This window comes from Pteronotus mesoamericanus, unplaced genomic scaffold, assembly GCF_021234165.1.
Source record: "Pteronotus mesoamericanus isolate MK-2021 breed Mesoamerican mustached bat unplaced genomic scaffold, CSHL_Meso_final contig_163, whole genome shotgun sequence".
Lineage (NCBI taxonomy): Eukaryota > Metazoa > Chordata > Mammalia > Chiroptera > Mormoopidae > Pteronotus > Pteronotus mesoamericanus.
The window spans coordinates 19,384,818-19,454,898 of record NW_026555064.1 but is presented as its reverse complement, the minus strand read 5'-3'; the positions used below and the strand labels follow the sequence as shown (position 1 = coordinate 19,454,898).

At 54.6% G+C, this 70,081-nt stretch overlaps 1 protein-coding gene across 1 annotated transcript; it reads right to left on the bottom strand.

Annotated features, from left to right (window-relative positions):
* Positions 1–32,949: 32,949 nt before the first annotated feature.
* Positions 32,950–56,804, bottom strand: TNIP3 (TNFAIP3 interacting protein 3). Its single transcript, XM_054562125.1, has 11 exons — positions 56,732–56,804; positions 53,484–53,564; positions 51,833–51,898; positions 50,522–50,674; positions 48,706–48,831; positions 44,492–44,611; positions 41,975–42,100; positions 40,779–40,829; positions 39,826–39,924; positions 36,933–36,993; positions 32,950–32,981 (listed from the first exon to the last, which is right to left on the bottom strand). The coding sequence occupies exons 1-11, from the start codon at positions 56,792–56,794 to the stop codon at positions 32,950–32,952; spliced, it is 978 nt and encodes a 325-aa protein (XP_054418100.1). The 5' UTR covers positions 56,795–56,804.
* Between the last annotated feature and the right edge of the window lie 13,277 nt (positions 56,805–70,081).

Here is a 70,081-nt window from a genome sequence, read left to right as displayed (position 1 = left end):
GTTTGTCAACTAGCCAGACATGGCTTTATCTCTCTTTGCCCATGACACTTGTGCACAGTTTCTATATTATAACTTAGAAAATAGTTATGGCGATTTCAAAAATACCGCCCTTTATCAAAGTCTTTAGTTGTTCCCTTGTTCCTACTCCCTTGATCAGTTTTAGTCTCCTGTTTGTCCTAGATCTGTGTGCACAGCCAGGAGCATCTGCAGGTGCGACAAAGCCCCTTCTGGGACGCCGTGCCTACTCTTCAGCTCCGTCTGCAGCTGCGGGATCGAGGCTCGCGAGCCGCAGCTGGAGGGAGCGGGGCCGACTGACTGCGTGGGAGGGAGGAAAACAGCTCGCCCAGCTGCCCGGTCTCCGCTCAGCCCCCCGCCGTGTGGGACGGAGGCTGAAGTCACTCCCCCGCGCGGGGCGACGGGAGAGGGGACACCGGCTCATTCTCCGTGACCGGTGACTGTGCTTAACATCCCACTACGGAGGCAAGCGCTGAGAGGGCCGTGCGGACGACTCGGTTTCCGGTCACGCGTGGCCGTGTTTTCACTGAGTTCCTTCCAAACTTCACGTAACCCCATCATTCCTAAAAGTTGTTTCTTTCCTTTCCCCATAACCATATAAAAGGCAGCTAATTCTTTCAAAAGATTAAGAGAGACATCTGAGAAGTTAACGACACGCGTTATGCCAATTTTTGTTTGTGAAGAGCCAGAGTGTTTCACAAGTGAAACTAAAAATAAGTACTTCAGGGAAATAGATGAAGCACCGAGTGTGTGTCACGCTCAGGTTTGCGGCAGGAAAAAATTAACAAATGAAAACCAAAAACTATTCGCCCACTACTGAAATAAATCTGTTTCCAAGGACCCGGAAATCCCTGGAGGGACGATGACGCGTCACCTGGGAAGTCTCTGTGCCGGTGAACTTGGGGTCTGCGGGCTGCACACTTAAGTTTAAATCCTGTCCAGCTCAGTGAGTTCTTTAAAAAAAAACACAAAAAACCAACCCCACAACAGGACCCGATACCCAGCTGTTCCGTGGTCTCATCTGTCTCTTTATCTCGAAGGGGAAAATCTGCAGAAACGTATCGCTCATTCTCTTTTACCCCACGCAGACCTAATACCTTATTCTTAGTTTTTAAAATGCAATACAAGCAATGCCTCTTCTATCTGGGGAGAATTAACAGTGTATATTTCATACGTTCCAAATATTTCAAACGACGAGACCGCAGGGGTTTGTGCAGGGCGGAGGTGTGGAGGCCGTGTTTTCGGGGCTGGGAAGTGTGTCTGGGACGCCAGCAGCCGAGAACACACCTGCTCTGGCCACTGACGTGGGCACTGGCGGCCTACAGAGCAGCAAAGGTCAGGCGTCGGCTCAGACGCGGAAGAGGCACGCGAATCTCTTCCCACAGCCACACACACACACACACACACACACACACACACACAGACTGACACGGTGACGGTGTGGTTTCCAGAAATATAACTGAATTTATAGTCAACATACCGCGACGCAATGCAATAAAATATTAACAGTTGTTTCTCCCTTCATATTATGTGATTCTTTTCTAACGACAACAGAAAAACAGCAGCAAAACTTCACATGTGGAAGCATGACTGCCTGCCTCCCGGGCGTCAACTTGCATTTGTAATATCGTGGAAAAATAAAGCAGAATTTAGCCTAACTTCGGGCTCTACGTCGCAGAGTATTTTTAAACAGAGTAAATCCTGGAGGACTCTAATTGTGAAGTCAGTTTCAAACCAAAGATTTGGATTTACTATTCAATTATAACTTGCTTAGCTGTTGCTTCTGCTAAATGATTGTGAGCCAGCAGGAATGAATAAATTACATTTTTCAGACTCATCGTTCCAAACTAAATATTTAGAGGTGCTGGATACTGTTCCAAGGTCAAAGGAACAACCCGAGTGGTTTTCCGTAGGTCGCGCCTGCCCTCGGCCAGCGTGGACGCCATGGGGACAGGCCTCCTGGGTGTTCGGCCGGGGGCGGCCGAACCTAACAGAGTCCCTCCGCTCCTCTCCAGCTGCTGCCGGGGGCGCCTGGCTCCCCAGAGCAGGCCAGACGGCCGGGCAGGGGCAAAGAGAGCGTGGGAGCGCCCTGGGCCAGCAGAGTGAACCGCCTTACGCGGGGAGAACGGGGGAGAGTAAAATCATTTTCATCAGCGCAAACACTGCGGAGGTCGCCGGGCTCCTGTGCTATCTGTTTATTCGGGCCCAGTCCCTCCCTCGCCAGTGTCTGCTCATCCAGCAAGCAAGCCGAAAACTTAAGCTCCGTCCTCACAGCCCTGACGACAAAAACACCATCCGCTTTAAAACACAGCTCTGCACTCTGGGTCCCCTGAGTAAAGCTGCCTTGGGAACGGACACAGGACGAGGGCAGGCAGATGCCCTTTCTTTCTCCTTTGCTCCCTTTCGCTTCCCACCTGTTAGTTCTGCGGTACAGCTTTGCCCTCCTCTCCAGAGTCTGGTCAGTGAATCCGAGTGAGAAAACTAGGAGCTGAATTGCCGGGGTCACCAAGCCCGTTGAAAAAGTCACCGCGTTAAGCTTCCTGAAGGCCGGCCCACTGCGGCTGTTCCGAAGGCGGCGTGCCCTCGGCCCTCCGGCCGGGGCGGCCAAGGTGACCGCTCCGGCGCCCCTGCGGCTGTTTCGCAGGCACCGTGCCCTGTGTGGCTGTTCACCAGACGCAGGACCAGCACGCTGGCGGTGGGGGCAGCCCTCCTTCTTGGAAGGATATTTTTCAATTATACATTTGTTACATCTTAAGAGATAAAAGCTGTATCTGCAAGTGATTAAAAGATGTTTTATATTCATCGTTCCATTTCTGCTGAAATAAAGGCGTAATTTAAACCACACATAATTCATCGCAATTTGGGCCCATTACAGAATTCTAGCTTCTTTTTTATGATAGTTACTAATTAAAACAGAGTGTTCCAGCCACGCGGAGCCTGCGACGTCGACATGCAGGTTTAATGAATAAAACGTCCTGACATAAAAATGAAAACAATAATGTAGACAAAGCTGCAAGCTGTTATGTTTCGAGTGTGTGGTACAGATTAAGGATATTTGCTGAAGTTAAGAAGTGTGCAGAGGGGGCACTTGCCATTTCTTTCCTCACAGGGAGAAATAAAGGATTTTTGAGAGGAATCTGGAAGAGAACAAATTCCTCCAACTTCTGAGCCCTCATCCCCAGCTGACCCATCCCCAAAATCGCAACTCATCCGAGTCGCTTTTAAAGGGTAAGTGATGTGATATTTTAATATAATATAGATTTAGATTGAAAATGGGAATTGGGACCATAATTAATTACGTTGCCAAGTTTTTTGAACTTTAAGAAGCCAGATGGAGGCCAATGAGGACATTTCACAAGACGGCAGCCGTCTGAAAGTTCACGGGTTAAAACTTTAATACAATGACAGTACCTTTTCCGCATCTGATTCATCCCATATGCCGAATGAGTGTGAGTAATTAATACCCTTTTGGTGTTTCCACTTTCTGAAACCGCTGTAATAAGAGACGGCATAAAACCAAAGCCAAGTGCAAGCTCTGTCAGCCGGGTTAGGGCCCTGTTATCACTCCTAATGAGCGCGAAGGCAGCGCAGCACCGATCTCCCCGCGCTCCGGCCCCGCGCGCAGATCTCCTCTGGCATCCACTCCTCCCGTCTCTGGGGACAGTCACAGACTCAGTGCCTCACGCCCTCACAACCCTCCTCCGGAGGGGGCCGCGCTCTCCCGTCTGCCGCCCCGGGAGCCTCCTGCCCCAGCGCAGGGGGCGGAGAAGGGAGCGGGTCCTATTGATTTCCATTGACGACGGCGTGTTCTCACCGGCGCTGGGGGCCGGTGGGAGGAGAGGGGTGGGACGAGAGGAGGCGGTGGGACAGTCCCCCTTGGGAAGAGAAAGGGCTCGGAGGCCAGGCGGGGGGGAGGGGAGAGACGGGCGGGTGGGGGCAGGGTGTTTAGACAGATCAGCACCTACATGGGTAAATTTTTCTTTGTGATTTAGCCTGATCGAAAGATAAGTCAACAAATTTTACCAACCCAACTAAGTTGATCCAAAGAACTCAGTTAAAAAAAAAAAAATCACACCCAGAGCCATTAGCTCAGGTTCCTTCCCCCGCTCAAGGTCTTGGTTCCAGAGAGCTCCTCGTACCCAGAGCAGGAGATGGACAGCGCCCCAAAGGAGGCCAGGAGGGGGACCGCGATCCCGCTGCAGGACAGCTCGGCCACGCGTAGGACCTCGGGGTTCAGGGCGTGGAGCCGGACTGCGGGTTTCGGGGCGCGGGAGGAGGGCGCGCCCGGGGCGCACGATGAAGGCAGACCGCACCCGCGCTCGGCGGCCTGCGATGTGCCGGCGGGCGCTGCTGGCACGCGAACCGCTAGTCGGGGCTCCCGAGAGTCCGGGCCGCTCTCAGCTCGGTCCTGCAGGCTGGCCGACAGAGCGAACCCGGTTTCGCGCCGGGTCCCGGCTGGGGCGCGACTCCCGTCGCTCCGTCCCGCGGCTGCGCTGCTCTCACGGCAAAGTGGGGCCCGTCCCAGGCCAGCCTGCTCAGCTCGGGAACTTTCTCGACGCTCGCCCGCCGCGCAGAGGACGGCTGAAGGGCCGGAGCGGCGGGGGTCGGCGGGCCAGGCCGCCGCAGGTCGCAGCGCCCAGGCTGCGCGGTCGGGAACTGGCGCCCGCCCTGCTGCCCGCACTCCTTCGCGCCGCTCACGCGCCGGCTCGACCACCCGCAGACGGCGCGCAGAGGCCGGAGCCCCAGGGAGCCGCAGCCCTGCCGCGGGCGAACCAATCGGGTGCCCGGGCCCAGTCGGGGTTCCCCGGACCCCAGGTCCCCGCCTATCCACCCTGCCCGGGCCGCCCCCGCCTCCACCACGAGGCAGCCGGGACGCCGCGGAGACCTGCCCGCGCCCCTCGGGCCCGCAGCACCCGGGGGCGGGCGCCCTCGCCAGCGGGGACCGGGCGAGGGGATGCGCGTACCCTCCCCGCGGGCGCCAGCCCCCCGCGCGCGCATGTCCGGGAGGGCGAAGGCGCCGGGCGTCGGGGGTGGCTTTCCGCTCCCCACTCACCTGGAGAAAATCTTGTTCTTCTTGGGGGAAAGGAAACTCCGTCCCCGTGGTGTCGGCGCCAAACGTCCACGTCCCGCGGCGGCCAGACGCTTCGCCCAGCGCTTGAGATCCGCGGGGACCGGGCGGAGGCGGCCGAAGGCAGGAGAGTGCAGTCGCCCGAGCGTCCCAACTTTGCGGGCGGCGCTGCGAACTTCAAAGGCGGCGAGGCTGCGGCGCGCGGCCGCCCAAGTTGCTGCGAAGTGGAGCGGGCGGCGCGGGGCCCGGAGCGGGGCCGGAGGGCCGGCGGCGGCGGGAGGCCCTCGGGCCGGGAGGGTGCTGGGGATGCGGCGGGCGGGCGGGAGGGCGCGGGGAAAAGGGCGCACGGGCGGCGGCGCGCGGCTCAGCTCGCTCCGCTCTCTGGCGGCTCCGAGCGGGGAGTGTGTGTTGGCTGCGGAGTGACACCGCTGAAGCCCGGAGCCCTCCCCGCCCGCCGCTGCCCGCCCCTCCCTCCCTCCTCTGCCCGCTGCCTCCCCCGGTCCCTCCCCTTCCCTCCCTCCCGCTGCGCGCCACCGTGTGTGCGCGCGCGCGTCCCGCCACCTCGCTCTCCCCCGAACCGGGACCCTTGCGGGCCGCGTTGCGGGGGTAGGTCGCAATCCTCCCTCCCGCGATCCAGGGGAAGGAGAGAGGGGCCCGTGGGGAACCCCAACAAGCCACAAACCCAGGGCGACGCGGACGCGGGTCCGTCGCCCCGTCTGGGAGACCCGGGTGCACAATAAGGAGGCCTCGGGTTGATAGCGGGGCGGGGTGGGAGACCAGCGAGCTGGAGGAGGTCGGAGGCGGAAGGCAGAGGGTGCGCGCCGTGCCTGCGGGCCCCGCGGCCCCAGCCCGCCTGCCTGGCCTCCGCGTGGCCCGGGCGCCCAGCCTCCTCGGGCTGGGACCCGGCAGCTGTTTTAACAATCGCAAAGGGCCCTCCGGAACCTGCGAGAGACGGAGCAGAGGGTGTGAAGCCATTAAGGCTGACTAGGTAATTATGATAAGAAGTCACCTAATTAGCAACCTGGCCTGGGCCGAGGGAAACCAAAGGAAAAAAGTACTGAGTGATTTAGTGATCTCATTTTCACAGCTGCAAACCTAGTTTTCAGCAAATCTGGCTTTTAGACTCTCGTATTTTAAGTTCTCAGGGTATAAAAATCATTACGCTACAGTGTCAGTATTGGAAGCAGGAAAAATACTCGCCCTCTTTTCACCAATAAAGAAGATAAAATCCCACCTCACCAAAGTCATGCGAAACCCTATGGCCTTCGCGTTCCCCGGTCGCAGAGGGCCACCCAGTGAGGCTCCTGAAGCTCTGCGGCTCCTCGAGAGTCCAGCAGGAGGTGGACGCATGAAACTGTTGGCACTCCCCACACTCGTTGTGCGAAAGCAATAGAATTCTGAAACGCTGCAAGAGACATCGACATCACCGTGCAAACCCACTTTTTGCAGATGAGACAATGACAGGGAAAAGGGGACCTCTGGATCTCCGCCCAGAAGAATGTCATACGTGACCCCGGCCAGCGTGATACATGACGCAGAGCAGCTCAAGCAGGCCATTCGAGTGTTACCACTCACTGAGCACCTGCTGCTCACTTTTTCTGTCCGGGTGCTGAGATTGGAAGGTAAGGCAGACCACTGGCCTTTGAGGGGCCCCCGCCTGGTGCCCAGAGCAGAGGTACACAGGAAAAGCGCCTTGCAGCCTCATAAACAGCTGCCCCTGCTCTGCAGAAGCGTGGGGCGCGACAGGAAGCCGCTCGCGTTCAGCAGGCACGGGCAGCCGAGTTGAGTGTGGAGTGCTGAGCGCAGTGCTCTGAAGGACGAGGAAGAGAAGGCCGGGCCAACTAGGGTGGAAGGAAAAGGCGGGCCACAAACAGAGAGGCGCGAGGGGAAAAGCTTCCTCGGAAGGTGTCCAAGTGCGCCGCGCCTCCGGGGACGGGGGGCCGCGCTGAAGGAAGCCAGGCCAGGCAGCCCCGGGCTCTACAGGCCTAAAGAGCCTGAGCTTTCTCGAACACGGCCTGTGGCGGGGAAACTGCTAGGGATGTTAAACAAGGACAGACTTCAAGGTTTTCTTTTTCAATTGAGTTTTATTGTGTGTGTTCCATTACCATTTACCCCCCTTATACACCACTCCCCTCCCCCCCCCGCAATCACCATGCTGTTGTCCATGTTCCTGAGTCCTTTTTCTTTTTTGCTCCATCTGTCCACCCCCTAACCTCCCCCCACCCAGATTTTAAAGGTTTTAAATGTCATTGGATAGAATTTTGGGGCAGCTGCGTCTGGGGTCCTTGTGGAGGACCCAGAGGAGAGAGAGGGTGCGAGGAGGTCCCCTCCAGAGGGGAAGCTCAGGTGTGCCCTGAGGCAGCGCCTGTGGGAGGTGGGGCCGCGCAGGGCGGGGAGGCCGCGGCCGCGCCTGGGTGTGGACTGGACCTGGTGGGTAATGGGGGCAGGAGTCGTCTAGGCTGGCGCCCGGGTTTCCGGCCGCGGCGAGAAGGCAGGTGATGGAGCCGTTGGCCAAGAGAAACAACACAGGAGCGTTTTCAGGAGGAATGGAGTGGGGTCTGCTTTAAACCTGTGGGTTGGGGGTGCGTGGGGGGTGTCGGAGGGCAGCGCCGGGCAGGCACCCCTCAGGAATCGCTGACGCTCAGGTGTCCTCGGAGGGCGGAGGCGAGAAGGCGGAAGATGCGACAGGGCAGAAGCCCACCGTGCTGGGCAGAGGGAGAAGGCGCAGCCTGTGACAGAAGGAGACGGAGACCAGTGAGCAAGGGGGCCCTCGGGAGGGCAGGGCCAGTGACGCCGGGCAGGAGGCGGGCGGCCAGGGATCCGAGAGGCGGGCGGGGGCAGAGCACCGGGCTGCAAGGCCACTGCTGCTCCGCGCATGTCTCTGTGCTCCCAACCCGCTCCCAACCCGCGCCGCTGTGGTTGACGGTCCATGTGCGTCAAGGAGCCAATAACAGCGGGGACAGAAGGTGGCATCATGGGGACACAGCATAAGCTCATTCCCCTAGCAGTTTGGCCCTGAGGGAGAGGACCTGCTGGTAAGAAAAGCATTTGTGAAGTAGCTGTACTTCTGTTTTTCTTATGTGAGACACCGGGTCTTCATTGCATGATACCGAGGTAGAATCAGGTGGGACGGGGAGAGCGGAGAAGCCTGTGAGGGTCTTTCTTGGAGGGTCGGTTCCCTCTGTGGCCCCGTGGGGGCAACACGGCCCCCCCCCCAAACCTCGCAGGGCCGGTGGGGAGTCTGGTGAACCAGGGCTTAGACGGCGCTTTAACGTTGCTGTCAGGAGCAAAGCAGCCGAAAGACATGAAAGGGACTCATTAGTTCAGCCAATTAACAAGGGACCAGACCTACGGCGAGAGTCCCCTAAGAACCCTGCGAAGGATATTTTTATGAAAGTTCCTAAAAATAGCCCTGACCATCAGGATTTGCATATATCGACATACCTGTCTTCCCCGCCCCCCAAAACATACCATGGGGAAAACCAATAGGAGGTAGTGTGCATATTTATATTTATATATGTAAATATCTTCAATGTGTTTTGAGAGACTTGGGCCACGTGCCATATTGGAGAGAAACGCATTATTTAGCCAGACAGACTTGCATGTAATTCCAGACTCGTAATTATTTGCTGTGAGACAAATAGGTTAACCTCACTGGGCTGCAGCATTTTTTTCTCTCCGTATAAAAATGGAACTAATTAGCGCTGACTTACAGATGTTTTGTGAGGATTAGGTAGTATATCATATTCAAGCGTTTGGCAGAGATTGGACTATATCTGAATTTACTTTTAAACTAGGAAATGCATAAATAGTCAACTGGGGAGAAAAGGAAAGTAAAAACCTATTATAAAATTAAGAGCGTAATTCAAGTCCATCGAAGAGAGGTCCCGGCATGAGCCTGGGTCTCAGGGCGGCCGCCCTCAGAGGGTGGTCCCAGGCGGGGGCGCGGGGGCCCCCAAGGCCGGGGCTGGCCTCCCGTTCTCGCGGGGATGGCCGGCTGCCGCGTCTGCCGCGCTGACGCTGGCACTCTCAGCCCTAAAGCAGTGGTGGGGGCAGGTGCCCGCCCCTGCGCGCGGGTCCGGGCAGTAGCACCGAGCTGCCCCCGCGGGTGTTGCCATCCCCACTGCCACGAAGGCCAGCGCCACGTAAGACTGTCTGATGAAGCGGTAAAAATGATTCACTTCACTACATTCCAACCCTCGGCGCTGCCCTTGCACCCCTGGGTGCGGTGAGGCGGGAGGCGCGCGGCGTGTGCGCCTTGCTGCTGGGTTCCAGGATGGGATCTGTCCCACACTCAGGCGCTCGAGGAACTGAGTCGCGAGGCGAACTGGCTGCTTTTGCCAGGAACCGTGGGCCGAGTTACAGGACCAGCTGAGGGACAAATGGCAGGTGTTCACACTTGGTTCTGACAGACGTTTTTTCCAAAACAAATCAAGCCCAGCGCTTCAAGGTAAACGACTGGAAGTATTTATTTTCAATGAAGAGTTTGAGCTTTCAAGTAAAAAAACTTATTGTTTAGAAAACTTGTAGCTGCCACGCTGAGCTTGAAGCTTTCCAGTATGTAGCCTTTCCTGATGAGATGGCGATCTCTTTTTTTTAATCTTTTGCATTAACACGGTTTTTGGATACCGTGCGATGCGACATAGTGACATTTGGAAGATCTGCGTAACGCAGTGAACCAGTATTTTGCAAGTGACCAGTAACGTAGGATGTTATAAAACCACACCTGAGTGAAAGGCCCATTCGAAGTTTAAGGTAGGCCCATGGATTTTAATGTAGCAAATAGGATTCCCTATTCCTCGTGGCAGTGAAAAGCTTAGGAAGGTAGCATTTGTTGCGTTTCAGTGCGGCATAAAAGGGGACCCGCCAGAATTGTTTGAAAAGCTTATGATTAGAAGGCGGCGGCGTGTCCCAGCTACGAATCTGCGTGAGCCCAGACCTTCCATGTGTGCTTCAAACAAAACAGCGCTGCAGCATGTGAAAACAGAAGTGACGTGCGCATCCAGCGGGCGCCTGCGGAGCCCGCCGCCGGGGAGAGTTGCAGAAAGGCCAAGCAATGCCTTTCCTCACTACACTGTTTCCTTGGGAAAATACACTTATTTTCAGGAAAAATGCTCTTATTTATGTTAACAGGTAGTGGGGGGACTATAGTTATTTTTAAATGAGCGTTTTTTAAATGTCCGTTTTAATTCCTTACAGAATGAATGCTGGTAGAAGGAACCCACACGCACAAAAGCCACTTGGGATCCTGCAGGATTTTAAGGTGAATGAGGGTTCCCGAGAGTCCCCGTCACATGGAGGAGGCCCAGCCATGAAAACAGACCAGACAGTCCCCCGGGGCCCCACATTCTGCCCAGAGATTGGCCACCACTTCGCTGGTGTCGTACAATCTATTTCTCATTTTGGACAAATGTCAGCAGTCACCTCTCTGTGTGCTCACCTCTGTGTGTCGCGGGCCACGTCTCCCCTCTGGGGACAGAAGGACAGCGGGAGCCGTCACCTGCCCCCTGGCGCCTGCGCTCTGCTGCGTGCCTATCGGGCTCGCTTTCGCCCTGCGCTCAGCCTCAGTCCCTCCCCACCCCAACCCGCGCCCGGGGGATGGGGGTCGTCGCACAGTTCTCGAAGTTGTCCTGTGACACCCCTCCGAAGTCCCCAAGGTGACGACGCATCCGTGCTGCGCCCAGGCCAGCAGTGAGCCTCGGTCTCCTTTCGTTCTCCCCGAGGCCGTCTGTTCACGTCACAAATGTTTGCTGAGCGCCAACTGCACGCCAGGTGCGGGGCATGGACAGTTGGTTACCTGGCGCCCTTGCTCTCGGGAATCCGCATCCAGTGGAGAATCCGCTAACGGCCAAGCGATGCAATAAGGAAATAAGGGGTGCTGTGTGAGTCCCCCTTAATAAGGGGAGGGGACAGTGGGGCGCCAAGGAGGATTCTGGGCAAAAGTACCATCTACACAGAGACCCAAAGGCTGGGTCAGTGACCCGGATTAAAAAGTGGGGTGTGGTGTCAAAGAGCACTTGAAGGAAGAAGGAACAGCAGAGGCTAGGAAATATTCAGGGTATGTTACAGAAAGAAGACTATTAGTATAGGAATTTGCCTGAATTTTAAAGGTGTAGAGAAGACCCACATAGTTCCTTGAGTTTTATTTTGTTTGAGAGGTAGAATGGGATATTTTTAAATTACTACAGTACATTTAAATATATATAATTTAAATCAGAATTACCATTATCTTACAAAAGTGTTGTTGGATTTAAAAAAACATTTAGAATTTTACTCAAAGCCTCAAACAATCTTACATGGCTTTCCAGAGATTAATTTAGTGCCCTGAAAAAATTAATGTTCATTCTTACTTTGTTCAAGGCACTGAACTCAGTGCTCAAGACATAGAAACAGTCTAAAGCATGATGTTTGCAGGAGAGGTCGGAGAGGTGAGTTCAGATGTCTCTTCTTTCCTTCCGGTAGATGTGCAGTGCGTAGTTATTGAGTGTCCGCCACCTGCCCGAGCCAGATTAAAAAGACAGATGTCCTCCCTGCCCTCAGAGAGCATATAGCACCACTGTGACAAGCTAGTTGGCTTTCAAAGACCCGTCCCGACATCAGACACCACGTGACCATGACCAGCGGAGGCGCAGAGGGAGAGGAGGGCACCTTTGCACCGGCATGAGGGTTGGCCGCTGGTGGAGGGGAGAGCGGAGCATCAGCCCACAAAGCGTGGGTTGGAGAGGCCGCGAGGAGGGGGACACCAGGCGCCGCCCGGGCGCAGGCAAGGACAGTTTGGAGCAGGTGGATTTTGCGGATGGAACGAGTCTAGAAAAAGGAATGGGGTTCACAGGTTGGGTGGGGTGGAGTGGCCGCGCGAGAAGAGGGTTCGTGCGCCCGCTGGCAACGACTCACAAGTCAGTGCGTGAGCAGGGCAGCAAGTGCTGCGGGCCACGCTACGGAGACCACCGCGCTTACTGAAGGGGCGTCCTCCGGACCGCGGTCGATAACAAATGCCTCCTCTTGCATGCAATCCCCTCTCTGTTTTACTTCGAGGTGTGTATCTGCTCATTCCCTCCATTTGCTGTGAATGCTTTTACTCATTGACATGTTGCGCTTTGTCAGTTATGTGACGGAAAAACGAACGTATTTTTGACACGCCCGGAGAACATTTCCTGAGAGTCGCCATGTCCCGTGGAAGGCGCCTCAGCCTGGGTACCTGCCGCTCTCCTGTGGTCCTGGCTGGCGGCCACATCAGCGTGGCTGCTGTGCTCAGAGCCGGGCTCCGTGCCGGCTGTGGTGGCGGCAATGTCGTGCCGACACCGACACTGTGTGGCTGTGAAAGTAAAGAGGCGGGGGAAACACTGGCCCGTGCAGCGTAAAATAAAAAGGGTGGAGCGGGCTCTTGGCTGTAACGGAGTCTGCGATTCTGTGATGAATGTGCTCCTCTGATTGCGGCCATTTAAGAGCTGCCCCATTTTCTGCCTCCCCGGCAGCGAGGGCCGAAGGCCGTGCGTCACAGAGCCCGGTCAGTCCCCGGATGGCGTGAGGCCGAGTGGCCCCCGAGAGCAGCGAGAACACGGGCTGCGTCAGACGTGCTGTGCGCAGTTCCCCATGTCGCCACTCAAAAGCTGGGGACCCTGTGACCTTGGAAAGCTACTTAATTCCTCTGAGGCTCTGCCTTCTCCCCTGTAAAAAGGGGATGATAGAATTTCCCTGATGGGGTTAGGGTCGGAATTAAACTGTCCAAATAGGTCAAGTGCCTGATACGTAACACATGGACTCCCACCAATCAGAAAGCCGTTCGTCAGTGACAAGCGTGAAATAAATGGGATCATTCGGAGCCTGCTCATGTGGACGACCAAAATGAGTGACTTCACGTTTGACAAGATGTCCTATATCCAATACTCTTCCCTTCATGGATTTTGCCCAGGTTAGTCCTTGAACACCCGGTGAAAAAGCCATAACCTTTCACATTTCACAGACGAGGAAACCGAGGGCTAGAGACGTGAGAGGCCAGGCTGGGCTCTGAGCCTCCTTCTGTCTGGCCAAAGCCTCTGCCCCCGGCCAGAACCCAGGCCGCCTGCGTACGTGACTCCGAACCGCCCCTCCTGCGCTCTCACGGGTTCCTCTTTTCTCTCTGTGGAGCCACCGCGCTGACGGGCGCTTTCTGCAGGAAAATGATTTACGTGATTTGGTGTCTCCCTGTCGGTAAGTGGACACACGCACCGTCTTCACAGAGGTGTCCTGATCCACCCACTGTGGACACACACTCCTCAGGCCACGCCCAGAGACTGGACCAGAGGCGCCCGAACCGACGTAGCAACTGCCAGAATCCTTTCCCCAAACCCATGTGGTGACCCCACCCAGGTGACACAATATGGGCCCGTCCCTAAAGACAGTTAACAAATCAGCTAATCCAAAAAAAAAAAAAAAAGAGTGTGGACAGGAGGCTAAGATGATTTTTAAAATCTTAATATGTGCTGCTTAGAAAAAGTAGGCATAAGACGATGTGCATCTTTGATTCAGCCATTTTCCGTGTTTCCATTACGAGGCACTTGGAACCCTGCAGCTCAATTACTTCAAAAAAAGAAAAGAAAAAAGAAAAAGGGCTCCCCCACTGACCTTCGCACCGTTCGACCCGTGTCGAGCCGAGCCGAGCCGTTCTGGCGCGCCTCTGCTGCCCCGGCCGCGGTCCCCGCAGCAGCCGGTCGGCGGGCACGGTGAGGAAGCCCATTTCCGAGGCGGGCCTGCTGAGGCCCTCGGACTTGCCACGTTTCCTGCCGAGAGGAAGTCTGAAGCCAGGCCGCGGGTTCTTCCCTGTAATGCTGTCTCCTCCCCCTTTGGAGTGCAGGCATTGTATCCCTCACAGATGTGCGGAATGAACTGAAGAATTCAAGAGTGGGCCCAGTCCGGTCCTATCAACAACCGTTTTTAACTATTTCCTACTAGTTTGGCATAGAAAATTTTTCCCTTTGAGAAAATAAACTTTTCCCAAATAGAGCAACATTATCTTAAAACTCTGTTAAGCTTTTCGACGTGTGTTATCAGACTGCAGTACACGCAACTCCTTATGGGAACAGACCAGTTAACGCCGGCTCTTGTCACATTTCCGCTTTGAAAGCTGTGCCGAGAAGAGAAGCGCATGAACATTTCCTTCACCGCGCCAAATCAGGTTCTGCTCGGAAGCCAGATCTGCGCGCCACCGCCTGCAAGATCAAAAACCTGTGCATGCCAGGGGGCGAGAAACGGAGGCCGTTCTTGTTTCTGAGCGTAGCTGCTCAGCTCTCATTCGGCTCTGTGGAGGGAAATAATCACATTATTTCAGGCCATTTAAAAGGAGGGAAGCCTTTTTTTTCTGAGTAATAGATTGTAATTGAGTCGTGGAAATTACGGGGCGGGGGAACAGCTTCCACGCGAACAGAGCCTCGCGCGTCTGAACAGTCGGCGTTCTAAAGGGAGAATGGGACCCCGTTCGCGTAGGCTCAGACCGTCTGGTCTAGATCCTCTCTATTCCTTCAGCTTAATCCTTGTATGATCGTTTCTCTCCATAAAATGTAACCAATACAGAACCTGGAAGTTCCCTGTCTTGTCCCCCCAGAATGTTATTAATTGCTCTCTACAATCTAAGTCCATGAGTGTCTAGCAATGTGACAATCATGGCGTTTTTTTATCACTTCCAATCCCCAAACCTTCAACTACTCAATCAAAATCCGAGGGCATTCCTGGTGTGAACAACCCGCAGCTTTAGGGGTTGGGCATTTTTCTGCAACTGGGAGAGAATAACATCATGAAAATTCAAGTAGGTTGAGAACTCAGAGGTCACTGAACACCCTAAACTCCAAAGAGCTCATTTGTATATCCGTCAAAACACAGGGAGATCGTTTGATTTTGAAAGAACTTCCCAAAGACCTTATCTCTGTGGGAAATGGCACACTGATCTGTGAGGAATGTGTAATTTGTGTCAAACACAGAGTCTCATTCAGGAACTGAAAACAATCTCATATCCGATCCATTCTAGATGAGAATTGTTGTGATTTGTTTCGAGTGAGAATGTTCTTAAGGGAGTAAGTCGTACCAAGCAGGGCCCCAGCGCAGCGAGGACCTCAGAAGCTCCGAAACACCCGCCGCGCCGTCCCCACATGCGCGACCCGCTCCCAAGCCTCCAGCGCCCTTCCTCCGGCCTTCAAGGTCGGTCCGGCTGGACACTGGGGAGAAGCCCGACAAGATGGAGGCGCAATGAGAGAGGCGGAGGTGAGGAGAGGAAGGTGAAGAGGAGCAGAGGCGGCGGGGAAGAACCTAGAGCAGAGAGCAGCGAGGAAGTGCAGGCGGCAGATGAGGTTGCGGCGCCTCAGCCCAGGGCCGGGAGGCCGAGGAGGTGAGAGAAGAGGCAGGAAAATGAAGAGAAGCAGGCGCGTCACCGGGGTCGAGAAGTCCCAGGGAAAAGGGATGACTTAGCACCAGCTCTGGAGGAGACTCGCTAAAGCCAATATTTACGTAGCAAGAAAATGCAATGGGGTAGGGACAATGACATTTACAGGGGTGGGGGTCAGGGTGGCCTATGTCCCCACTCTCCACGTCACTACCAGTTAGGAATGCTTCAGAGAGTCGCTTGATTTTCACAGGCAATTTGAGTGAAAGGAAAACGGATAGAAAGCTGACCCGGGAAGGGTCTGGGAGTCAGAGGGCTCGCCTTGTGGGGGGAGGGCGCCTTGGATTCCGTCTGGGCACCGAGTGGGCGTGGAGCCAGCGAGCCTCAAAGCGGAATTTCCCCGAAGCTTCCCAAAGTTAAACACAGCCTCTACGATCCTTGCTTGATTTGTTTAAACTGTAGACCTTCTGTTTTAAAATAGCTTATTTTAAATGGAAATTGACAACCTAAACAGTAATATCTGTTTCATGCACTGGTTTCTTTTCTCATACACATTAAAATAAATAGAATATTTTCTACGGACCCCCTAAGATACCATCTCATGCCGTTGCTGCCCTGCATGCGTGGGACAGGAGGAAGCAGGGATCCTGTCTTACCAGAGGAGTGGAAGCTCCTCCAGGACCCTAAGGAGACAGGGGAGCAGAGGGCAGGGCCCCGAGGCCCAGAGGGAGGGGGCAGTGAGGAGGAAGCGGGTCCTGGAGGTCCTGCGGGTGGTTGCCCGCTATCACTTCCGCCTCATTCTGCGAGCAACCCCCCAAAACAGCCCAGATTCAGGAGGTGCGAGTGGACTCACTTCTGCGGGGGGTGAACTGTGAAGAAGGTGTGGCCGTTGCGTTCCCACCTCCGCTCCTGTGATCACAGGCCGGGAGCTCAGCAGAGAGTCCTCGGCATAATCCAAGAGCTGCGATGCCGATCTGCAATGTCACGTTCCTGGTCTTCTGATGACGCGATAGGTTTGGGGCTCAGGGTTACAGAACGAAGCCGGGCAGGAGAGTGGAAAGGGGGAGTTTCGGTCAAACGCCCGGCGCTATTCTGGGCAGCCGAGTCACGAGGACACGCCTGCGTCTGCATGAACGCACACCCTGCCGGGTCTGTTAAGGCCTCCTGCGCGCTCTCTGTCCACGTGAACTAGGAAACCCATTCCTATTCTACAAATGGGGGAAACCAAATGAAAGGCCAGTGTCATTTATTTTGACCTAAAGTAAACCCCAAATGCCTTGCTTTTATACGGCATCTCTCCAAGGGTGCCGGCCTGCAGGGCCAGGCTCGTCACGTCCCTGAGGGGCCCAGCGCCCTGACCCCAGAGGTGGGGGCTGCCCAGGGGCCAGCCTCCCGCAGCTCAGAGCCACCGCCTGGGCCTGTGTCTCATCGCGGAGATGGAGGCATCACTGCATCGAGTCCTCACGCCTCTGAGTCCAGGCTCCTGCCTCAGTTTGAACAATGCCCCCGCTTCTCCGTGCCCGGGGAGGCCGCGGCTTTCTCTGAGCTGCTCTGAGACTGCAGGCCTCCCTGAGTGTGCCCTTTGACGGCCCTTGGCGCCTGGGGACACTGAATTCTTCTGTAAAGGACAGATCAGCTTCTTTCTTCTGATCAGACCCTAACTGCTGCGTGTCGCTTCCTATTTGAAAAGAAATCCCAAATTTTATGTCGACCCCATTCTTATTGAAGAAAATTTGTGAATCAGGTGATGAAAGAGTTACATGTATGATGAAATGACAACATAATCTTGATCATTTTAACTGTGAGCTTTGCAGTGCAGGGTGTACCTGCCAGAAGGCTTTGAAGGAATTCAGGCTTTAAGAGGCTTCCGGGCTTGCAACACTCGTCTGAGACAGTTTAAGATTAGAGAGACTCTTTAATATTAAAAGCACACACTTCACGTGGCGTAGACTCCCACCGAAAGGTTTCGGAGAGCTTTGTAATGTTGACGCTTTCCGTGGATGGGCACAGGAACCTCGGGGCCGCGATCGGATGTGCACATCGTGCGGGTTACGTGAGCCGAAGGTGAAGGGGCATTTCAAGCACACCTGTTTCAAATATAGGGGAGAATCCAGGGCATTCTGAATGCGTCTAAGTTGAGCCAGGGCACGAGGAAAATAAAGGTAAAACCGTCGATCGGCAATGACCACAGCGCGGGCCGGGGTGCGTGAGAACTGGGGCCGTGCGTTTCTCACGGTTCTCAGCCAATGTCGCGCCTCTGGCCTTGCCTGGGCCCCGTGCTCCTGGGCACTCCTGTGCAGAGAACGGGGACTTTTTCAGGCTCATGACCACATCTCCCTTGGTGACTGAGGGTCTCCCAATAGCAAACACAGCTAACAGGGCGAGCAGGCCGGCTGCGGCATCAGTGCCGGCCCTGGGGTCCTGAGTGGACCCGTGGGCTGGAGGAAGGGGCGGGCCGTGGCAGAGTTTTGTAAAAGCCACCGGACAGACTGCATTTAAGTATCTAAACACCCCTGGTGGGGATCTGCGCGCCGGGGCAGGGGTCCGGGAGGGCCTGCTCTTCACGGCACGGCCATTCGTGTTCTCTGAATTTTGCACAGTTTATTTATCACCTATTCGGAGTAAACACGGAACCAGCACACGTTTCCTTCACATCTGTACCGCCCTGCACAGCCTCCTGGCTGTCTCGGGCGTGGTCCGCAGGAGGGTGGCAGGCCCTCCCCGTTTGCGCGGGAGCAGCCGAGGACGGGAAGCCTGACTTCCTCAGCATCCAGTCGACGGCCGCTTGGCGCGAACGCAGGGTTGTCTCCCTCCAGGTTCCCCTTCCACCTTCTCGCCCTGCCCACGTGCGCGCAGGACGACGAAACAGGCTGCGCAGAAGGACGAGCCTGCCTTTCTGGGCCAAGCCCTCCAGGCCAGCGCCGGTGCCAGACCCGCGCTGACGGACGGCCCGGAGCCACGGGGGCTCCACACCGCGCGCGAAGCAAACCGGGTCTTCAGCAGCGAGAGCCCTTCTCTCCCGCCCCGGGGCCGGGACCTCCTGCACGTGGTTTGCGATCTGAACCAGAGATCCCCACAGACAGGCGTTCTGCCTGCTTTGCAGGTGCTGGGGTTGAGATGCAGAGAGATCCCAGAACCAACATATTAGCTTAAGAAAATTATAAAGCAACGATTTGCCTTCAGTGTGTCTTGCCAAAGCCCATTCTCTTGTAGAGGCGCTGGGCTATTTGCTGCAGTGGATGCGTAAGTAAACAGTAGAGCGGCTCTGCAAACAGAGAAGTGCGTTTTGTGGGTGTGGAGAGGCACGGATGGCGAGCAGAGATAAGCACTCTGAAAACTGTTAAACTGGCGGACCTAAGCACTCTTTACAAAGACAAGCCTGCGCCAAAAGCCGTAGAGGAGGGAGCGGCGTGAAGGAGGGGCAAACCCAGCCTCCTTCGAGGAGCTAGAGAGGCTTCTCCCCGAGACAGAGGAGGGTGGCCCGGAGCCCGAAGGCAGGAGGCAAGAGGCAGGAGGCCAGGATCCTGACTAAGGGAGACGAAGCGCAGCAGACAGAGCACCTGAACGGAGTCCCTATGACTGGCCGGGCCTGCTGCACGAACTGTATTCACCTAAAAACCTTGGCGGGGCGCCCCAGGGTCAGCAAGGTTACAGGAGGGCTAGCTGCGTGCGATGCGGGTCCCCAGAGCCCCTCAGGGGAAAGCAGCACGAAACAAACAAGTTAATTAATTACCTAAAATGTGTTGCACGCAGGGGTGGAAGGTGGCAAAGGAGGAGAGGACACGTGAGAGTCCCCCTCCCCAGTTTTCTAGCATCTTGTCTTGGCTGAGTGCTGAGTTACAGTACTATCTCCTCTTATTGTAGCAACTATTTGGTGCTTGACTGTGGTCAGAAAACACGCAGTGCCATTAAGGTCACAAAGTGAAGGTCTGCACGTCGGCCGTCCAAGGGCCGCGGTGGGCTCGGCGCCCCCTCCTCAGTCCTAGTGAGACAACGCACCTCCTGGCAATATGTTCTCCGTGGTTCAAGACTCCAAAATTCTGGGCCAGGCTGGGCAGTTCGCGCCACTGTGACCGACGGGCAGGAGCGTGGCCAGCCACATCGCGGGGTGACGGAGGGAACGGCAGGAGGCGGGACGGCGGGTCCTCCGGGGCCCTCCCGTAGGACGGGAGGCTCGCCCCGGGGGGCGGGGAGGCGAGGCGGTGGCCTCTCGGGCACCGCTTCCTCACGTCTGGGCTGAAGGAGCCGGAAGAGATGCCCCCCGGGCCCGCTCTTGCCAATGAGACACCGAACGCTTTCTAGGGTCGGGGCGCACCGCTCTGCGTTTGTCCCGCGCAGGTGGCCGTTTGGACGGCTGAGAATGTTACCTTTGATGTGAGTCTATAAACCCAGCTGAAGGGCTCACTCCCATCTGTGGGTGGCCAGCATCCTCCAGCACAGAGTGAAGCGATTTCCCCAGCGGCATCATCGACGACACGTCACCTCTCCACTGCGCGTGGGGGGGTGTGGATTCGCACCCAGGCTCAGCTCACAGGCACAGAGTGTGCGGGCCTTCCCCCGTGCGGCTCACAGACTCTGACCTTCTGGAAGGTCGGGGCTGGTCCCCGCAGGGGACCCGAAGGCCTGGCTGTGGCCACCGGTGCGACGGGCCCACCCGTGTCTGCGTGGAAGCAGTTTCACAGACCTGCCCTGCTGTTCCATGATCCGGCTTAGGCGTGTGACCGGCAATTGCCTTGCTTAGGTGAAATCATTGCTATCGTATGTCATCACCGGGCAAAAAACGAAACTGTCCCAGCAATCACAGAAGGCCTTGTTTCTTCCCAATATGGTAGGTTTGATTACTTTTCAAAATTCATTCTGCATTATGTACATTTTGAACCCCCACGGCCTCTTTAACACACCGGTCACTGTGTGCCAGGAGCTGTAGTAGACGCTGTGCCCTGTGCGCCAGTTCCTGGGCGTACAGCCGCGTAAACAAGCAGGACCGGTCAAGTAAGATTTATAAAGTGTAAGCTGCACTGGGGCACCTGGGGCGACCATTGGACCCAGGCGCACAGGTTCGCGAACCTTTCGAGGGGGCCGAGATCTGTGTGAGCTGAGAGGCCGGGCAGAGAGGAGCTAACCTCGCAGCGCGGCTGGGAGTCGAGAATAAGGGCGATCGGGGCGCGAGCTGAGCGAGCCGGGCGTGTGGAGGGAACGGGGCACTGGAGTGTGGCGTTTGAAGGGTTCGGGCCGTAGGGGAGGCCAGAGAAGTGAGCAGCAGCCGGATTAGGCGCACTGTTGTGGGCCATCTTAAGGAAGCCAGGCTTTGTCCCTCGAGTCATTAGAGGGATTGATGTGTTTAACCAGGGGGATGATCACATTTGTATTTGTCGAGTTCACTCAGCCTTCAGTGTGGAGAATGGATTGCCCGAAACCAGGACGGGAGGCAGAGAGACAGGTGAGGAGGCCGCGGCAGTCGCCCAGGGGAGAACTGAGCTACGGCGGCTTGGCCCCGGCCGTGGGGGAGAGGTAGGGGAAGGGAGGCCACCCTCAGAGGCTCCGTAGTCGGGACAATTCGCAGGACCCCGCGTCTGACCGGGCATCCGGAACAAGAGATCGGGCAGTGCAGGCAGGAGGCGCTGGTGTCTGACTTGGGGGACTTGAGGGACACTCCTGCCTTCCCGTGTGATGCGGGGCAGAAGCCGGGCAACAGGTTCGAGTGAAGCGAGGACGCGTGACGGACTCGTCTGGGGACGTGCCCGTTGAGGGCATGTGCGCCCCCTAAGCAGGCAAGTCCAGCAGGCGGCGCACGTGAGTCTAAAGCCGGAGGAGAAGTCCAGTGGCACCTGCCGCTGCGGGTCAGAAGGCCACTCAGGGAAGGTGCGCAGGCGTGGAGGGGAAGGAGGCCAAGGGCAGAACGAGGACCGCAGCCCACGTTTTACGAGGGACAGGGAACCCGGGAACATGAAGCCACAGGCGTTCAAGGGAACAGGCACCTGAAAGAGGAGAGAACGGTCAGCAGTGTCAGGTGACGCAGGGAGGCCAATGAGGAGAGGCTTACCCAGTCTGCCTGGGACTCAGTGTCCCCTGCGGGCACCGTTTCCCGTGGCCGACAGGGGTGGAAACCAGGTCACAGAGGGCTCGGGGGCAGAGGGAGCTGTGGGTGTGGGGGCAGCTGCGGGTGGAGAAGCCCTTTCAGGCAGGTGGGCAGCTGAGGGGAGAGGAGCGTCGATGGAGGGGTAGGAAAAGAGCACCCTCAGTGGAAAGGAAGCGGGGCTTCCGCGCGTGCGTGCTGACGGGGAAGCCGATGAGAGAGGAGAGGCGAGGGGCCGAGGCAGGAGACCCACGGTGGGGGCGGGGAGGAGGGTGGGAGGGCCTCGCCAGGAGGGGCGGTCCCTCCAGGTCACAGGGGGAAGAGACGGGGACAGAGACCGTGTGGGAAGAGCCTTCAAGATGCCGAGATGAATGTGTGAGGTCCCAGGCCCCTCTCAGGGGAAAAGAGGGGATGAAACGTATCAGATCGCTCCGCAGGCCGCTCCTGGTCTGGGTTGGAGGACAGTCTGGCACAGGAGGTAAACCTGCTGCAGGGCCGGAGGCGTGTGAGGGACTCAGGTGTGGACTGTGACGGAGGAAGGGAAGGGAAAACGTCAATAAAGCGAAGGTGAAGCTTAGGGACTGGTGAGCAGATGCGATTCGAATGAAACCGAAGGCGCGTGGAATCGCAGCGACGAATCTCTACGCACGTTGGAGGAAGGCCACCCGGATCAGGCCTCGGCGTTTGCCGTTGGACCTGTTTTCCGTCGACTGCGGGAAGTTGTAGACTTTGTAATGTTTAAAACTAAAGCATTTGGGGATCCAGTTAGAAAGGCATGACAGTGTACTGAAAATACAGACATGGAAAACATCAAATGCTAAAAAACGTGTATGAGGAGTTCGATTGGTATTGACGAATGAATGCAGGGGCGATTGGGCGGGCGGGCAAGCACAGGAACGCACGTTCATCCCAGCGCCGGGTCTTTTACAGCTGAAACCCCGTGCGGGGCCTGACCTCGCCTCCACCTCCGCCACCTCCAGCGCCAGCGGTGGGCGCCCGCTGCTGCCGCTACCTGGCCACCACCCTGCGCAGCCCAGCATGGCTGTCTGGCCGTAGGCCTGGGGAGTGAGCCTTGAGACGTTTCAAAGGACAAAGATTTTACAGGCAAAATTCACGGGCTGTGTGCCGCTTTTGTGTTTGTATGTACAATGTCGTATTAAATCAGATCCTGAGATTTGAGACTTTGACAAGTGACTTAAAGGAAGACTAGGAAATGACTATTTTAGTTCTTGAGAAGTTAATTTATTTGCTAAATCTTTGTTAAGTAAATTATGTAAGGAAGAATATTTACTCTCAAAGCTTTAAATATATTTTTTGACTGAAGGCTTTGAAAAAATGTAAGAAAGTATTCTATTTCATTTAATTTTTTAAAAAATTTCCCTCAGCTTTTATAGAGAAAAAAAGATTACTGTGTTTTGAATGACATCATGGTGACTCAGATTTGCTCTGTAAAATACACAGTCTTTGATATTTGCAATAAATACTCCCTCAAAGGGTTTGCCAAGGGGCTAATTAATTTCTCTTTATCAATTGTTGAATGTATACACTTGTGGGAAGCTTGCGGGTACGGGTGGAGGTTAGATGCCTCTGAGTTACATTGTGTCATAGCTTTGCTTCTTCAGAATTGTGGTTGCTGAAGGTGAGTTAATCATTGCTTCCAACACCTGTTTAATTATAACACGTACTACACTATAAGGCACTAAGTTAACATTACGGTAACAACAAAAAATCGCTTTAGGTGCTGCCTTAAGTATACTAAGGGCACCTGTGACAAATTTTAGCTAATAAAGAGAATTTTTAGATTCATGTCGGCAACCTCAACAGGCCTGGAATGGAATGTGCAACTTCACTATGGTATGTACATTAGCAAATAGGTAAAATATGCACTTTAAGCACAGTTGTGTGTATTGGGCAGGAATGTGTGAATACACAAAGACACGGTTTCTTTGAGAACTTGACAGACATGACTGACAGACATTCCTGGTCAGTCTTCCTCTGTGTTTCCACACTTGAGGTTTCATCTTTGTCAAGCGCTCTAGCTTTAGGGGTTTTATATAACCTCTGTGAAGTGTGGGTTTTAAGGCATGTTTGATAACTAAGATGTTTTCATTTGTCGTCATTAAGCCTGTCAAGTTCATAGCGGGGAAAAAAAGTTTTTTAAAAAAGAACTCAGCATTAGCTAAGTCTTAGAGACGCAAAGGTTTTCAGAATATATACTGTCCAATGGCATGCATTTTAAATGCTAGTGTCATTTATATAAAAAGAAAAGAGGTGGGGTTTGGGGTTTTTTGGTTGTGTTTTTTTTTTTTAAGATTTCAATGCTACAACTGGCAGAGGGTAAGGTTTAGAAATGGGGCCCCCGAAACCAGCATCTCGTTCTTTTGAAACAATACCTCCATCTAGTGGACAACTTACTAAGAAACAAATCTTGGATTCCAAATGTTCAAAAGCCTTTTAATAAACTCAGCATTAACGGACGATAAGGAGGACAACAGCCTGCTTCCATGTAGACCTAGAAATGGAAACGAGTTCTGACCTTGGCCGATAACAGGTGGCCTAGATATTTTAATCAACAATTTGGTTATTAACCTACGAGCAAATGCAACAATCAATCAAGAGGAAATAGCACATTATTTCAGGCACAGTAAAGTAAAAAAAAGGTTGCTTTCGAGCCTGGGTTTTTAGATTGACTGGAACTTTATAGAAAGAACGTCTAACTCAGGCGCTTTCTGGAGGTATCGGCTCCCTAGGGCAGGCGGGTCGGACGGACGCGGGAGGCCACGCCCAGGAGAGGAAAACTTGCGCTTACAAGTGATGGACACGGTCTTTCACTCGTGCATCCAGCAGGCCCGTGCCAGGCACCCGCGGGTCTGCCTGGGACGCGCGGGAGGCGCGTGTGACCGCAGCCCGCCGGTGCGCGGTGGGCGTTGAGGGCTCGCGTCCCTTCCTGGGCGCTGGAGCCCCGGTCCCGAGCCGCGCTCTGCTGCAGGCGGAGCGGCGAGACCCGGGGAAGGCGGCCGCGGCGCCACAGGCTGGGCCGTGCAGTTTCCGCAGGAAGCGGAGGCGCCTGGCTGGGCGGCACGGGGTGGGCTCTGAGGGCGACATCGGCCTGTGGGAAGGCCCCCTGTCTGTAGTCTGTCCTCCCAGAGGCGTCCTCCGTAAGAGGGGTGCCCTGCGAGTGCCCTGTCCAAAGGGACCGCGCCCCTGCAGGCTGCCCATGCACGCGGCTCGCCGGAGTCCGAGGGGACGCTCGGCCGGCGCGGGGGTGGCCGGGGAGACCGCTCGAAAAGCCCAGGACAGACCAGAGCCAGGGAGGGGGTCGCCTGCCGCGCAGGCCAGCCTGGCTCTGTCTGTGGTCTCTCAGCCTCAGCTGCCTCAGCCCTGCCGCATGGTAGATTGTGTCGAAATGTCCCACTCGCTGGGGGACTGTCCCCCTCCTGTCCTCGGTTGCCCCCCCCCCTCAGTGTGGACGCTGCCAGCTGTATTAAACAGAGGCCACACAGAAGCGGAGGCAAGAGACTCGGGACCCGTGGAAGGAGGCTGGTAAAAGGACGGGCTGCGTGGAAGGATGACTAGAGAGGAGCACGCAGGACCGAAGAGCCGGTGAAGACCGCAGGACAGACTCGTGAGACGCGCCCCTGGCAGCTGACGTGACAAGGTCAGTGCCAGACGGCCAGACGGCAGAAGAGGAGGCGGTGAGCGTGGCCGGAGTTAGAGCTGACTGAGGGGATTAAAGGACTCCGGTTAAGGAGGAAGCCGTCGGGGGAGGCTGGCGCCCGGGCGCGCAGCGCCATCCCTGTGGAGAGGGGACTCCAGTCCTGAAGGAAAGCCCTCCGGGCACAGCCTCGCCATTTTCAAAACGCTTACAGGAAGCGCCCAGCCCGTGGGCTATAGCATGGGAGCCGTGCTTGCTCCGCACGCCCACGGCGCGCCGGCCACCTAGAACCCCCCGTCCTCTCTGCTCAGCAGGCCTTCCCGTGTCAGGGAATATGGTTAATGTGTTGAGATGCATTTGGCCAAACAAGAAAATACTGAAATGCCAATGTTTCGGTAGTAATGGCCAAAGGCTCCAAGAGAGCGGTTTAGGGTTTCTGCCGGGGCTTCGGCAAGGCCGTCGGCCGCAGGAGAGCCTGCTCTGTGTTTTGCACAGACTCCTCTTTGATGAGCGCTGTCAGCTGCAAAGGAACTGGGGGGCACCGTGGCCCCGGCTCCCTGGTGACGTCCACAGGCGGGCCTGGGGCCCGAGCGGATCTTAACTCAAAAGAGCCGCTGCTGCACCCAGCGAGCCGCAGCTCGCCCGGGCGCTGTCGAAGCCCTCCAGACTAAGGGGCTTGTTTGGCCGCAAATAAATCACTGAAATAATTGGAAACAGAGGTCGCGTTTGCACGCTGTCCTTCTTTCTGTGACTGCTGAACACGTCTCTTCAGTAAACCGCGTCACCCAGGGGTCCAGGACAACGCTGGAGGAGCTCCGGTTGGTGACGCGGTCCCCAGTATCTATCCGTGAGGGACCAGGCTTTCCATTGATGGGCATTGCTGAATTAAATCGGCTGGTTAACGTGTATCCTTCCATCTGCACGCTAATTTGGGGAAACCGTAGGGGATGGGGTTCTCTTTCAAATGGGATAAGCTGAACGCGACGCTGTTGTTCTGAAGAGTAGCTCACTGCGCAGCACGCAGGATGCGGGGCTGGCCTGGCCGGGATGCTGCGGGGCAGCAGCGGGGGAGGCGGGGCTCGGCGCCCTGCGGGGCAGGTGAGGACCATTGCGTCGCTCTCGGCTCCTCTCATTAACAGGGACTTAAGTGCTGAGTCCTGGCTGTGAGGCGGGGCCAGCCCGGCTGGGCGAAGGCGGAGGCTTCCGCTAACGAGGCTGGTGGGGGGCCTCACACACAAAATCCGCACGGCGGACGTCCTTTGTTGCTTCTGCACGGACCGCTGTCTGGGAGAGGGGGGCCTGGTGGGTTCGTTAGGGACGCCCCTTGGCGGAAGGGGAGCCAGATGGTGAGCTGCAGACCGGCTGAGGCCGCCTTGACACGGCCTCGCTGTGCCTGCAATGACAGCTCTGTCACGCTGGGAAGAAGCGAGCTGCTCCTGCCAGTGTGCGCGCCCTGAGTGTGCCCGCGCACATGCAGCGCGCCGAGACCCCCCAGAGGGCTGTCTCACGAAGGCGCCTTGTCCCGCAATGGCAGCATCTTACCGGGGGCCATGTGCACCCTGTAAGTGGGATAGAGCCAGGTAACTGTTCACCCCCGACGGACAGATCGGGAAGGATCCCCGGGGGCCCACTGCAGCCAAGCGGCTCATGCTCAGCCAAGCCGTGAAGACGTGCTCAGCGCCCTCATGTCTCTTGTGAGCCCGTGAGCTCCGCCAGCACGCAGGGCGGCCAGGCCTCTGCAGCTCGCTCCCTGCTGCCTCCCGGAAGGGGGCTCCTCGTGAGTGTGTCCGAGGAAAAGGTCGGGCTGAGAACGGGGCGGTCACTCCCGCAGGACTGTCTCCAGAGGGGAAGTGCGGGGGAAACCACGCACACGTTGGTTTCTCCCCTTTAGACCAAGTACCGTTTTGAAAAGCGGGGCGGGACCAGTGAGACGGAACCCGGAGAAAAAGCTGCAGGTGAGGGTTCTGGAGGCTGGAAATGACGTAGGCAGCGACAGAGGTTTGCAGAGTCCACGTGCACAGCGTCACAAGTGTTTCTTGGAAAGGATTCCCAGGAGAGATTTGTTTATGGCATCAAAGAAAGACAGCCGACTTTTCAGCATAGCTATTATCAACACCAACACTGGCTCTTCCCTCACCAAACACTCCTTCTCGCGTCCGGTTGGCGGCTGTGAAGGAGCTTCCCCGCACCTTGAGCAGCGCCAGGAGTCCCGCGACCTGATGCCCATTCATCCGGAGGCCCTGGGGGTCCCGGTCTCCGTGTTGGTGGTCTGAGCCACGTCGTGCCTGGCCATCCAATGAATGGGTTTCCCCTCTGCATTCATTTCAACTGCATTTCAATGAAAAGCTTGCTGTGACCGCAGCCTTTTTAAATTTTTTAGCAATTCTCAACTTCTTGGGAGCCCGTCTTAGGAGTTTCACGTATGATTCTGCTTTGGGAAGGGCGCACACCAGCAGCCAGGAGCCTGCCCTCCCCGGCGCCCACGCCGTCCTTGGGACGATCCCCGTGCCCCTGGCCCGGCTCTGCTGACGGCGGGCTCGGGCCCCTCGCACACGGGGGCGACGCCCTCAGTGGCCGGTGCCGCTTCTCCGTCTTCACCCTGGCCAGGCCCCGGCCTGCTGGGAACCTCCTCCGGCGGCTTCTCAGCGGACGCCCCTCGGCAGGCCTCGGAGCTGCCCGGCTGCTGCAGGCAGGGCCTCCTGCTGGCGGGGCGGGGCGGGCGCAGGCTGCACTGTGGGCCGGGCGGGGCCGGGCGGGGCGGGGCGGGGCGGGGCGCTGCTCCTTCTCCGTGCTCCCAAGGCCACGCAGCCGGCCGGAGGCCCTGGGGGTCGGAGCCGTGCGGGCAGCTGTGGAGGACCCTTGCTCCCGCGCTGCGGCCTCGGGCGTTTTGAATGAGACGCTCACTTTCCTGCCCTCAAGCTCTGCCTCCACACTGACTCAGTGCAGTTTCATTTCTCCAACTAGATCATAGAAAAGTTACGTGGAACTTGATTTGCTATGGGGATATATTTACCCCTTAAAGAGTAGATTCATAGCGTGTTCGAATAAATTAAGATTAGCTTTACTATTGCAACGATGAACGCTAAAGCTCCGTGCCGCCGCGGTTATGCCGCAGGGGTGGTGTAGGCGCTGCAGCTGAAACCCAGCTACTGCTGATGGCTGCCATTTTTTAATCCCTACTATGTGCCCGGTGATGTATATGTTATTAATCTCCCCAACACTTTGCCAGAAGGGTAAGCCTTGAAATTAAGATGCATGGATCCTGTGGCACAAAACACAAACAAGGTCAATTACGGAGGTCAGTGGGGACGCTGGGCCCAGATGCAGGTCTGTCTGGCTCCAGATGCCCTGCATCTTCACGGCAGCAGCGTGCCATTACTTTTTTCTTTAAGAAGAGAGAAAACAATATCTTTTTATTTTAAAGTCTTGCAAAGCCGCATGGGGCGCCGTTTATCATAAGAGCAGGTTCGGAATCCCGGACTCCAGGAGAAAAACTGGTGTCTCTCCCAAGAACGTGTCCACGGCCCTCCGCCTACGGCGCTAGATGTTGCATGGACATTTTCACAGGATTCATGCAGGATTTAACTTTTTCTAGATTCCTAGTGGGAAAATGTCCCTAATGTAAAGTAATCTGATTTTTCGTGCATTGTCTACATTTATGACACTCACTTAAACGTTAATTAATGTTGAACTATGGAATTTTCACTTTCTAGTACCTTAAGTGGCACCACCTACTGACTATGTGTGATAGTGCAACCTGGTATCAGAAATTCTTAAGATTTCAGAATCAGAAGAAACGGCTCTGTCAAGCTTTCAAACTGCAGAAGGCCTGCTCCTGGAGAAACGTGGGCTGCCTGGGGTATGAGTAGTCACAGCACATGCATGGCACATCTTTCTGGCACCTCAATTTTATTTAATATTTATCAATGAAAACAAGCGTGTATCTGCAAAATTGGCCTGCATTTTTTATCTGTGATGGAAATCTTCCAAAAGCGTCTGTGCTCCAAACACATTCACTTGCCTCGCCTTTAGAGGTTCCTCGGGAGGAGGCGTTCGGGGCACCGGCTCTGGCTCGCCTCCCTCGTGTGAGAAGGGAGAAAACGGTGACCCCGCGCTGGGTCAGGCTCAGGCAAGTCCACGGAAGACAGGGTTCCGACTCTAGTCCTTCATTCTTCCATCTGAATTCACACAGGATCCTCGTTCGTATGAGAGACACCCAATCAAAAGTGGAAGAAACACTAATGTGGGGAATCCCGGACCTGTAGCCAGAGGACTGACATAAGTCGGACAGAGAAAGACGAACACCATGCGACCTCACTCACCTGTGGGCTCTAAAGAACAATCGAAATGAACAAACCAAACTGGAACAGACTCATCGACACAGAGGGCAGACTGGAGGTTGTCAGAGGGGAGGCGGGCGGAGAAGTACAGGTCAGTAGCTACAAAACAGCCTCGGGGAGGGAACCACAACACAGGGAATAGTCAGTGATACTGCAGTGACTGTGTACGGTGCCAGCGGGGACCGGAAATATCGGGGGACCCCTATGTGACGTGTAGGGCTGTCTAACTGCTCTGCTGGAACTAATAAAAAATAACATCGAATGTCAACTTTAAAGAAAAATTAAAAACAAAACAATGTTTTGGGCACGTGAGAACCTCCAGAGCCTCAGAATCACCAAGAAATGGTAGCAACGCTAGAATTAAAATTTCCCGTGTGAGAAATCGTTGCAAGTTCTCAGCCGCCTGTGAGCCGCGTCCAACAACAAACACGTTTTCAAGCCTGATAATCAGTCGCCTGTTGCTAAAAGTTTTTAAATCCAGCTCTACTTGGAAGAGTGTTTGGTTGGAAATATGCCGTTAACTTTATTATGTCAGACAACAGCTAAATCACTAGCATTAGCTTTGTAACACCATCAACCCTCTGAAAGACGTCTATCCTGTATGATGAACAGCACTCAAATGTAGGCCAGCTTTTTCAGTTTCGCTTTGATGGAAGACTGCAACTGTTTCTATTTATGGCTTGACGTGGAGCTCTCCAGATTTTTTTCCTGACACACGCCTTTGTGTTTCCCTCTGCTGTTTCACAAAGCCTGGGGACGTAGGTGTGGCGTCACAAAAGACAGACCACTTCAAACCCCCAGATGATTGCTTACAGCAACACCACCACCTGAGGCGGCCGAAGGGGCAGGCTGACGCCAACGTGGGGGGGCACCGCTGCGACGGGGGTCGCACACACCTGGCTCCGCCCGCGCGCGGGCTCCTGCCGTCGGCTTGGCCGCCAAGGGGCTTGGCCCACGAGGCCGCTTCGCTGCTGCCCACAGCCAGCAGCTGTGGCGTGGGGCGGCCTGGGGGGTGCTGTGAGAGGCCCAGCGTCCTTGCTCCTGTTCTCCCAGCCTCGCTGCCTTCCTGTGTGGCGGAAGGTGGAGAGCGCCTTCCTGTGGGCAGGACGAGTCTCGCTCCCCATGTTGCCAGGCACACAGGCAAGGCGCACGTGGGAGCCAGGCCCTGAGCCAACGCTGACGTGATAGAGAAAACCTGGTTTAAGTGGGACCTAATTTGAGGGGACCCCTCCACTTCCTTATATTTAAAAAAGCTATATTTAACTTTATAAAATGTGTAAATCGTTAGTCTGTGTGCTAAGATTAACCTTTACTGTTCTATGGGAAAGACAGACTTCTGTCATATTGTTAGAACCTTGGGGAACTAGGAATAATGTAAAAATAAAGGGTAGTCTTCCTTTGGGGGAAAATGGTTCCAGGTTTTGCTGATTATCAGGGGGAAAAAAACCCAAAACATTTTGCTAGAACACTTGACTATTGTGATATTTTGCTCAGTCTAAATTGTCATATTTTTGCCTAATTGATTCCCATGCTTTACATGAAGAAGCTGATACTTCCACAGACACTAGAAGCCCACGGGCTACTTTGGAAAGTAAAGGGGTATCCACCTGCCCGGCTGCAACACACCCACCCTCCTGGGTCGTTAATGCAATAATTTTCCATAAACAACAGAAAGAATAGGAAATGCCTCAGTTTCTTTTCTATTGCCCATCACTGTACACACAGGACATTTTTACCAAACAAAAGTAATTTCTAATAAATGACAGTGACAAATAACAATATCCAAAGTAGGTCATTGATCAAGAAGAGAGTTAGGGTACGTGCAGAACTGCCCGGCTGGCAGAAACGGACTGACTCACAGGAAGCTGGGACGCCACCGGGAATGTACCGCGATTTCCCACGGAGGAGGCGCGCCATGTGTGAGCTAGCGCGTCGCTGCCGAGGGTCCTGACGTTCGTGATGCGGGAGCTGCACTTGGCCAGAAAGACGCTCCCGCATCCCACCGATTTTGACAGAACCTGCTGGGCCAAGCCCTTACACAAAGGCATTAAGTGGGAATAAAAAAAAAAAAGCCAGAATGTTTCAGTGCCACTGACTCGTTCAGTTCTGCTGTTTTCCCGACTCACTCAGACGGAAGCACTGCCCTGAGGCACTCGTCTCTTCAACGGGGCAGCCGCAAACACAAGGCTTCGGGGAGTGCACCAGGGGGAAGGCTGGCGCCCCCAGCGCCTGCGCTGCAGGAGTGGAGGCCGGCCGGCGCGCAGGGCTTGGCTCGCGACGGCTCTTCGCCTGCCTTCGCAGGGCACTTCAGGTGCGTCCAGGCGCTGAGAACAGTCTGAGTTGGAACTGAGCGGCCCAGTGTCCAGAGGTGGACGCCAGCAGCCTCCGTGCTGTGTCTGCGCCGCCCCGTGTGCCTGCAGCTCCGGCCGACGCCCTGGTATTTTCAGGCGCTTCTCATCGTCCGGACCCCGAGGGCCTCCGGCTCCTCGCAGAGAATCTCCATGGGGTCCCGGCAAAGTCCTTACTGAGCGGATGGACTTAATACTTTAAGATCAGCTTAATCCTTAGACGTGTCGTGCTGCCGTGTAGTTTCATCGCAGTACAATTTGGATACATTTGCTTCTCATTTTAATTGGGTTGAGAAGTCAGGGTAATGCTTTTCATTAATAACTACTCAAATCCACGGGGGGCGGGGGGGGCGTTGGGAAATACACCGATTTCACTGCACACCCCCAGACCTCTGTGGACGGCATCGGCGAGCAGGTCCAGAGGCCACCAAGCGCAGCCAGCGGGCGGGACGCTGTCTTTCATCATCCGCCCCGCCTGAAAGTGCGGTAGGCTCACAGCTGTGCAGGGCTCCGCTTCAAGTCTATCACTTTATTCGTAATGAACCACTCAGGCGGTTGGAGGGGTTTGAACACACACCTCCTCAGTCCTACTTTCAGGGCCGCTGAGACCCTCTGCGACGCACAGAGCGTCGCGTGAAACGGGCCGAAGAACTCAACGCCGGTGAACACCAGGGAGCAAGGTAAGACACGTGCGAGGTAAAAAACACACAACTGCAGTGACATTTCCCCCAGGGAATACACACCCAAGTCAGCAGGCAGCACGGCTGCCCCCAGAGGGGACTTGCTGAAACTGCGAAGCCACCCCCGGGCGCCCGCCAGCCGTGCGCCCGGGGTCTCGCGGCAAAGGGCATCACCCACGCCGACCTCCTCTCGAGGCCACGGCCGGCCGTGCCGTGGGTCGCAGAAGCCTGGCCCCGCAGACTCAATCCGATCTCAGCTGTCCCAAGCCTCCGCCTCCGTCCACGTCGAAGGGCCCAGGACACGGTGGCGGAGCAGGTGACGTGCAGCTGGGCAGACATGAGCCTCAGTGTCCAGAAAAGCGGGGCCCTGGCCCGGCGCCCCCAGCAGCCCCTCGGCCCTCTGCTCCCGCTCGCGGCTACGGGGTGACCTTCTTTTTGGAGGAGAAATCTACACAAAACAGCAGAAAAATGTTTTAGATAAAAAAGCAAAGACTCACCTCTCTGCTTCGGCCTTAGGGCCTGCATACACCCCTGGGCTGGCGGGACAGAGGTACTTTATTCGTGAGTGGCCCGCAGCGTGCAGCCAGGCCCCCGAGGCGGGACGGGGGAGTTCTTGTCTGAAGCGCCGACTCGCGTTTGCTGCGTTGTGAGGTCAGGTGTGTCCCGTCCCAGTCATGCCAGAGAGGAGCGGCCCATCTACTTCCCATTTGCTCATGACAGCAAAATCCTGTGAGTTGCCTGTAGCGTCAGTACTCAACCCACAGAGACACAGCTTGCCAAATAGACTGCTTTTAACATCGGACCCTGGGTGCCTGACCATCAAAGCCCTCGAAGAGCTCTCAGGTCTTTGGGTGCATTCACACTGAAATCATGGGCATCAGGAAGACCCGAGTGAAGGGTGTGGCAGGTTTCAGCAGGACCCGGGCACGATGCCACAAATGGGTACCGCACGGAGGCAAACCCAAAGAGGTCACGGACACAGGGACAGAGTCACAGGAATGTCGTGGAGGAAGGCGAGCTCCTTGTTCAGGAGAAGAGCTTAGACTGTGTTAGTGCTCCCTCTTTGCTGCCCTGTATTTGCTATTTCAAAGACCGGCTGAGCAAACCCTTTAGTAACAGGGACATTGAGGGCGGCTCTTCCACGCAGGACCATGGCCATTACGCATCACAGCACAAAGAGAGCGCACGCTGAGAATGCCAGCTTGGACCCAGAAGCATGACCTGCTGAGGTAAGCAATCCGACGTTTAGGGTGACCCGTCAATGACCCCTGCTCCTAGGTATCTCACAACGTTAAGAAAAATGAATCCCGTGGTAGTTCGGACAGTGCTCTTGCAAAATGGGTGCGGAGGCAAGGGTCACGGTCCCCACATTCTAGATGCGGACGCCGTGGCTTCTGGGATAGTCCAGGGCAGAGTGGAAATCGAAGCAAAAGCAAAGGCAGGTCCTCCGTTCCTGGGAGGGGAGCAGAGCCCTCACCCAGTGCAGGAGGGGGAGACCCTTCTGTCGCAGGACCTCCCTCCGCGGTGGCAGCCACCAGGCAAGGGCAACGCTGCCGGGGTCACGGGGCCTCAGGGCACAGGAAGAGCGGGCTTTGCCTTGCTGGTGGGCGCCACTCCCTCGCTGTGCGCCCGATGGTTCACTCACAGTGTCCGTCACGCCTGCCCTGTGTGTGCACAAGAGCGCGGGTAAGGGGTGCAATGCTGGCGTGGCCTGAGCAGGACCTTGAGGTCTCGGTGGTGGAGGTAAAGTCTTGCCTCTCCTAAGGGTCAACTGAACCTGCAACTCAGGTGGTAGCAAGAGGGGCAGGGAGGGCAATCTGAACCCATATTTGCTTAACAATCGATACCACACATTGTTTTAGGAATCTGAGAAATTGGGTTGGACCTGCAAATCAAAAGGAGATTTCCAATTAAGTGACCCGAAAGCACCACTGGCCACCACGGAAAGGAAATGAGGCCCCAAGAGGCCCGGGAGGCGGGGCCCACAGACGGCCACCGCCCTTACAGCGCAGGCAGAGCTGGAAAGAGCACAGTGTGCGAAGCCTGGAGGGGGGCGCGCAGCGCCCCCGCGGTGTGCGTCGGAGTGAGGACCGGCTGCCTGGGGCGCTCCCCGGCCGGAGTCAGCCCAGGGCGGGCTGCACCGGGCCACTGCCCGCCGCACCGCTGCGGCGGGAGGAGCAGGACCTGGCTCTAACAGCAGCGAAGCCACCGGGCCAGATCCCGCGGGGCCACGCCGGCCCAGATGGGCTCCCACTGTATTATCCACGCACCGAGGCTTACGTAGGATGGCGGCGCCCGCCTGCGACATTCTCCACGCCATGGGTGGCGTGGGCCATGTGGGCTGCGTGCCCGTGGGGAGAAGAGAGAACTGAGGGCTGGGAACCAGTCATTAACGATCCAACTCCGGCCCCCATCCTCGTTTTGGTGCCTGTTATTTTAAGAACACTTAATGGGGCCACAGGGACAAGTTTTCAGGGCCCTCCAGGTGGCGACGCAGACCACAGTTCTGGGGGTCCTCCATACCCAGAACTTAATCCCAGGGCCAAGTCTTACTAACTGTGACCTAAGCCTGCGACTTCAGTTCCCGGGGCCTCAGTCCCCTCATCTGTGAAATGGAATAATAATAAGACCTACTTGATAGCATTGCTGTGAAGATTAACACAGTGTATTTAAAAATACTTAGTTTAGTACATAGTAGAGGCTTCCTTTTCACTTTAATTTTAATCTGTAGCCACTCCCCCAGCATGGTTGCACGTTATAACTCATTATATTTCTTCCCAAGTCGGCAGACACCAGCAGGTCTCATGTACTAACTATAAAATTCTACTTTTGCACATTGTATTTCGTTTCTGATGACCATCTCAGTTCGTTTCTATTTTACATAACGATGAGCTTCTGTAACCTTGGTCCGGGAAGAACCCAACAGCGATACAAAGATGGCCTTGCGGCATCACTGAATTCGCTCCTGCGTAACTGCATGTTCTAGGGAGTAAACGTCCACTCAGGAAGAAAGCAGCTTTAGTATTCGTTCCAGACCAATGGACAATGGGAGACTATAACTGGGTGACAGCTCAGCTACTAACATGCAGTGGCTTTCAAACCCCTGGGCCATGCGCAGCATCATCGTGGTTGGTGGCTCGCCTTTCTGATGACAACTCTCCGTCGCAGCAGGGAACCGGCGCGTCCTTCAAACCCATGGCTGTAGTGGCAGCAGAGGGCAGAGGGGGAGGGAAGCCTGCAGTTTCCTAGCGCCTAGGTGCCTGACTGTGGAGGGCCCGCGTGTTGCCTCTGTTCTCTGCACTGCAGCCATAAGCCAAGGCCTGCACCCCTCGCAAGCTTTGGCCGTGCCCAGTGCTGCTGTGAGCTGTGAGCTGCTCGTGAGCTGCCCAAGTCCAGCTGTGCGCTGCTTGGCTCCAGGAGGCTCCATTCACACAGACCACCAGGCAGAGCCCTTGGACTTGCGGGGTCCACAACCTGTTGAACGGCACAGTGTCTCCCTGCCTCCCCGCTTCCCTCCGTACCGGATGCCTTGGACTGAGAACTAGAGCTTGTGGTCTGAAGTAAACGAGGCCAAACTTCAAACAGGGCCTGACGTTGGAAGGATGTGCCTCACCGTCAGTTTTTCCGGATAGATTCAAATCTCTGGAAGTTAACAACTTCGGGTCACCGGTGTGTGTCACATGAGATTGCACACGTGCACATCGCTGACTTCTGACGACCCGTGAGGAGGGAAGAAGTGGGGCTCTGGTTGCGGCCCGCGGATGCAGCCCACTCCCGGGCGGCCACGTGAGACCAGAGGAGCGCCCCGCGGAGGGCAGAGCAGACCCTGGGGAGGCGGCGAGGAATGGTAAGCCAGAGGGGGGCCAGACACACAGCTGGGAGCGCTCTGCGGGTGACTGTCCGGTCCTCCCAGCGCACGGGAGGTGGGCGTTGTGGGCAGGCCTGGCCTGAGCCGGAGTCTGACGTTTAACCGTTAGGGAACAACTTCTGAGCCTTCGGTTTCCTCTGTCTGTCTGCCAGTGACATTGAAAACATCTGCCCAGCAAATTCAGCCCGGAATAGTGGATGTGCATCTGGCCTTGGAGGGGAATCACAGAGCCCTGCTGTTGCTGTTCTAACGCAGCGCCGCTCGGCGTTCACCCGAGCGCCGGAGGAAACGCGGCCTCTGAGGCCGGACCGGGACCGGGAGCTGCGCGGGGACCCTCGCGCTCCTGCACAGGACCTTTGCTCTTTCTTAAGGTGCTTGGTGTAACCCCAGCTCTGTCGCACTGGAGCGGTGTGTGCACCCCAGGCTGAGAGCAGGTGGCCCCGAGTACGAGTGGGTGCGGGCTGGGTAAACACCCCCGAAGATTCCATTCGGATGTAAACATGAAAGGACGCGACACAGCTGTGGTCTTACCATTGGCCTTGTGCTGCACATCTGGCGGAAGCTGGTCAGGAGTGCACCACCGACAGTCCGGCTGCGCAGAACAAGAAGTGTGATTGTCACAACGTGGGCGTCAAACAGAACAGGGTGGCCCATGCAGTGTCGGGAGGCCCTGAGGCTCTCCACGCGCAGGCTGCGCAAGGGCGTCCCTGCCGGGCCGGCGGGGCCTGGGGCCTGCCGCGCGCCTGCCTCTCGCCGCGCGTGCCCCCTCTCCCGACCCCCCTCCCCAGCCCACCCTGCGGGGGGCCAGCATGTCCCGCTTTGGGGTTGTGGCGTATTTTCTTTTTTCTAAACAGATGTGTTTTGGATATCTGCCGAAGTATAAACACTTCCATAAAATTCACCGTAGCCCATGAATAAAAGCGAAGCCGTTTACTATCAACAAATACTCTTTTAAAAAAAGGAAAGAAAGAGAGGGGAGGGGAGGGGAGGGGAGGGGAGGGGAAGAGAGGAGAGGAGAGGAGAGGAGAGGAGAGGAGAGGAGAGGAGAGGAGAGGAGAGGAGAGGAGAGGAGAGGAGAGGAGAGGAGAGGAGAGGAGTCTCACACAGGAGGCAACAGGAAGACCAGGAGAAACAATGGCAAGTGTCGTGTTTCCTGGGGGACCAGGGGAGTCTGAGCTGGAAGCGGGGACAGGGCTGGGGCAGGACCGCCTGTCGCTTTGCGCTTGTTCCCACAGAAGCCAGTCCCCCAGCTCAGTGGGTTAGGCCACAGAGAGGCCGGGAGAGGAACCGGCAGCCTGCACTTCCCTTTTGGGACTTCCTCCTCGGTTCACAGCGGTGAGAACAGCTAGACACCAAACTTCAGGGACCGCGACAAACAAATCTCATTGCGTAAATCAGAAGCGACAGGCCTGGATTTCAAGAGACAGTAGTACCAGGACCAGTCAGCGTCTTTCTGCCTAACCGCTCGGAGCGGAGTGGCCTTGGCTCTCCCTGCCCGCGAGGAGGCTCCGGGCTCCCGCCCCAGGTGCTCGCCCTGCCCGCTCCCCCCCGCAGCACTGTGCTGACAGGGTTACAGGCCTCTCCTCCAGCCCAGCCGACAGGGAGCACCTGCAGGGCTGGAGGGAGCGGCACTAGGAAGCGGCAGCAAGCGCAGCCTGACCGCGCGCCACCCTCACCCAGACACCTCAGCTCTGGCTCCCGCGCCTTTGAGCGCGAAGAGCTGACAGAGGAGGTGAGCTCACCTCGGGCTTCTGTCTTCTCGTGTATTTTTAGGTGTCTCACCCGCACGGAGGACAAGTGACTGAGCTCCAGGTTCATGTTGCGGGGGAGGGGCCGAAAGAAGGTGAGCACACTGTCATCTTACAAACACCGCTGCGTGCGCGTGGATGCAGGCTTAGAAATGAGCGGAAGTGCTCTTTTAAAATTAATTCTGGGAGTTTGGGTAACATCTGCTGTTCCACTGAGGTTTTTGTTTACTGAAATACTGCTTGAAAATGGAAGCCATTATCTTTTGGAATCTTTTTTTCAAATACAGGCCTCAGTTTGGTGACAATTTTACATGATCAGACAGCCTTTGCCCTTGCCATTGGCAGGGAAAGTTTGATGAGCTCTTCGAGTGAGTGAATTTCGGCCTCCTTTACATAAGTGAAGATCTGAAGAAAACTGTCCTTTTTCCTTCTAGACATACTTGACTGGTTCATTGGTTTTATAGTTAACCTGTCCCAAGAATGTTTCCCCAACTCCCCGACCCCTAGGGGCTGCCTTCTAAGTAAAGTTCTGTCTCTCTCTGTTTCCCACAGTATTAATTTCCTCCCACGCGCTATCACAAACATTTGAGGAGCCATAACGACGTTTGGAGGTCCCCAGAAAGGCTTCTGTAAGGACTGAGAAGCGAGCAAATGCGTGAGGAAAACAAGAGCGGAGGCGGGAGAGCGGAGGGAGGCAGCGTTGGTTCACAACAGCAAAGCCGAATTCCCAGCGGGGGCTGGGTCAAGCCCAGGCTCAAGGAAGATGCTCATTACGTCCTGACCTCCCTGTGCCGCCCACAGTCCCTGGTCCTTCCCTGGGAAAAGGGCTTGAGTCCCATTCAGGTACAAAACTACGGGACCAGGAAGGTCATGGTCTCTGTAGGTGCCCTGCTAGAAAAACCCAGTTAAAATCTCGGGTTCTTTGCATAGTTAGAAACACAGTTCACAGAAACAAAGGAAGAGGGGTGTTATCTGGCCAAATGCAAAACACAGAGGATGCACTGTTTTTGTGTCCCATGTGACGATCCCGTCCCTGCGGGCAGAACCGCAGGGCACGAGCAGGGCAGGGCATGCCACCGCCGCCGCCGCTCAAGGGGACGGCCGGGAGCTCGGGGCTGTCCTGCTCGGGCTGGCTGGCCCGGCCCAGCCCCCTCACAAATAATTGCCTCACGGCTCCTGCCCTTTTGCCCAGGTAGATCCAGCCATGGAGGGCCATTTCAGCGGGTCGCTTTTTCTTGGACCCTTTTAGAATATCCTTTCAACTGGAAAGTGTCAAAAACTCTTTGGTGTAGCAACATGCACAGCAGTTCAGCGTAAGTTTACAACGGGAAAAGGCATCTCTCAGACAGTCTCTGCTTTATTCCCTTTGCCTCTCTTCACACAGAAAGATGCCCTCTGGGTAGAGTCAGGCATGTCATTAAAAATGACCGTATGAAATGCTGTGTGTGTGTGTTCAAAGGACGAGAGCTCAGCTTGATGCCTTGCCATTGACGGTGCCATCTGTGTGTCCTGTGAACGCGGCACCGCTCCGTGGGTGGCAGCGCGCGTGGGTCCCGCCGCTCTGCAGGTCAGGGGCTGGGATGATGTAGAGACTCTATCTGTGCCACCTTCCCAGAGACAGACACAATTTTACGAAAAGAGAGCTCCCGCCAGTCGACGTGCGAGTTCCGACTTACTGGGCGCCTCTCCAGATCCTGCACAGCCCCGGGCCCGGCGTGTGCGCGTCGATCCCACAGGTGGACGCCGAAGCTGCAGCGACAGGTGGGCAAGCACACCTGGGGGAAGAAGGCCCTCGTTCACTGGGGGTGGGCACCTGGGGACTCGCGTGGACAGTGGCCTCCCACAGCCACGTGGCGCGGGTTCTGTCTCACAGTCTTAACAGCAGCGTAATCCTAACTCGAAATAGTAGGCAGGTCGCTGTGGACCCCGGGCCAATACAGATGAGCTCACGGGCCAGGATTCCTGACGGGGAGACTATAATTACTTTCTAACTTTGAAGAAATCAGGAAGACTTGGGAGGTCTGTGGAGCTAACTTGGCCTTTCTGCCCCATCCTCACAGAGGGTCCTCGCTGGGGAGGACGCAGCCATTGAACTAGGACCAGTGCTCTTATGTCACAGCCAGAGAGAGAGAGACCGTTACAGCCTCGCACTCGTCCAAAGAGAGTACAGGTGACTATCATTCGGGTCGCGGCAGAGCGGGTGCGCCAATGGAATAGCAGGTATCCATGCCCGAGAGGGTGCGCTCTTTTCTCCCAAGAGGCAAACTCTCTGTTGCAGTTTCCTACTGCGAATGCTGAAAATGACTGTGAGGGACCCCAAGGCAATGCATTTCCCAGGGGTGCGTGGTCTGCAAGGAAACCTCCCTTCACGAGAACGCGCCAAGCTCGGGCTCCTAGTCACACGCCCCGCGGAGCGTGTGTTCCCCCGGAGCGCCGGGGGCCAGTCCCTGGGCAGGTCGGCCCGCTGCCGCTGGGGCGGGGCGGTCGGACGGCGTGGCTGTGCCAGGCTGCCTGTAGCACGGCTTGCACGTGCCTTTAATTGGGACACTGAGAACCGCGGCGCTGGGGAACAAAGGTGCACGGAACACCCTGGCAAAGGCTTGGTGAATTGAGGCGAGGGACCACGTACCTGTTTTAGCTGCTTTTCTAGTTTTTCTTTCTCCATCTCACAAGCTTTTAACTACGGACAAAACAAAGGCATTTGGTTACCAAAAAGAGTCCAAATGGTCAGGTCTGAAGCTGCCCCTGAGCCCCCTGCCTCTCGATGGCCTGCTCGGGGCGGAGGGGCGAACGGCTGAGAGCAGAAATGCCCCGGAACGCGGCCGAGCTTGGGGATTTCCAGACGTGCATTGGCTCTATTCCGAAATTCCCAAACGAAGTTTGGAGAGTTGGGTAGTTTTAAAGTGTTATTCCAATTCGTTTGGGGCTGTGATAATTCTCAGTTTTAGGTTGCTATATTTAGATATAGTTAGATGTACGTACAGGAATAGAGATACAGGTATAGATATGGATATAGAAACAGCTTCTGTTACTTATCAAATGTAACTGGAATGAGTCGGCAGTACGCTCAAAGGCTCCCACAAAGCCACATTCCACAAATGCCACAGCCGGTCCCACCACAATTTCCTATTTGTCGAAAAGCACTGCCTGATTTGCAAATCAAATATTTTGTAGTCCATTTCCTTTTCTTAAGCCAAGACTGTACGAGCTACATTTTCCTCTTAACATCCATATTTACCCATCATGGTAACTTCCTGAGTCTCCCTTTAATGCATTCTATTACACTTAATTTTAGTATGCTTACATTTAATATATTCTATTCCAAGAAGCTGGCTAACAGCATCTGTCTTCTTTGAGTGTGCCCCAGTTACCTTTACTCTGGTTTCACTAAATATATAAATGACATTTAGAAATATGTAAGTCTTTGGAAGTCAGGGACATTCCAACATAGCTCTTCAAAGAAAATGCAAGGAGCTAGCGAAACTTCACTGAGAGTTTTGGATTTGAACTTGCGTGCTAGGAAGATCAACTCCCATTCTACCAAAATAAATATTAGGAGAAAAAGATCAAAAGAACTAGACTTTATAAAAGACTTTGGAGTCGATTGCTTGGGGAGCTCCTAACTATACTTGAGTTAAAAGAAGTCTCCAGGTGTTTTCAATTCCTTACAAGATTATTTAAAAATGGCATCATCCCAAGTGTTACCCCCTCAAAGACATCCAGCGTCAACTGACAGAAGCCAAAGAGTCTTGAATTTTCTCTTTAACCTGAGACTAAAAGTACAACATACACGCCCTGGCAAAGATTGTTTTGTTTGACTTGTACCTTAGACTTCAGCTTTTTCAACTGGGATTGAGATGTTTGATTAATTTGCTGTAGCGTCTCTTTCTCTTGATTGAGCCTTTCCCGGTCCGATCGCTCCCTGTTGAAGTCTTCCTCGTATATTTGCACCTAGGAAACATTACCCTGCTGTTACTGTCAGCTTCCTTTGTTCGTAAGCCACCTGCCTGATTTCACAAGAGCTGCTTTCTGGGCTTGTCCAGTCGGCGGGGGTACTGTCCTCTTTTTACGAACACCGTTCCATGGTGGGGCTCCTTCCTCACGCAGAGGACTAGGGTTCTATCTTTCACCTCGTTTAGAATGGCAGCTCTCAACTTCGTCCTTCGGGAGCCTGGCTCTTGAATTCAGAAGTAAACTAAGAACATGGGTATTTTGAAAGAAACAGCCCTCACCCATGATGTTGCTGCATATCCCCCTTATTTGTGGTGGCCTCTTCCAGTGGAAGGGTCTTTGTTTTGGCGCCAGTCACCCCCACCTCCCCGCTGGCACGAGGCGCAAAGGGATGAGCGCCGCTTGGGGTTCTCAAGGACAGGCGGCCAACTGCAGCTGTGAGGGGAAGCGCTGTCTCCAAACACAAAGCCTAAGTTGAGCACAAAATAGAACTGAAAGGCACGTGTGCGCGGAAAATCAAAGCATGCGTGTTCGAAGGTTTTCACAGGAGGGAAATTTGGAGGGAATTTTGGAGGGAAATTATAAAAAAAGAAACATAGTATTACTTCAGTGGAACACGTCTCCTGAGATACTCCAAATATTCCCGAAAAGTAAGCAAATTAAGGAAAAAACAGGTTTAATTTTTGTTGTTTTTAATTGGCACAGTGCCGACTACTGGCCTGACAGCTGGAATGTGAAGCTGTGAGAATAAATGAAGCGAAGGAACTCCAAGGACGTGAGCTGAATTACAACTTACATTGGAACCTAGTAGTTGGAACGCTGTCTCCTAATACCAAGGCACATCGCAACTTCACCGCCAACAGCAAGGGGCTTTAACTAGAGGTTTATAACAACACAGTGAAATGTAGCAGACAAGAGAGGAAGAAAGGATACATTTTATACATATTTAGATGCAGATATGCATATTTAATTCTTAAGGCTTTATTCATCAAATGGCAAGGAAACTGCACCCAGCCAAGCTGACATTTTGTTTTTTAATTTTTTTTTTTTTTTTTTTTTTTTTTTTGGTACAGAGCTGAGGTTCACTCTGGGGCACAGTTAAACTATCGCTCTGTAAGCAGTAACGGGAGGCACCAGGGATGGGAGAAGCCCATCTGCTCAGAGCCGAGCACTCAATCCAGCACGGCACTGAGCGGGCTGGCGTTGCTTAGCCAGCGAGGGGGCTTCTAGCTCGTCTTCTTTGTGAGTTTGCGTCCTCTGATGCTTCATGTGGCCTTCGGCGATGTAATGACTGTGGGTGCCCAGTTAGAACTAGGCGCCGCTCCAACGAGCGTGCAGAAAGTTAACAAACCATCAGGGGCGAGGGCGTGGACGCTGACCTGCTCTTGGGGACCACGGACAAACGAGTACCTGCCGTTGTCTCTATCCGGTGGGAGCCGCGCCAGGCTGCAACCCCACGTGGGACGGCAGCCCCGGCCCGTGGCGTTCGTCCCTGAGAGCACCACAGGCGGTCCGAGGGGCTGGCCGTGGGCAGCGCCGTTTCAGAGGGGCCCTGGCAGCGCCCGTGGTGCGTTAGGGGCAGAGGGTGAGCCCATGAACACTGAACGCCACCCTCACCCTCTGCAGGGCGTTGTTTCAAAGCTCTATATTTGATCCTGGATGTAATGAGGCAGGTAATTTCAATGGGGTTGATAGAGAAGAAAATCCAACCTTGCCATCAAGAGCTCTGAATAGTTTTGGTTTACAGACAGGCTACTTCTTGTGCGATGGTAACAATTATGAAGTCATAACAAAATGTCAGCTTGGCTGGGTGTAGTTTCCTTGGAATTCCGGTGAAGAAAGCCTTAAAAATCAAAGATGCACGACTTCATCTAACCTGCAGAAACTGCTTCATTTCTTCCGCTCCTGTCTCCTACCTTTGGCTGTATCGTTACTGACATCCAGTTGCCAGACCTCCCGTTAAAGCGCGTTGCGCTGTTGCCGATGACCGGTAGGAGCGCCCCCTTTAAAGCCGCCCCGGTCTTCAAAGGCCCGCGGGCTGGACGCTGAGAAAGGGCTGGACGCTGCGAAATGACAGCCCCGTCGCTGCTGTTTTCTGAGGAGGCCCAGGGCGTGGGTTAACGGTGTTTGTGAGATGAAGCCCTGTAGCCCCAGGGCTGGTAGAGTCTCACCGGAAGGGGCGTCCCTGTCACCTCGGGCGAGCCCCGAACGCGGTCACGCCCAGTTCCCTCTTGTAAAAAGCTTGCTCCGGACGAGCTCCTAAGAAGCCTTAAAATTAGACGACTTTAACTGAATGCAAAAACGTGGTGCCCGCTTTAAAAGGCCAAGTGCCCCACAAGTCGGCCGGCACGCGCCCCACGGCCCGACGACCGCGCCCCTCCAACGTCTCACCTGCTGTTTGAGAACCTCCACTTCCGTTCTCATCTCGTCTTGGCTGCGCCCCTGTGCAGGCTTCGCCAAACGGCCCTCGGGAGAGGAGGCGCCCTCAACTCTCAAGGCATCCCGCAGTGCCTGCAAGGGGACAGAAGCACGTCGTTGATCGAAGAGTGACGTGACAGGAATTCCTCTGCAGTTGTCACGGTCACCCCACATGTACCCGCAAGGTAGAATCTCCTTTTTAATGCTGCTGTCATAACTGAATGATTTTGCTCTTTCTCATTGTATCGCACGCGTGTATTTTTTCCAGAATCTCTTTTCTCTGTGATGATGCTCCAGCTATTCAGCTCATTGTTATCCCAAAGGGCTTTGCCGATGGAGCCCCTCCCCCATCCGGCCACGAAATGATGACCTATCTATTCTCTTTCTCTCGGCTCTGTCTTTCTCTAGCTTCTCTGCTTCAGTCAAGCACGAGTGGATCCTCTACCAGTGACAATCCGAATTTAGGGAGCCTCTGAGTTCCCTGAAGAGTCGGCACGCCGCACCCCGGGGTCTGCGTCCGGGGAGCCTGAGTCGGTAGATGGGCCTGAGGCGCTGCCCCCTCGGAGGCGGACGCTGCAGATCTCAGGGGACACTTTCAGTTAGTCTGCCACAAACCACGTGTCCGTCAGGAAAGAGGGAACCGCCCAGAGACGTGGGCCCCGGCAGACTCACTGCCCACGACACCTGTGGTGCGAGCCCTCACCCAGCCGCCTCGGCATGGCGAGCCCTGGCCCCGCCACGCCCGCTACCCTCCACGAAGATGCCCGTGAACTCCTGCAGGAGGACAAAGGGCTCCGCTTTCGTGACATTCCGTACAACTTGGCACGTGCACGCTGAGTGAGGCGGTGAAGGAAATCAGGGACATTTGGGTTTGCCAACAAGATCACCAACCTTACTCATTAGCACGTGATCGTCTTACATAAACAGCACGATGTCACATCATAGACATGACATCATCTGTACCCTAAGGCCCTTCGGCTCATGACGAGTTAGGAGAACAGCCTCCAAACGGGGGGCGGAGCATACCTCATCCTGGGGTGGTCTCAGAGCGCGCGCTGTGTGGCTGCTGGCTTGCTACCAGGGGCCCTCTATACAAACAAAGGCTCACTTTCAGAGCTGTGGGAACCTGTGTCCTCTGGACGGCTCTGGCACTGCAGTGGTGTCATTTTGACGGTACTGCTGGCGGCTTCCTGCCCTGCATCCCCGTGCAACACAGTCATGAAGGGAGGAAAAGAAAGACCCCTGTGTGGTCCTGAGTGAGCGCAGACGGGCTAGGGATTTCGTAACGGAATGTCTCAGCGTCGACGGATACTTCTCCGGGCTGATGTCCGTATCACTTCTCAGGAAGTTGTAAGAGAAATAGAGCTTTTCGGATTCCTCCACGAAGAATTTAAAGAAACAACAAACATTGTTTACTGATTTATGTTTTTGTTAAAGTTTGTTGGTAAGCGACATAGTTCTGGGAACTATCACAAAAGTTGCAATTTTAAAAAATGTGTTAGTAAGTAGAGAGAATCTAGGATGGGGTTAGCCCAACGAGTCAAGACAATCGCATATGCCGGTTCCAAGCCCTGCACCTGCAAAATAACTATGTTTGTGGGTCTTGTTATATTTGAATTTCCTTGTCTACCGCTCATGTTATTCAGGCTTCTAGAAATCTTGCAAATGAGTCACAAAGGAAAGGTGAGTCTCACAGACATTCATTTCACCTTGGGGTTTTCCAACTTCCCTGAGCAAACACCTGCAACCTGATCCAGAGTAGAACAGTCACTGACTGGCAGGCAGATACACTGGGCAGACCCACCCATCTTGGGGGAGGGGTGGCAAGTGGAGTTTGCCCTCGGGCGGCCCGGCTGGCCACCTCAGGCGATTTATGACCAGCCTCAGGTGATTCCTCTCACTTTGGTTAAACACCTGGCTTCTCTTCAAGAACTTGACTGAAAACAAAGCCCTTGAGTATTTCCTTCAAAGCAAATAAGTTGAATTGAGTACACACAGTTGTGTGAGCTGCTGAAAACGGCACGCTAATCAACCAAGCTGACAGGCTACAAATTTCTGCCGAGGCCGTGGGTCCCCAAGAGTTGGTTTGTGCAAGTAGAGTCACCCCAAGTTCTGTTCTGTGACATATGGGTGCATAGTCAGCCCCCCAAGTCAACATTGTCAGTAACTTCTATTTATTACAGTGGTTAAAAAGAAAAAAAGCCTGCCATGTAAATTAGTATAACAATTCCTTACATTCCATGAGACACTGCCACGTGTGCTTCATGAGGACAGACCTGTTTCATAAGTCATCGTTTTGTGTCTGTGTTTTTAAGTGGCAGTGTGAGGCAGAGGCGCTCGGCGTGAACTGTTTTCTGGCCCACGCCCCCCTCTTCTTTTTCCTCCCCGCTCGGAAGTCCCCTATCACTCCCGCTGACGCAGGAACCTCATGCTTCCACAGGCCCAGAGCAACTGCATGTGCCAGCTCATGTGCCAGCTCATGAAGTCCACTCACTCCTTCAGCAAGTCTTCAGGAACACGCTGTGCGCAGGCCGTGTTCTAAGCACCCGGGACTCCGCAGTGCAGAAGCCAGGACAACGCAGAGCCGCTCACTTTATCACATTGTCTTTGGGCGTCTGTTCCGCTATAGAAATGTATGTTAAAGTGACACCTGACAGCCACAGTTCTAGAAGATGAGTATATGAATATTCCTATGGAAACGTTTTTTCAACCTAAAAGTTCACTTTTTCCTTCCGATTTTAAGAGAAATCTCCATGCTCCGGGACCCCTGAAAGCGCTGTGGACCCCGGACGCTGCGCCAATCCTGCCCACTGGAGAAGCTGGCCTTGCAAAATTGCCGGAGCCCATCCCCATTCTCGGTTTACAGTCAAGATCGGGAGTCCAGGCACCAATGAGATGGCAAACATGGGACATTCAACACACACTAGACAGCAGTAAATCCCAAGGGAAATCTCAGAGCAGGGGATACTCGGGGTGCAGTGTGTAATTTCAAGTAGGACGTCCAGAAAAGTCCTCCTAGGGAACATTTCTATAAGGACCTGAACTGTACTCAAATTAATTTTTCTCACTAAGATTTTACCATTGTCATCGCAAGACTTAAAAAATGAGTATTTGTCCAATTCTTTAAAAGCTTTGGGTGATTATACATAAAGACACGCAAAACTAAAGGGCGCCCCTGGACACGGGCCGAAGCCAGAGCCCTCGGCCGCTCTGGTGTCTACGGGCTGCCTGTGCTCCTGCCTCCACTTAGAGAAATGGCTCAGAGAAAAGGGGGACACAGATCAAGTGCTGTGTCAGCAGTGGGAGGGGCTTCAGATATCATCTTAGCGCCAGTCCCTCTAAGTCACGGCGGGGTGGGGGGGCGCGGGGGGAGGATTTCCAGCAGAGGACCCAGGGGAAAAGCATGCATTTGCCCTGGCTCGGTGGCTCTGGCCGTTGCCTTCCTCTGTTAGAGGACAGGGAAGTGCCTGGTTTGTGAGGTCACCTCCACGTCCCCGCTCTCTCCTGGAGGACACCGATCGGACGCCGCGCTGCGTTTGCGAAGCGCCCGGTCAGCGAGGCGGGCCGGTGTGCGACGCCAGGGGACCTTGGGACGCTCGTTAACGACGACAGAGCACACAGTCTAAACTACCGGCGTGTTCGGGGCCAGGCGCCCACTCTTGTTCTGGAAGACAATTTCTACTGTTTTGGTCAAGAAACACCTAGTTTGGGAGATGCATGTTTCAACGGAGCCACGTGCTGTCGGACAAGCCTCCTGCAGCCCGCGTGTGGCCTGGCCCTCGGACAAGTCAACAGCAACAGATTTCATTTTTGCCTTGATCCTTTCCCACAGAAAATTAAGCTGCTACCCCACACCGCACACACATCCCATCTGGTCGACAGCACACCCCATGCCCCAGGGGTCGAGTTTAAAGAGCAGCCTGTTTCCTCAGGAAACTCCTGTGGTTGACCAAGAAATACTGCTAGTTTTCACAAACACCTGCTTGCTGTATGCGGTTCTAAAAAAAAAAGTTCTTACTGTCTTCCATAATTTCTCCTCCTCTCTTTATCATGATGAGTCTTTGCGGGGACAGGAGTCCCCAAAGCCCGCTTAGCCACGTCCGGCTGAGCCGTGCAGGCAGGAGGGCACGTGACAGGGCGCGGGCCTCCCCTCCCACCTCCCCGGCGCGGCCGGCCCGCCCGCCTACCTTGTTAAGGCGTCTTATTTCACGTTCGTAACACTCCTCCTTCCTGCTCGCGAGAACATTCTTTTCCCTTAAAACCTTATTTTCTCTCTTCAGCTCATGCAATTCTCCGTTCAGGCTCTCCTTTTCCTTCTGAAGTAAAGAGCAAGAAAACAACGGCCGCACAGTTCAGAGGACATGCTGTCGCAGGCCTGTGTCTGAAAGGCCGTAACAGCGGGGCCGCCGGGTGTTCACAGGGCGCTGCACCTGAGCAGGGGCCTCGGGAGAGGGGGCCGGGGAGCCCAGGAGACAGGTCTCCTTTCTCGTTAGTGCTATGAGGTCGCGTGACCCCAGGAAAGATATCAAACCCCCAACCTCACTTTCAGATGGGTCCGCAGAATAAGTCGGTTGCCGTGCCCCAATGCAAGGTGACAGGCAAGCGACCCAGGGAAAGCAAACAAGAAGCCTAAAAGGAAAACGGGCCGTGGCAGCAGGAAACGCTCCCTCCGAGCCCAGCCCCGCGCCGTCCTGGCCGAACAGTCCTGAGCGCCGTGCTGGCATGGCTGTCCCTTCTCCGGGGAGAGGTCAGCCAGCCCCAAGGCCACCACGCCTCCTGGTTTCAGGTCGCCTGCGAGGGGTGCAGGGCGGGCGGGCTTGGGGGCTTGGACACCCACAGGCCGTGGACTCGGACAACGTCTGCATCCTCGGGCTAATGTTCTGGAGAGTAGGCTTTGTGAGGAATCTAGTGGATGCTTAGCGAGGTTGAGATTCTAACCTGGTACGACGCTTATGCCAGAATTTAGGTATATCAGGCTGAGAAGTGAGCTCATAGACGTGTTAAAGTATATTATTTTAGCAATTAGTATTTCCCAATACAGTCATTGGAGGTAAGAAATTAGTGAGTCATGTTCATTAAGGTGAGAACATGCCTCTGAGCTTCCGTTTGAACGGAATGGACAGGGGCACTGAGCGCACCAGCCGTTTTCTGACTGAGCGTCACCTAAGAGAAAGGGGCTCCCACCAGGAAGGGCCCCCCGCCCCCGCCCATGGGAACACGCCCGGGCTCCTGGCCGGGGTGTCACGGCCGCGAGGGAGAGGCCGCACCTCGCTCCCCTCGGACTCCCTGTGACCAGGTGTCCTCAGCGAGGAGGGAGGCCTGGGCTGGCCACCCCCACGCCGACCCTGGACACGGCCGTGGGACCGTGTCCCGAAACAGGGCCGGTGCCTGGAAATGTCAGCGCCGAGGCCGCACCTGAGGAGGTGTGCACCTCCCGTTTTCCTCAACACACCTACGAAAGGAGGGGCCGCTGGCTCAAGGGCTTCCTCCCGTATTTCTCCACAATATCCAGGAGCCGCCACCAGCGGGGCCTCAGCAGGGCTGAGCGCGCCTCCCGCCGCCGCGCTGGGGCGGGCCTGCCGCCTGAGCTCCCTGTGACTCAGCTCCCCCGCCGTGAACACGGCCGAAATGACGCGCTCTTCACAGGCGGGCCGAGAATGTCACGGAGGGGAGGGAGGGGAGCGGCGTCGAAAAATGCCATATTTTTCGGGTTACAAAAATAATTCTTATTTGTAAAGCTCTCTGTAAGCCAGAAGACGGCTATACCAATACAACGTATTGTCCTATTATTGTTAAGTGTGAGTTAAAAAAAAAAAGAAAAAAAGAAAAAAAACCCTGAATTTTCCCCCAGAATGGAGCACCCTAGAAAGACAGCACCAAGGCCGCGGCTCGGTCCGGCGGGCAGGTCACGGCGCCCGCCGGCACTGCAGAGGAGGAAGCGGCCGCCCCCTGCCCTGCCCCCGTGGCCTTAGCTCCTCCAGCTGGGGCCCCGGCCGCACCCACCTCCGCCTGCGGCTGCTGCGGCTGCTGCGGCTGCTCCCGCTCCCGGGCCACGTCCCTGGGACTGTCGCTGTCCCGCTGGCGGGGCGGCCGTTCCGTCTGCAGGGCGCCGTGCGGCCTTCCCGTGGCCTCCAGCTTCGTCTTCAGCTCCGTGACCTGAGGCAGGCGGCAGGGACAGCTGCAGCCAGCCCCTCCTCTGCAGCCCCCACCTGCGGGCCCCCCCACCCCCGCCCAGAGCCTGGGGGGCTGCTCCTGGCCACCCCGCCCTGCCCCCGGGCCGGCTGCCCTAACAAAGGAGCGTCCCCTGCGGGGAGGGGAACGAATGCCGCAGGGGCCGCTGCCCTTCCCCCTCCCTCCAGGCCACAGCACCTCCGGGGAAGGGGGAGCCCAGACAGGGCCACTTCTGGGCCTGGCGTTCTTCTCTCAGCCCTCGAGGTGCGGTGGCCGCAAGGGGCGCGGGCGGGGAGGGGCGCCCGCCTGAGAAAAGCCCATCTGACCTGCAGCTGGACCTGCGCCTCGGGGCCACCACGGTCCTCCCAGTGAGGACAGCCCAGGGAGAGGGCCCAGGGGTGGTGCTGCACAGAGGTGGGAGTCCCACCCACTCTGCGCCCTGGGCCCCCACGCCCGCCGGCCATAGACATGTTCTCCCGGGATCCTGTTCTTTACGGCCGGGAGGCCCGACGCTGCCCAGACTCTGTGACGGGGCGGCCGACTGGGGCCTGGTGTAGGGGGCACGGGCCACCCTGCCCTTTCTAACCCTGAAGCCCCCGGGCATCGGCGCAGGGGAGCCGAGGGCGATGCTCCACAGCCCTCTTTGCTGCCGAGGGTCCTAGTTCTGAACTGCTGGGGGAATTCACCTTCTCTTCTCTCTCTGTTTAAATGTGGAATGACCTTAAATTCTAAATTGACTTTGACCTTTTCAAAGATATTTTCTCCCCAGAACGGCTTTCTCACCAGAGCCAAAGCTGCCCGAGAGCGAGCGGGCTTTGGAGAGGAGAGGGGGCGCCCCACTTCCTGTCGCCCTTCCTCTGCGCAGAGCCGCTCACGCTGCCGAGCTCAGGGAGGAGGGGCCCAGCCTGGCTCGAAGCAGGAGGGACACGGAGCCGTGGGGCCCGGAGTGGCCACAGAGCGCGGGCTCGGCCCCACGTGCGGGAGGACGCCAGAGCCGGCTCGAGGGGGACCTTTCGCGCCATTTTCACCTGCTGGCTCTCCAGGAGCCCCGCTATGAAGTCACCAAGCGCCTTCCCAGGCTCGGCCCCACCCCCACCCCAGGTGATGGGTTCGAAGCCGAGGGTGAGCAGAGGCAGAGTTTACCTTTCTTTCATACAGCTCTTTCATATTTCTGAACTGCCGGTCCCACTGCTGGTTAACTTCCAGGAGCTGAAATGATTAAAATGTGGTAAATCAACAAAGGATTTTTGCCCGCTTGGAAATCTGGATGAAATGAAATCACTTTTTGAAGTTCCTAATATTTTGGAAGCCCTGGGTGAAGAGAGTAGTCCCGAAAAACTATCATCTTTGATGTGTCTTGGCTAGTCTGCCGCATAGTGTATTAGCAACTTTTAACTTTGCTTGGTTGCATGAATTTCTATCTTCTTTGTTTAAGCCAACAAGAATCTGGTAAAAATTTGTAAGTATTGATGGTTTCCTGAAGATTCATTAAAATATAAAAGGTCTTTTTTCAATCCACTCCATATTGTTCTGTGTGCTTAACTGACTATTATAATGAAAGATTCCTTCCAGCTTTTTAAAAGCAGAACTTATATTAACAAATTTCAAACCCCATTAACTGAGTATCATTCACTCGCAATGACCAGCTTTTTAAAATCCACACGGGATTTGTAACATGGATCAAACATGGATAATACCAACTTTTTGAAAGTATAGAAAGAACAATAGTTTTATCCTAAGACAGTCTTTAGAGATAAATGAGGTTACAAGCGATATGGATGTTTTAAAACTATGTGCTAAAAGAAGGGAGGAAACGAACAGGTGGCGTGCGTTCTAGGTATCTCCTGAGGGGACTCTGCGACTTCCTGCAGGCAGAGACACTCCAGCACCAACCAGCACACGCCTAGAAGGCAGTCACAGTGACTGAAACGAGCAAGGCTTTCTCTTAACTACGAAACAAAACACCTAACCCGGAGAGGCAGTCACCAGGTAATGCTCATGCAGGAAACGGATGGGGTATTAACTATAAGGCTGTATGATGTTACCACATAAGCACGCCTGACCGGTTGGCGTTTTAGGGGCCGACATGGCTGGGCTGGGAGGGCGTTATTCCGCGACAGGCCAGTGATTTTCGGGAGGGGCACAGCATTTTATGCCGCATCAGGAAGGGGCAGAAGGCCCCAGGGCAGCCAACGTAACAGATGCGATGATACATAGACCGGTCTAGAGGAGCCTTCCCAAAACTGACAACGTGCCTGGCGCGGAACTCATTGCGCTTTTCACCTCTCCCTCTGCCAGGAAGAAAGGAGGTTCTAACATTCATTAAACGTAGAAAAGCACTGGCCACCCCATTCCCCACAACACCATACAAACACACGCTTTGCATGGCGATGCTCCTTAACCGCCCTCCCCCCGGCAGATGCCCGACTCGCGACCTCAGAGACGTCCACTGCACAGAGCGCCGTTGACAGTGTGCGTCCCCAGGTGTGCCGAGTTGCGAGGCATGCAGGGCACAGGTGACACTCTCACCTGGTGCCTGTGGAGGACGGCGTTAAGAAGATCATCGTTCTGGCATTTTTGACTGTCATGTATTTGCACAAATACTGAACGACCAAGTGGGGGATAGGTAGGGGACTAAGATGAAGCATTTGCTCCCAAAATGATGGAGTCGGGCCCTAGGGATCATTGCTGTGACCCCGTAACAAGAACAGAAGGTTCTGGGCGATGCGCACCCCGTGTTAGTCTCAGCCTCAATCCATGGCGCATGGTGATTGGGCGACTATTTCAAAATTACCTCTTTTCTCTGTTTTTCCAAGCATCTGATCTTTTGTTCCAGAGAATTTGTCGAGTTCTTTTCTCTTGATGAGTTAGCAGACTTGAAAAAAAAAGAGTAAAACAAAATAGGCTATAAAATAAACAGAAAAAAAAATACTGTCCTTCACAAACTCCACGCACCTTGCAAACTGTCATGTTGGCATTTATAAAATAATATCTCATTCTAGCAGTAACAATCCTCACTCCATAGTCCTCCACAGAGAGCTGTTGATGAATAGCTTTATACTGCGTTTTAGACTTATATATAAATTACCTACCAAAATAATTCTCTAATAAATTAAAAATGTAATAAGCAAGCCAGAAATTAGGGTTTTATGAATTTTGACTTCCATTCCTTTCAAAATAAAAATTCAGAGCATAATGCATACAGAAATCTGGGACGTCTCATGGGTACATGTTAGGTACTTGCAGGGCAAACATTTCTAAAAGACCCTTTTGTGCACGTGACCACGACCTGAGGGGCGGCCGTGGCCAAAGCCGGTGGAGTGATGGAGCCAGCAAGTAAGAAAGACCGGCACACGCAGCTCCACGACAGAAGATCAGTTCTGAGACTGCGGGCAGCCAGCCTTCCGACTGGCCATCGGACCGGCAGCTCACAGAGGGGCGGTAGGCAAAGAACACCGGGCACTGTGTGATTTTCACCGGGTCTTTGAATAAAGCCACTGGGTCACAAGCCTGGATTTGTTCAGAATCATCGACACAGTGAAAAAGTTGACCACATTTTCTTTTCTTTTCTTTTCTTTTTTTTTTTTTTTTGTTGTTGTTGTTGTTGTTGTTGGGATGGAAGTTTTCACTCAAAGAAAGCACAAAGCTCTAGAAGCTGCCTGCCCTGTGCCGACAAGGACCACCAGAGAAGCTCGCCGAAGTGCTGTTTTCTCCACAGTCTTGTTGTGGCCTCATCTCGGAGCCACATACAATGAATCGCGTGATGAGGGTAGACCCTCAGCCTGCTGTTTCATTTCAGGCTCACTCGTTGTTGTGGACCACAACGTTGCTTAAAGATACTCACAAACGATTAAGAAACACATTCAAAACACGTGGGCCTTTGCCAGAAGCACTGACAGGAAAAGTTCTTTTGCAAGCATCGTGAGATTTCCAGGGCTTTTTTCATTAGAAATGATTTATAAAACTGTTCTCCTACCTTTTCTCTATTCACCTATGTTTCACTCAGCGTTTTAGGATTTGATGATATGTTACGTTCTCTGCAGATGCACTTTCTAATTTTCTCGGCTTCTTCCTACTTAGACCCACATGCAATTGAAACCACCTTTTCAAAGCGACATTCTAACAAATTTGGAATCACTATATTTGCTTCCCACCTCAGGCTGCTTTGGCTGGGCGACCTCAAAATCCGGGTGGCAAGTGGGTCCTGTAATTGGGCTCTCCCTTTTGAGGGAGACATCCGAGAGAAGGGGCTCACTGTGGACCAGAACGGACCAAACGTTAGGCACCTTTGATCTGGAAGGTGCTGTGCGCCAGCCTACTCAGGGCTCCCGTGAGACAGGGCCCCAGACTGGTGGCTCTCAGGACAGGGGTGCCTCACGTCCCCGTGAGGGCTGGCCAACCACAGGCCCCTGAGCACTGAGCAGAATGTTTTAAAAGGGAGCCAGAGCACCTCTGTTTTCTCTTTAATAGACTTTACTTTTTGGAGCAGTTTAAAGTCCATAGCAAAATGGAGTGGAAGGTACAGAGCTGTCCTACATCCCTGCTGCCCCAGGCTTGCGTGACCCTACCCCCTTCTACATCCCTCGCCAGGGGTGCGCTCGTTGTAACAGGCGAACACACAATGACACGGCATTATCGCCCAATCCATGGTGTGCATCCGGGCTCTCTCGCAGTACAGTAGCACCTTCCATGCAGGTGCAGAGTGTCACATGCAGAGTGACCTGTGTCACCATGATGTCGTGCAGCGTAGTTCACTGCCCTGAAACCCCGCTGTGCTCCACCTGTTCATTCCACCTCTATTTTTAATAAATTCCACAGGTCATCATGGTTCACACTAAAGCTCGCGGTTCTCCCATTTCCCACCGCGTTGGGAACATGGACTCAGGTCCCTAGGGCGTCTCTCCTCTGCCTGTGGTGGGGACGAAGCCGGCTGGGATGAGCACACGCTCGGCTGCCCGGCCCTCTGAGAATCCCGACTGAGAATCATCGGGTGGCATGCTTTTTTTTTTTTTTTTTTTGCCATATTTAATTTTCTCTGGAAAAAATATGAACTATGTTGATCCTTAATTTTTATTTTATAAATAAGAGTTATTGAAAAGCTAGATACGCTTCTGGGAGGGAGAGGGAGAAGGGGAAGGGAGGGAGGGAGAGAAAGAAAGGAAAAAAATCAGCAATAAGAATGGCTTGTAAGCCATAAACGTATCACCAGCGGTTTCTCTGGAGATTCAACATTTTACCTGGTTCTTATATCTCAGATATATGTTAACATGAAGCAAAATCTACTAAACACAAAGTTTTGTATTTGCTTTGCTTTCTAGTTGCTAATGAAGGTATCTCATATTCCAAGAAATACACAGATTTTTAGTCATCGGTCCTACTAATGGCCCGATTACATAATAATTATTCCCTATAAAATGCAACCTGTGTTCAGAGTATCCGGGTATTTCTATCTCATTTACCGTAATGCCAAGACCAACTTCTAAGGTAGCTAAGTTCTGACACTGCTAAATTAAATACCCAAATGAACAAAGGAGTCTTGCTTAGCTTCCTATTATGTCTTAGTTATTTATCTCTATTGAAACACTTCAGGAAAGCCCATGCGTGTGTTCATTCGTATCTGTTGTGGTAACCAGTAACCAAAGACTGTGCTGCTAACTCCAAATGCACCTGTTACTATGGCGACGGTATTGCTATACTATGTTTTCTTTCTGACCACATTCATAGAATATCCTTTCTAAGTTTTACACTGAATCGAATTCTTCTAACTCAAGAGCACAGCAGGAAACCCCCAGAACTGGAAGCGGGAAGAACAGGGTTCCATCTTTCACGCTGTGAAAGAACTGCGACTCAGAGGTGTCCAAGGACACGCGGGGTCACCCAGATGCCGTTTCTTTACTGAATAAGAGCGTTTGGAAACACAGCCGATCTCAGCTCAAGAAGGCGAACCAGCCGTTGCTGCCTGGATCCGCCACTGCGGCACGAGCCGCCAGAGATGCCGCCCCCGCCTGCGACCATGCCCTGCCCCCGGACGGTGGCTCTTACCTCCGTGTGCCCCGTGGGACCTTCTGCCGCGCCCATCCCGGTGGCACCCTGTGCGTGGGCCATGGAAGCTGTTTTTCCCAGTGACTTGGAAAGCAGAAAGAAAAAAAAAAAGAAAGAAAGAAAGAAATGTCTGGTAAGGCGTCTTTTCCAGTGAGACCAAGTATACAAAATTTCAAAAAGACTGCAGAAACACTGAGCTCATGACAGCAAATGACAGCGGTAGTTTCTTCATGAAAGGTGGTGGTACCTGGGTGTGGGACTTGTGCAGAATAAGGTTCAAAGCAAAGCAACTGCGATTTTAACGTTTCTGCTCTTCCAAACAGGGATTTCCCAGGATGCGTCAGGCAGCCAGCTGTGACTAAGAGCAGATTAGCCCGTGTGGTATGTAAATGGCCACGCCAGCTTTCCGGGCAGGGGCAGCGTCCCCAGCGCAGGAGGAAGTGCCTGCAGAAAGCCCTGGCGAGCCGGCTCCCCCAGCACCCGCCGCGGGCCGCAGAAGCTGCCTCGTACTGAACTTCCCGGGGCAGTTAGGTAACTGTTGGCTTTTCCACCATGCAGTCACTGGCTTCCCTTAAAGGCAAGATTTTCTGGCAATGCCTCATAAATGTGAACTGAGCTGCGTGGCACTCCATGAGTCACCCACCATGCCATACATGCTACTAATTTTAAGGAACAAAAAGAGAAAAGCATTCTCTAGGGAGGAGGGGCATGGCTGGCAGAATGTGTCTCCCACGTCGGCAGAAAGTTCGCACGGGCCCTCGGGTTTACGGCTGTCTTTTCTGCAGGTGAAGTCCAGGTTTTCTCCATGACTCATTGGAAGTAAACTCTTTCGGACAGTGACACTTCAGCCTTGATTAGCGGACTCTCGTGTCACACAGGGCGCTGTGTAATGGGGCACTGGGCCGGTCGGGCCGGTGGGCGGGAGGGCTGGATGCGGGGAGCTCCGCGAAGGGGCATGGGGGAGCGCACGGCCCCGTTCTGGACTTGGAGAAGAGGGGGCAAAAGACAAGGCCAGCGGGCAAAAGGAAAGGATGTGTGGCTGAGAGGGGAAAAGAAAGAATTAACAGTCCGTCACACAATTCACCTTTTTCTTCAGGCCTCCCTCTGAGACAGCCGCGCGCGTAGAGGTAGTATCCACCCCCAAACCCCCGGAATCTGGATGCTTTCGAAGGGAATGGACGGGGTCCTAGCGCTGGCCTCCCTTTTCTCCGCCCCGTCTCCCCGCCCTCCAGCGCCTCCTGGGCGCCAGCCACACCGAGGTCCCTCCTCGTCTTGACCTGAGTCCCCTGTCCTCGTTGCACACTACCGTTTTCACCGGGAACAGCCCCCTCGTGGGCCCCCCCGGGGGCTGCAGACCTTGCCGGCCCCCACCGACCAGCCAGGCAGAGCGTCTCGTCTGGCGCTCTCGACAGCTTATTCCCCCGCTGGGGTGCCCACCCCCGTACCCGCAGTGCGGGCCGCGGAGCGGGCGTCCAACACGTTCTGCTGAAGGACTGAATGGACGAACGCCTACACACCAAACCATAGGCGTTTTACTGTGCGTGTGCGTTTGCTTTTTGCTGGTTTCTTGGTCTGTTTTGGGGTTCACCTGAATAAAATGCATGGCATTTCCTTAAGGCGATATCCCGAAATACAAGTGGGAGAAATTGTTGGGAGAGCTAAAGGGAAACGTTGTGACTCATGTATGGTCTGATCTTGTATCGTCAGAGATTTTCTGAAAGCTGACACTTCATTAATGTTGAAATCCGCTCATCAGAAAATAAAAAGATGATAATGTAAAAATATTTTCCTTCTAAAACACCCCCCCGCCCCCGAGATGTACAGAGTTCCCGGTCTCTGCCCGTTTTCTCCGTGTGTTTGGCGACAGCAACCCAGCAGACACGGGCACTGTGACCTGAGCACAGGGTCGGGACCTCCTCCTGCCAGGAGGCTCTCCCCCACCCCCGCACCGGCACTGCCTCCTTGGGGGCTCTCCCGACCGGGCCCTGGGCCCTCCCTGCCGCACCGGGTGCTTCCGTTGAGCAGAAAGGCTCATCACAGCCCCCTCGCCTCTTCTCCATGCAGTTGAACAAAGAGATTGTCGGTCAGTCCACGGAGCCGTGGGAACAGCGACTCCTCCGGGAAGCGCAAGCCGGTGCGAGAGGGAAGGAACTGCCCCGGGCCAGCCCCGGGGCTCTCAGGGCGCGCGCCCGCCCCGCCCCGCCCGCCGCTCCCTCTCCGCTGGGCCGTAGACTCGGAGTCCGGCTGCCACTCGGGCTTCGTCTCCTGCGTATCTTACGGGCTGCGGTAAGTTTCAGGGAGACGGACATGTCGCCCCATGTTTCCAAGGCGATTCTCAAGAATTCTCACCTCTCAAGCGACTGCTGTCACAGAGAGGAAAATAACTACCAAGGAGAAGGACGGGAACGGTGACTCTGGGCAAGGAGCGTAGCAGCTCCGGCCGTCCCGTCCTGTCACCTGGATGCTGGCAACAACCGGCGCCTCCTGGCTTCCCCTCCCACCCCGGGCCCCCTTAATCCATCAGGAGCCACTGAGAGTCTACAAAACATGTCCCTTCGTGTCACTCCTGCGCTCAGACCTTTCAGTGGCCCCCACCTCACCCCGAGTGAAAGCAGAGCCCCTTACAGGGGCCCGCACGGCCCGCAGCACGAGGCGCTCGCCCCTCTTCCTCCTCAGCACGGTCCCCTGTCCCTCTGCTTCGCGTCCCAGCCACGCTGCGGTTCGGGGTGCCGTCCCGCGTGCTGCCCCGGGCCTCTCTGCTGACAACACTCTTTCCCCTCGACGCCCACGGGGCTCATGCCCTCACCCTCGGGGCGGTTGCTTAAACGCCTCTCTTGGGGGGCCTTACCTGGCCTCCCTCCTTAAAACGGCCAGCCCTGCCTGCACCTCCTGCCCCGCAGCGGTCCTCCCCACGGCGCTGCGCGCAACTGCCGCGGCCTCCGTGTCCCTGGACCCCCGGCCCGAGATGTGAACTCTGCGACGGCAGTTTCTGTCTGTTGGGCCGTAATAGGGTCGTGTTTGGCCCTTTATGTTTACAAAGTGCTGTCTCATTTTCACTCTGTCTATATCCTTGTCAAAATCCATTTTACAGATGAGAAAACAAGATTGTGATCATCAAAATTTCGTTTTGGTCAAGAGCTCGCTTAACTCTCAGAAAAGGGAAATTAAAATATAGAAACTGGATATTTTTTTTTCAACAATGTGGTTCCATATTTCTCAAACCCAAAACAGGGCCAATCACTTTAGAGCCCGGGCCGGTACCTGTGGCGCTCAGACACCCAGAAGCCCCCACCCCACCACATCGACAATTGCTGCTGAATCAGACACCCTCTTGGGAGCCTGCAGGAGACTCAAAGGCCAGGAAACCTGAAGAGCTTACAGACGTGGAACTCTGCTTCCTGTGGCACCCAGTGACAGGCCTTATTATACACCGGAGCTCAGGGTGGCCGGCCGTACACACAGGGTGTCCTTATCTTGTGCCTGAGTGACGGTGATGGAGGCCTTTGAAGTCTTACTACGAATGGAAGGAGAGAGACGTCCCAGATTAGCCATGGGGTCAACCTAACTTTGTGGGGATGTTTTGGGAAACACAACCTGACCTCTACCGGTTATAACTCAACGGGGCAAACACGCTCACGACACCAACATCAAGCCCTCCTATACACGGGAAAACACTCTCCTAGCTGTGAGCTAATCTGTTTAGTTCTGATGTTGGACTAGGCTTTTACAATTAGAAGCCTGAAAACAAGTAGCCGAACTTATAGATAAGAGATAGACCATAATAAGATCCATAAATCTACAAACAAGCGTTGGTGAGGATGCGGAGAAAGGGGAACCCTCACGCATAGACTTCTGCAGCCATCGTGGAAAGTCGTATGGAGTTTTCTGAAAAAAAATAAAAATGGAACTGCCTCATGACCCAGCGATTCCGCTTCGGGGAACTCATCCCAAGAAACCGAAAACACCGATTTGAAAGAATATATGCACCCCACGTTCATTGCAGCATTGCTTACAATAGCCAAGATTTGGAAGCAGCCCCAGTGTCCGTCAGTAGATGATAAAACAACTACAGGACACTTACACAGTGGAATACTATCCCCCCCAATAAAAAAGAAAGAGATCTTACCCTTGGCGACAACATGGGTGGACCTGGAGAACAACACGCTAAGTGAAATAAGCCAGTCAGAGGAAGACGAATACCATATGATTTCCCGCATACATGGAATCTAATGAACAAATTGAACAAATAGGCAAAAGAGAGACACTCATAGAAGGAGAGCAGATGACAGCTAGTGGGTGGAGGGAGGGTGGGGGAGGGGCTGAGCAAAAAGGCCTCAAGGACACGGACGAGAGCGTGGGGATTGCTGCGGGGAGGGGTGTAAGGGGACTAGACGGTAACGCGAAAAATACAGTAAAAACTTAAGAAAGGAAATGGGAAGGAAAAAAACAAAAGCTACAAAGCTCATTTAAGTGGCCTCACCCAGGCCGCGCACTTACGCCCCGAGGAGCCGCAGCTGGGCGGAGCGGGGCAACTCCTCACTTCCCCAAACCCTCAGCAGTTTTTCTACCAACTATTCAAACATTCCCTGCGGAAAGTAAACAGATCCGCAGGCAGCAATACGCGACTGCTACCAGCACGGAAATTAGATAAAGGGACCCAAAGAGGAAGCCGGGGAATTTTATGAGAAAAACAAGGAAACTGTTGAGGCTCCAGCTAATTCTACAATGAGGACAGTGATGATAATAATAGTGTTGTGTTTGTTTGACCCTTTATACTTACAAATTGCTTTCATATTTTCACTTACTTTGTCTTCTCGTCAAAACCCATTTTACAGATGAGAAAACAAAATTTTGATCATCAAAATTTCATTTTGGTCAAGAAGAGCTCGCTTAACTCTCAAAAAAGGGAAATTAAAATATAGAAACTGGGTTTTATTTATTTTTTCAACATTGTGGTTCCAGAAAACATGTGTCAACGTACTGTAGTGGGCATGAAGTTTTTCCTCAGGATTTGAGAGTGTCGTAAGTTCATGTCACTCTCCAAACCTCCAAGGTGTTTTCTGAAGCTTTTTCCTCCCTGAACAATATCCAGACCCAGAACTCGTCCCCAGTACCTGGGGATCCTCCCTCAACTTGTACCAAGTCATTAAAAACCAATTTGTGGTGCTGTTTCTTAGTTAAAATCAGAAAAGCAAAACAGAATCTGAAGACAAGACAAGGCCCTTGCGCAGCTCAGTTCTGGGGGAACTTCTTAAAGTTTGGACACTTCCCTTCCCCTCCCTGCCATATCCTTGTTTCGAAGCATTACTGGAAATGGGTTTGTTTGTCCACAGAACACAACCCAAGTCTCCTATCACTTCCTTTTGTATTTGAAGGCAGAAATTACGGGCCATAAGCGATTTCACGCATTAATTTCCCCGCAGTATCTTAGAGCGCTGCCGCGGCTCAGTGTAACTTCCATTCACCCTCGTTTTGGAATCTGCATGTTATTTTCACCGAGACAAGCAGTAGCCCTGTGCCCACAGGACGTCCGGTGCCCCCCGTTCACCAACGTTCTCCCGCAACCGCCCCAGACGATGGAGACGCGCGACTCATCGGCCCTCTTTCTCCTGCTCCTCAGTCCTGTGCCTCCGCTTCCTCCAGGCAGCCAGTCAGGCTGTTATTTTCCCTTGTAGTTGTTCTTCCTCCTCACTTACTCTTGACAATGGTATTTGAGCGAAAAGGACATTGACGTATATCTCAGGCCCGTTCATCAAATCCTGTCTCTTTTCTTCGGCCACATTTGTCCCACCTCCTGAAGCCATGAAGACATTCGTTTCCTGCCCCCAGAAAGGGGGTCTTCCTCCTGCCCTGCTTACTGCACACGCAGGACACCTGAGGCGCCCCCCACAGCCCTTGTGTCTGTGGCTCGCCCTTGTCTTACCCAAAAAGGAGTTTTCTTCATTTTTTATTTTACAGTTGACTTTAGAGGGAGAGTGAAATATCTCTTTGTTGTTTCACTTATTGATGTATTCAATTGTGGATGCTCATATGTGCCCTGACTGGGGATCGAACCTGCAACCTTGGCGTATTGGCAAGATGCTCTAACCCACGGAGCCACCTGGCCAGGGGCCCAAGAGAACTTTTGAGTTTCCAGGTCTAGCACTACCTCGGGGAGAATGCAAAAGTTGTTGTTCTGTGTTGAATGCAGGATCTCCTCCGGCAGAGTGCTGTTGTGTGAATGGAGAGTCTGCCAACGTTCCAGCCGGGTGTTGACTTACGGCGTCGGCCATTGGGAGATGCTGGCCGACGACAGTGAGGAGCCTGTGCCAGGGTCTGCGGGGACGAGAGAGACTTCCAGGGGCTCCTGCTGGGAGACCTCGCTCTCGAGAGACAGAGGAGAAGGCGCAGTGGCCTGAGCTAAGGCTGGTGCATGAGCCCCAGAACGGGACCGCTGCTCCCACCCCGGCGCCCTTCCTGATCCCAGGCGCGACCCACGCGAGGCGAGGGTTGCCATGGAGAACAGACAGCGTGTGAACGCGCAGAGAACACAAAGGTGCACGGTCTGTAGGGTTACAGGGTGGCAAGGACATGGGTGGGTTTTGAGGAGGGGCTAAGTACGCAGGGGGCAGCACCACACAATAAAAACACACACAAAGCTTTGCTTCCTGCCCTGAGACTGGGACTCGACAACTTCGTGAGTGTAGGCACCATTTTCACATTTCTGTGACCCTTGGTTTCCTCAGCGGGAAATGAGGATAAAAATAGCCATATTTGTGTTGTCAGTGGTATCAAACAAAGTATGAATATTTACCCACTCCTGTTACGGTAGGTGCCCAGCAAATACTAGATCCTCCTTCCCGTGCTTTGTTCTACACAGAGCCAGAGGCTACATCGTGGAGAACTATAGATCAAGCCAAGGCGTTTGGACTCTGACTCAGGTAAAGGAACCGACTGTGAAGTTCTAGGCACGTCCTGCCAGCAAGTTCTACGTGCTGTTGCCAAAGATGCACGGGCGACCGGGCGGCATCTCCCCGGGAGTCCAGAAACAGGTCTTCAGTATCTGAGCGACGGCGCGTTGGAAACGGCGCATTGGCGCGTTTCCGGCCGGTGCAGGAAAAGGAGCCAAGTCCAAAGATGGTTGGAAGGAGGACCAGGCCAGAGCCTGGGCGTCCAGGCTGAGGCGGAGAGACAGCGCTGTTCTGTGAGTTGTGCCCCTGGGGCAGGAGACCCTGGAGGAACCCAGCGTTTTGCCCCCTCGCCCCGTTGGGATGACTCAGCAGACAACGATCCAGTGACCAGCGTGGGAAAGGGAGAAGGGGACACAGGCTGTTTCAGCAGGAAAGGTGTTGAGTTCCCTGAGGAAATGCTCAGTGAAGTCAATGGGCGTGTAGAAGAGAACTCCGTGCTCGGTAAGGACACGTGTCTGGAGCCCATGGCGTGTGTCTCGTAGTTTAATGACCCGAGGAGGATGCGCAGAGCCCTGGGCCGCACGGACGCGCGCAGGCGGCCGCGGGGGAGCAGCCGGGGATGGTGAGTGAGCAGGAAGCTCAGAGGAAGGGGGCCTTGCGGGATTCCTGTCACAGATGTCAGGGGAGTGAGGCCTTGGAGTGAGTGAGTTGTGTCCACTGCTAGTGAGGGGACAAATGGACGTGGAGCGACCACTGGGTGCGTTCAGGCAGAGCGTGCACGTGGCCGCCAAGAGCCGTCGGCCCGGCTGCACCGTGTGGGTTACAGCCCTGCCCACAAAGTCACGTGGGTCTCCCAGGCGTCCAAAGCACATTTTCGGCCGGCGACGGGCGGTGGGGGCGAGGGCACAGGGGCCCAAGCCCGGCGCTGCGGTCGGTCGGCCTCTCCAACGCAGTCCGCCCGCGGGCCGCTCAGCGACTCTTCTCGCTTTAATGCCCTCCTCGCCCTCCCTCCGTCTCCGAGTGGCCACGTCATATCTTCTCCGATTTCCCTAAGTGCCGGACATCACCGGGTACCCTCTCCCACGGCACAGGGGAGATAAAAACATCAGAGAGGGGTCGCTCTCTCCGGCCCGCCAGTGGGGGACAGGGACATGCACCACGTTCATCGAGGAAGTGAAAGGGGGAACAGGGTCCAAAAGAGAGATGCAAGCCTCAGTGAAGTCCCCAAAAGAGAGGATGAGTTACCGAGAGGATGGCAGGGAGGACGCAGACAATGCTGTGACCACAAAGGCCGGGATCCAGGGACACAATGAACCAAAGCTGAGGAAAGGCGGCCGGGAGCCGATACACCGAAGGGGCTGAGTGCCCAAGAACGCGGTCACGGTCGGGGTCCCGGAGAGGGACTCACAGTCCCACCTGTAAATGGCTGTCCAGGATCGGAGAAGAGAAAAGCATCCCTATCCATGACGGCGGAAGCCCCAGCTGGGAGCTGGAGGCGCAAGTGAGAGGGTCACCTGGGGGCGGGAGGGAGGAAGCAGGGGAGAGAGAAGCTGTCCTGGGCTCCAACCACCAGCAGAGAGTCCTTTCTACCTTTGAAAAGAAAGATGACTTTTCCAGGAAACTGAGTTTCTAAACAGGATAAAGGGCATGGATAAAGTACACACTCGACGCTATTTGCGCATTGAATGAGTGAAAGGAGGGGGTGCAGGGTTAGCCACAATGTGTTATTAAATGAAGGGTAATTTTAACAAGCGGAGGGTGTGTGTGGGGGGTGTGTGTGTGTGTGTGTGTGTGTGTAAGAGAAACCCAGAGGGACCGGATGCTCAGCGCAGATGCTCTGGGTGGGCCAGAGGGGAGATTTCAGGGGCCCACCGCTGTTTTCTGAGGTCCCAGGCCTGTACAATTGCAGGGCCTCCTTTGAAAGAGAACAATTTGCAATTGTGAATGCAAATTAGGTACAAAAGTAAAGCCTTGAGGGAACCCAAGCTTCATTAGCTCCTCAGCAAACCTGTTTGTACAGGATTTGTACAGTTTTCTCATTGTTTAGGATAGCTTTATCCCAACGAGCATGACCTGCTTTAGAAGTGAGAACTAAAGTAGACGCTGGGCAACATTTTTTAATGTCAGCCACGCTCTCAAGTTCATGTTTTGAACTGATCATTGGCGGCAGCTTCCAGGCAGGAGGGCTACCGAGCTTAAGACTTTCTGTTGTCACATGTGGTGCTTTTCTAGAAAGCCCTGCACAGGACTCCCGGCTGGAGCCCCCCCACCCCCTGCCCAATGTCACTTCCTTATGCAAAGCACCACAGACACATATCCTGACACAGGAGGAAACTGAAAGCCCAGCGAGGCCCTTGCTCCCCAAAGCTCCCCAAACGGGCCTGCGCCCTGCTGACTAAGTCACCCCATGGAAGCAGCTTTCGTGAGCTGTGCGCCTTCTTCCCCAGCAGCAGGGGCCGCGGCTTGTCCGGTCCTGTCACCCTGCTGGGCCCCTCGGCGCTGCCCTGAGGCCACGGCGGCTTGGCACCGCCCTCCCAGCTGGAAAGCACTTGTGCAGCGGGGCTCCTTTGGCAACAGGAAGTGACCACGTGAAACAGCTTTATCCTCCCAGTCATCAGGGAAGTAGGTTACCGTAAGTGATTTGGGGACTGTCCCCGTCCAGGCTTCTTGGTGAACACACAGCTGGCAGGTGCACTGAGACGAGGTGGAACAGAGGCGTCCCCTTACCTGTGGAGACCAGGAGCTCCCGGGACGTGGTGTGGCCCCCAGGGTGGCCTCCTGGGGGGCGGGGGAGGCGCTCTGCTCAATCAGGATGCGGATTGTGTTGTCCAGCTCCATGCTGTCGCACCTGCCGGGGGACACGACAAAGTCCCAGGTTACACGGGTAATTAGAAATTGTTCATGGGCACGATGACTTCGTGGGTGACGTGGGGGAGCCGTGTGGGCGCAGGACCCCTCTGGGACCCCCTGACCTCTGATCTCTTTTGTGTTCATCAGCCCAGGCCCTAAGAGTGCCCGGAAGGATATTGGGGCTTCACTTTCACCCATTTGTGCATTTATACAAAGTGATCAAGGGAGCTACAGGCAGGGTGAGGATCCTCGGTGTGAGACAGTGCCCAGAAGTGAGCAGCACAGTGAGCTGGGCGCTCCTCCTGCGGCTTCCTGCTCGGGGGCAAGCGGCCCGCTCGAGCGTCGGCATTGCCTTGGTCCCACGGCCGGGACGCTCGGCCGGGAGGTTCGCCGACTCACTGACGTTCGTGCAGCTTTGGGGTCGAACCTGCGTTCGCCCCTGCAAACCCCACGGGCCTGGTTTATGAAAAGAGGAAGCCATGTTATACTGTGAGGCTGAGAGTAGGATTAGCGACAACGTATTCGTGTTGTGTGGCCGAGGGCTGGAACGACCGCTCGTATTCTTCTTAGGTTCTGGCGTAGGTACCAAACACTCTACCGAGTGAATTTGGGAAATGGGAACCCTCCATTTAGTACACTACTGAAAACAAACAAAAAAAAATCAAAAAGCACAAAACCATTTCAGTTTTGTGCAAAAGATAACTAAAAAGTATAGTAGTATTTTCGATAAAAGACAGTCATGCCATCTACTTGGGTTTTATGACATTCACAGCAAACCTTCTAAATTATTCTTCAGTGTAAGATCTCAGTCAGGATTCAGAGGAGCAGGGACACGTCGTATCCGCGTGGACCTGCTATCGCCCTCAGTCTGCCTTCTTGGCGGGACCCCTGATTGTCTATCCTCTGCTTTTGTGACGGGCAAGGTCCCTGAACCGATGCCACGTGCTCCTGCCAACTCCCCGCGGCTGCGCCCAGAAGAAGCGAGCAGCAGAGAAGCCCCATTAGAGCCACAGCTCAGAGCAGCCGCAGGCGGCGGAGCCGAGCCCGGGCCTGCAGAAGCCTTCCGGCCGCGGCTGTCCCGCTGAGCCGCTCGGCCTCCGTGTCGGGACCGCAGGGCAGGGTGCAGCGCCTGGCTCCCAAGGGCAGAGAGACAGTGCAGACAGGACAGCGTGGCCATGAACACGCGCTGTTCGGACAGAAGATCTTCTGAGACACACATTCCTTGGCCTTTTGCCCAGCTAAATGTGAGCCATCTTGCAGCTGCCCCTGAACTGCGGGAGGGACACTGAGCCCCGGATTGCACAGACGGTCCCCCCATACGTTTCCACAGCAGCCGGCCTGCCACCCCAGCCCTCAAGGCACGCAGCTGGTTGCGCGCATCCTCCGCGTGCACCCTCCAGCCGCCTTCAGACCCCGAAGGCAGGGTGCAGGGCCCGCTCGCTTGTCCTCGCCTCTCCAGAGCCCGGGGCAATTGATATTGGACCAGAGAACAGAGTCCATAACAAGCAGATCTGAGAGGGCAGGACCGTAGGCCGCGCTGGCGCTGGAGAAGCATCTGTTAGCAAGTCAGGCGGAGGCGGCTCCTGTCCCCTCCAGCGGCGTCGCTCTGGGCGACCCGTGTGGTTCCTCCCTCCTCGTCTCAACACATCTGCCTCGGAGAAGAGGCGCTGGCACGCTCTGTACAGCCGTGAGCATGGTCTCAGGGGCACCCCTGTCTGCTACCACCAGCCATCGGGGCTCAGGCCGCAGCAGGTGGGGCCGGAGGTGTTTCCACGCTGAGTCCTGTCCGACGCCCTGAAGTTACACCTGTAGTCTGAGCAGCTTGCGAAAAATTATGACAAGGGCTAAAACCGTACCCCAAGGTGAGTACCGGGCACCATGGTCTCCTAACCAGCTCTCTTTGTATCCAGAGAAAGATGACAGCCTATTAGACCGCACGCTCAAGCTGGCCCCGGAAGGTCAGGAGGCGAGTTTCCCTGCTCCCGGGAGCCGGGCCGCTGGCAAAGAACAGTGAAGCCGTGCAAACATTGCTCCCCTTCCTCCCATCATTGCAACGTGGAAGGGGCACCTGCCCAGCTCTGGCTGGACAGCTTTGGGGGCTCACAGGCTGTTTTTGTTATTTTATTTTTAAGTCAAGGAAACCTCGACAGGTACTAACGTGCGTGTTGCCTGGTTAATACGTCTGTGCCATTGCTCTCGGTGTAAACAGTCCCTTCCTGATTAATTGACGGACTCCTGGAGGAGAACAAAGTTAAACTAGTTACACGAGCACAGGAAAGGACATATTTTACTGTCACCGTTGAAGGGTGGCAGAACACGCCTCCCCCAAATAGGCCTCTCCCACGTAAGGGTTATTTTGAGCTTGAAAAGCAGCAAATACAAGAAAAGCGTTCTGACCGCCCCTTTTCCTCCTGAAAGCAGCAGGGGAAACCCCCAGGTGAATGATGCCCTTTCTGTGCCCGGAGAACAAACGGGATGCTCTCAACGTCCAGGAGGAGGAGTTAGGACCGAGCACAGACAGACCTCGTTCCAATGACCTTTGTCTGCCCTTAGCCCCCCACGCAGTTTCCCTTCCCCACGAACGTTTCTCTTTGTTCCACCTCATGCAGGTATTGGGGCGGCCTTCACCTCCACAGGAAGGTCCCCGCGTCACAGGTCACTGACACCTGCATGCTTTGCTCTTGGGAGCCCCAGCCAAGGCCTGATATGGACGGAGAAAAGGGTTTTCCTCCCGTCACTGAAAACGATACATTCCTCAAAGAGAGAAGGTTGCCGTTTGGCGCATGCAGTGCTGGTGAGTCGTGCGCATACGGCGAGGGGAAGAGTTTCTCTCCCCTATAATGTTCTTGGAAATAAGCATTTCAGCGGGTACATTAGTTAAGACAGTTCATTAGCTAAGACGTCTATACCGAAGCAGCGAGGAGGAGAGCCAGGTCATGTGCTAGAACCACATTCTTGTGGCAACTAAAGCTTTCCTTAATTTATCGAATTAAGGGGAGTAATCCTGTGTGTTCAATGAAAACTTTCTCAAGACCTCTGGTGATTTAAATGACTTCGTCTCCAGCGGGGACTACTGCAGTATTGAATGGTGCCTCTAGAGGGCACTCTACATTCAGCGCGGGTAGAAGCTCGCATTCTGGGCTACCATGTTTTCATTTTCAATTTTGAGTCTGGGTGAGAGAGAGAAATGTGTGGTGTACACATACGTATTAATTGTAGCGTGTTTTTTATTTATTTTTAAACTTTAAATAAAAGATATATTTAAATAGGTTTTTTAAGGCTGTAGTTATTTAACACCTCCGTATATAATGGACTTACACCATGCAGATACCCCCTGCAGTGGGGAGCTGGTTTTGCGCCAGACGGCGACAGCCCATATACTTTTTTGTGGGTATGGGTGTGGGGTTCATACAGGTATGAAATTGATGGGCCTAGAAAATCTTTTTTGTACCAGGAATTAGGAAGTACTCAAAGATTTTGTTAAATTGGGACAATTTTAGCATCAAAATAAGTAATGATAAAAAATGTACTCTAATTCATTAAATAAAATAAGAATTCCTTAATTTATCCTTATAAAGCATGTTAAAATAAATGTAAATGAGGACAGGAG

Coding starts and splice junctions, on each gene's coding strand:
- TNIP3 (XM_054562125.1), bottom strand. CDS start 56,794: ATGGCCCACGCACAGGGTGCCACCGGGATGGGCGCGGCAGAAGGTCCC. Junction 44,612..48,705: donor AAATAAGACGCCTTAACAAG/GTAGGCGGGCGG, acceptor GTCCCCTTGCAG/GCACTGCGGGATGCCTTGAG. Junction 40,830..41,974: donor TGAAAAAGCTGAAGTCTAAG/GTACAAGTCAAA, acceptor TTTTGTCCGTAG/TTAAAAGCTTGTGAGATGGA.